The following is a 55,679-nucleotide window of genomic DNA, read 5'->3' on the forward strand; positions in this document are numbered from 1 at the left end:
ATATATTTGTGGAGCTAAATTCAGACCTATTACAGTTGTGTCAGTTGTCAAGCAGTCCTTCTCCACACCTGGCCTGGACTGGATTGATGGCACAAGAGAGCGACAGTGAAGATTTACGATTTGATATCTTAGGGCTTTCGATTGCAAACTATTCACCGTTCAATTTAAATAATCTAAGATAAAATAATTACAACAATATTGTTAATATTAGGCTTGCATTCAAACTGACGAAGAAAGCCCATGAATACTAACAATGTGACAGTCAGCCAGCCTGTGGAGTAGTCCCTGTGTCAATCAAATTGCATCTTATTCTGGATTAATTCTGGAGATTGATTTTATACATACAATTCATCCATCACAGTACACTTTACAGAGAAATTGCTCTTACTGTGAGTTATTGCAGTTTCCGCTTTAGTCTGGTTACTGAGTAAATTTATTTTATTTGCTGTAAATAATATGCATTGTTCATCATACAGGCAAGTCATGTTTTAAGCCTCAGCAACTTCTAACTCCTTGACTGCCACAATGTTGTTAAGAGTTTTCTTTTTTCCCTAGCATTCTTAACAGCTGTAAATGTTATTGAACATAACTGGGATCTCAAGCAGCAGTATTAGTTACAAAATATTTTTGACAGCCAGTTAGTTTAAAACTGATACCATCACATATCCATCTTCAGATGACTAAGTGAAGACATTGACATCATTAGGATAAGGCAAAATAACATTGCAGTAAAAGTGCTTCCTAATCATTTTGACAGAAGGCATCCAAACACACCAGTTTGTTTTTTGATAGATGGAGAGAGAAAAGTAAAAATCCTTACTGTAAAAGTGACTTTTATTTGTTTATATTACTTATGTTCCAGATTATGTTTCTGGGTACCCACAAGCCTAATTGTTAGAAATCATAAAACATGCAATTTATGAAAAAGCAATAAATAAATAGACAATATTTTCAAAAGAGCTAGGAAAAGGTGTTAACACAGAAACAAGTTATAATTTACTTTCGCCCTACACGTTAAAATAAATTTAATACTTATCCTTAATGCTTCATAAAATTAAAAAAATGAACAAAACATTGCTACCATGCATTGACTCCCATAAACCAAAGTCAACTGCGATAAATATTGTATTTGTCAGTCACACAAATTTGGTTTCTTTTCCAAGTACCAAAAAATGTAAAAGTCACGAGATGCACAGTACCAGCAAGAGCATGAATAAAATTAGTTGTCACTGCCAAACAAGCTAGCAGACAAGCAAGGATTCATCATCACTGGCTTCATTCTTCTGTGTTGCTTCCAGACACGCATCAGGTATTTGGGCTGTATGTACAATTCCACAGTGGTCACAAGGCCCATCTCTACTACTACACTGTTCCCTTGGAGGCCTGATTCTCGGCCCACTTCTGGGACTTGGCTCACCAACTGGTCGGCAACAGCCCCTAATATCAATGTCTGATGCTGCATCAGAAATGGGAATTAGTAATTCCACATCATCGTCATCATCATTTCCTCTTCCATTCACTCTTGCATCAAGCTGCCGCAAGGGACTCTGGTTGTGATTTGATATATTCGATCTCCCGATCGAAAATCGCATCCATCGCAAACTCTGAGTCACTCTGCTCAATGCACTGGTCAACTGCAGCCTTGCTGGACTAACGCTAGACTGCTCGGGGGTTTCCAACTGTGAGGTAGCTACTTCGGTAGCATTATTTGTCTGGGAACCAGATGTAGTTCCACTAGCTCCTATAACAACTTCTATGGCTGACATAGGAGCAACCTTTTGAGGTAGAGGGGCCGCTACACCACCAACAGCGCCTGGTACATCTCTCCGCTCACTGTCTCTGTCTGAATCGTCAGACTCAAATGTCAGAAGTCTTCGGGACAGACTTCTCCTTTCTGATTCCCTTGTAACATTCTGCTCACCTGGAGGGTCATCTCTATCAGTTGACACAAGAGCTAGAGATCCCGAGTTCCTGGACCTTGTGAAGCTGAAGATTCGGCTCCACAGGTTTGAACGACCACCAGATGAACTTGGTCGAATGGAAGCTAGTCCAAGTTGTGATCTCACTGCGATGCGGAGATTTTCCAAAATGGATGCCTAAAAGTTAAACAAAAGCAAAAGTTCAGCAACCTTCCTTTTTTTCCCCCAAATTTTTATTTATTTCATTTACCAAATGTTACATAGGAAAATAAACATGAATAGAACAATAATCTAATTTATATGATACTAAGAACAGTAATGACAAATCCTACATTACATTTAAAAAAAAGATGCAAAAAGATAGAAACTGGCTAATCTACAAATTCAATCCCCTATCCAGAGAGGTTGTTGGAAAAATACGTGATCCACTATCTGATAATGAAACAATTAGTTCAGTTTACAAATTTGGTAAACAATTAAGGAAAGAACTCCATAAAGAAATAAAGTTTACATTCATTACAGTCGTGGAACATTCAATTTTTTCTAAACAAACCATCGTATCCGACAGCCATTGAGAGTGAGGAGGGATCTTGCTCCCTTCTGGCAATCAGGGCGGCAAAAGCTACTACATGGGATTGTGAAGAATTCAATATTGGATCATTGGGCCCACATATTCCAAACACGGTAATAAAAGGAGCTGAGGCCAAATTAATATAAAGAACTAAAGATAAGAGTACAAAATACACCTTCCTAATAATGGAGAAGGACATGACCAGAACATAGGATACCATGAACCATCTTCAGTTTTACATTTATTACATTTAGAAGATAAATTAGGATGAAATTTTGCCTAGTGGGTTTTGGAATAGTGGGCACGATGGACTACTTTAAATTGCAATAGTAAGTGTCTAACGCAGAGAAGATGAATGAACACATTTCAAAACAGAATCCCATATAGTCTCAGAAAATATTTGTTGGAAATCTTGTTCCTACAGTTTTTTAATTCCATCCAGGGAATTATCCAGAGATAGCAAAAGTAGTTCATACAGGTGTTATAAGTTATATTATATTTTATACTATATATAAATATGTCTTTAAAAGAGATAGATTGTGGGGGTTCAGTGTAGGTCACTTCACAAACAGCAACACTTCACATCTCATTTAAAATGCAAGACCTTTGCTGGCAATGAGACAGTGAGGCACTGAGAGAGCCTTTGCAAAGATAATAAAAACTATTTTGGAAATGCTTTGCGAAGGAACTTCAAAAGCAAGTGCAAATGAAACAGAATGTTGACATGTAGCAGGCAGAGGCTAATAAGATTTTTCAGACATTGGATCTGGAGCCCTGCAGGGAGATCATGTGGTTTTGCAAGCAGAGAGAGAGAGAGAGAGAGAGAGAGAGAGAGAGAGAGAGAGAGAGAGAGAGAGAGAGAGAGAGAGAGAGAGAGAGAGAGAGAGAAAGAAAACCGGCGTCTGCACTGGTTTTTGGAAACTTGTTGAAAACCCCATTTTGAAGACGGATTGTGAGTTCTGAGTTCAGCCTCATGAAAACCCTTTTTGCCCTTACAATAGGAACTGGCTGGCTTGAGTGTTTCTCCTGAAATAAGGGAAACAAGAGGAACTCTGTGGTGACCTGGAAGAAGAGGTTATCGCATGGAAAATCCTGATGGGGCAAATTTCTTCGGCAAGACACTGATGTAATTGGTGGAAGTAAATCAGTTTGTGTGTCCAACGAGCAACAAATCTCTCTGAAACCAACAAGAACCTTCTTGAGTGGTAACCATTTTACCTTTTCACCAGAGCCTGGTGAAGATTCATAAATGATAAATTCTGTGCACAGTATAAGAATTGCCTAGTACTGGTGAACTTGGAGAAGTGAGATTGGACCGTGAATCAAAGAACTTTCCTGAACATATACACATTACTTACATATGCGCTTAGAATTAGAAGGGGGTTCAGTTAGGTTAAGTTAATAAGTTAAAGTTTGATCCTGGTTTATATGTTTAATCAAAATTAAAAGCAGCTTTTGTTTAAGGATCCATTTGTCTTGGTGAATTTCTATTGCTGATGGGTTTGGGGTCCTCTGGGCCATAACACAGGGCAGACAACATCTGTTTATGGTCTAGTTGAAAATTACATATTTTCCCTATAATATTAAACTCCAAGTCTTGTGAAAGTGTCAAAGATAACGAGTTCAAAAAATTCCTAACCTGTAAATAACAAAAAAAAAGTGTCTGGGTATATTAAATTTAACAGGTAGTTATTTGAAAGAGGCAAGATTATGTTGATAAAAAAGTTCAAGAAAGATCGGATAAAGTTAGTTCAGCAACATTCCTAATCTTTGATGGTATAGTTGACCACATAGAATCTTCCAGGATCTTTTAAATCACAATAATGAGTGGCAATTAGGTTAGCCAAAGCAAACAATTGATATTGTAAATATCCAAATCAGTAATTTATTTTGGTGGTATTGGATGAAGAACATTATGGTACTTCAAACAAATTTTTATTGATTACAGCACAGAAACAGGCCCCTTCTAGTCTGTACCAAACTATTATTTTTGCCTAGTCCCACTGACCTGCACCCAGTCCATAGCTTGCATACCTCTCCCATCCATGTACCTGTCCAAATTATTCTTAAATGTTAAAATTGAGCCTGATTCCAGCCGATGCCATTGAATTACACCCAAATTAACCTAGAGCCTCAGACGCTTTGAAGGGTTGAAGGAACCGAAGCACACAGGGAAAAGCCATGAAGACGTGGGGAGAATGTACTGTTTTGAGCCCAGAGGACCCCAAAACCCAGCAACAATAGATATTCACCAAGACGAATGGTTACATAAACAAAATCCACTCCTCTTGCATGAACCACAAGGGCTTTGACCAGGCTGTCTTCCAAATGGAGCTTTTCACAAGCTTGCCAGCTTGCCCTATTCCAGTCCCAGTTGTCTCTGCTGGTTGTAACACTGTAGAATGATCTCTCTCTCTCTCTTTGACACAGATAGAAAAGCCTTGCAAAACCACATGGCTCTCTTAGAACAACAAGTTCTCTTCCAGACAATCTGCGATTCCAACAAGATCTTTCATCTGTTGCCTTTTGCAATCTTCAAAGCTTTTTCAAAAGCTGTGGAGCTGATATGTCTAGCATGGGGCAGAGCTCCAGTATTTCAAATAAGATCTATTTTAAAGTGTTTGTATATAACCTACTCTAACAAGCCTTTCCCAATTTATCTCCCAAAAACATTTTTATATACTCTGTCACAGTACAAACTCCTTTCAGACAATGCTGCTCAATGCTGTGTTAATGGGAACCATGAGGGAAGAGATGAAGGACAAATGGAACCAAGTGGACAAGAGGATGCAGAGGGTCAAATCCATGGGTAGCAAGTAGATGAAGCTAAGAACAAAACTAGTTGATGGGAGGCAGGGAGAGGTAAATAGGAAAGGGAACAAAAATGGGAGGAACAGAGGTGGACTGCAAGGAGAGAGTGGGGATCTTGGAAACCAAGGTTAGCTGGAATGCAAATTGTCATATGATTAAGTGGTAGACAACCCACAGAGCTACCCACGTGGGCTTCGAGTTTGTACAGCCTTTGTCCAGTGAATCAGCAGAACAGGACTAAATTGAACCATGTCAACAATTCTCCCAGCCCACACACATCGTGCCACTCAAAAAATGCTCAATCTCAAACCTATACCACTTCAATTCATGATGTGGTAATTCCTAATAGGACTGCGCGGCTGGCATAGGCTAGCTCAATGCCTTTACAGTGCCAGCGATCGGGACATTCTCCGTGTATCTGCGTGGGTTTTCCCTGGAGGGGGTCTGCTTTTCTCCCACCATTCAAAATGTACTGGTGGTTGTAGGTGAATTGAGCAGCACCGGCTTGTGGGCCGAATGGGTAATTTACTATGCTGCATGTCTAAATTTAAATTTAAAAACATTTTAAATTAGAAAAACTTAAAGCAGCTTTAAAAAATGCATTTTAATACAAAAAAAGTGCTGGAGAAACTGAGCAGGTCCCGCAGTGTCCATAGGAAGCAAAGGTAATATAAATCAATGTTTTGGACCCGAGCCTTTCGCCAAGGTGTAAAAAGTAGGCAGGTGTCTGAATGAAAAGGTGAGAGGTGTGGGGGTGAAACAAGGGGCAGGGAGAAGAGCACAGGCCAACAGGCAAGAGAGTACATGGGTGAGAGAAAAAGTCATTGAATGGAAAGAGATGGGGAGCTCCAAAAAGGAGAGACACGTGCTGTTTCTCAATTTGTGGATGGCCTCTGTTTTACAGAGCACGAGGCCATGGCCAGCGATGTTACTGAGGGAATGGGGTCCAGAATAGTAATATTCAATAAATGCAAAATGGCTTCCTCACCGACAATGATTGGAAGGAGCAGGTAACAACACAAGGTTGGAGAAACGCAGCAGGTCAAATGGTGCACTTTATGAAGATAAAGGTATAGAAAAATGTCAGCAGTTGTCCAAACAAACTTTTTATTCAGACGCCTGCCAACATTTTTCATTCTTTGATGAAGCATAAAGTACATTGTTTCTCCAGCAGACCTTTAATTTACTTCTGTTGTGAATTGGTATCCAACACCCATCACTAATGTGCTTCATGGCCAACCTGCACTCCATAGCTTCCCTCCATTATGCAATATATCAGGTAATGCCCATTTCAGTTGAAAAGCATTTAACAGACATAGTATTCCCTATTCAAGGAACCTTACAATATCCCTCATCAGGGTTGAACACATTCACTTCCCTGCAATGTTTAGGTTCTAAAATGACTTGGTGTTTGGCCCTTGCCCACTCTTTTCTAAACACGCCCCCATCACCAACCTGATTGGGCTTCGACTGCCACTTTAATCCTAGTTGACTTGTTCAACATGCTTGGTCTCAATGTTTTGTTCAAAGGGCCAGAAAAATGACAAGGTTTTTTTTAAGAAAACAATACTAATAAATTTTAATTTTTAAAAAGGAATTTGCCACCTCCTCATCTTCAATGATAAGTGGGTCCTACCCTAAACCACGATCTGCAGTGATCATATTCAGCACAGTGACAATTTTACAGGCTAGATAATTAAACACTGCAAACAAAATACATACTAATGTGTCTTGCTATTCACGTACCATTCAAGTCAGCACAAATTAGTTTACAGCTAATTGAGTAACTCCAACAGTTGGTCATTGTTATGATGTAGAGGGCACAGAAGTCAATTTGCGTAAAGCAAGATTCCACATAGAATCATAGAATATTACAGCACAGAAGCAAGCCCCTTCAGCCCTTCTAGTCTGTGCCAAATCATTTTTTTCCTAGTCCCACTGACCTACATCCAGTCCATAGCGATCCATCCATGTACCTATCAAAATTCTTCTTAAATGTTAAAATTGAGCCACATTCACCACTACAGCTGGCAGCTCGTTCCACACGCCCACCACTCTGTGAGAAGCCTCATGTTCCCCCTAAACCTTTTCCCTTTCACCCTTAACCCATGTCCTCTGTCGATTCCCATAGAACACAGAAAACAGGCTATTTGGCCCTTCTAGTCTGTGCTGACGATTACTCCACTAGTCCCAGTATCCTGCTCCCATTCCATAACCCTCCAGACTGCTCTCATCCATGTATCTATTGAAGTCAGATGGTAGCTCATTCCATTCTCCCACTAATCTGAGTCAAGAAGTTACCCCTAATGTTGCCCCTAAATCTTTCCCCTTTCACCCTAAAGCCATGTCTTTTAATACTTATCTCCCCAATCTAGGTGGAAATAGCCTACTCGCATCCACACTGTATACCTCTCATAATTTTGTAAGGCTATATCAAATCTCCTCTCATTCTTCTTCATTCCAAGGAATAATGTCCTAACCTGTTTAATTTTTCCCTGTAACTCAACTCCTGAAAACCTGGAAACATCCTAGTAAATCTTCTCTGCACTCTTTCAATCTTATTAATATCCTTCCTGTTAGGCAGCCAGAACCACATACAATATTCCAAATTTTACCTCACCAATGTCTTAAACAACTTCAAAGTAACATTCCAACTCCTATACTCAACACTTTCATTTACAAAGGCTAAGATACCAAAAGCTTTCTTTACAACCCTGTCCACCTGTGACACCACCTTCAGGGAACAATGTATCTTTATTCCTGGATGTCTCTGCTCCTCCGCATCCCTTAGTACCCTACCATTTACTATGTATATCCTACCTTGGTTTGCCCTTCCAAAATGCAACATCTCACATGTCTGCATTAAACTCCAGTTGCCATTACTGGCCCATTCTCCCAGTTGGGTCCAGATCCCTCTGTAAGCTTTGAAAATCTTCCTCATTGACCACTACACCTCCTATCTTTTGTGTCACCACCAAACTTGCTAATCCAATTTACCACATTATCATCCAGATCATTGATATGACGACAAACACCAATGGTCCCAACACAGATCCCTGAAGTACACAACTAGCCACAGGCCTCCAGTCTGAGAAGCAACTATCCACTACCATTTTGTTTTCTCCCACACAGCCAATTTCAAATCCAGTTTACAACCTCTCAATGGTTATCTAGTGTCATAACCTTATGAACCAACCTTCCATGTAGAACCTTGTCAAAGGCCTTACTAAGGTTCATGTAGACAACATTCACAGCCTTTCCTTCATCTACCTTCTTGGTAACTTTCTCAAAATACTCTACAAGATTCGTGAAACACAGCCTACAACGCACAAAACCATCCTGACTGTCCTTAATCAGCCCATGGTTGTCCAAATACCTATATATCCTGTCTCTCAGAATTCCTCCAATAATTGACTTACTATTGACATCATTACCTGGTTTACTTTTGGAGCCTTTTTTTAAACAACAGGACAACACAATCTACCCTCCAATCCTCTGGCACCTCACCCTTGGCTCAGGACATTTTGAACATATCTGCCAGGGTCCTCCAATTTCTACCCTAGTCTCCCTCAAGGTCAGAAGGAATATCATATCTGCCCCGGGGATTTGTCTACTTTATTTGCTGTAAGGCAGCAAGTACCTCCTCCTTAATCTCCATCTGTTCCATGACTCTTCTGTTTGTTCCCCTTTGTTCCTTATACACTATGCCAGTTTCCTGAGTAAATATTGATGCTAAAAACCTGTTTTAGAGCTCCCCCATTTTGTGAGGCTCCACACATCGATGACCACTCTGATCCTCTCAGGGAACAATTTTCTCTCTTACTATCCTTTTACTTTTAATATACTTGTAGAAACCCTATGGATTTTCTATCACATTATCTGCCAAAGTAAACTCGTGACTTCTTTTTGCATTCCCGATTTCCCTCTAGTATTTTCTTACATTTTCTATGTTCTTCTAGCACCTCATTTGCTCTGATGCCTCTACCTGTTATACACCTCTCTCTTCTTCTTAACCAGACTGCCAATATCCCCTGAAAACCAAGGTTCCCAGTGTCTATTATCTTTGCCTTTAATCCTGGCAGGAACATACAGACTCTGTACTCTCAACATTTTATCTTTGAAGGTTCACCACTTTCCTCACAAATCCTTGCCTGAAAACAACTTATCCCAATCCACGCATTTCAGATCCTTTTTCATTTCCTAAAAATCGGCCTTTGTCCAATTTAGAATCTCAACCCAAGGCCCAGACCTTCTCCATAATTAACAGCATTACGATCACTGGACCCAAAATGTTCCGCAGCACATATTTCTGTCACCTGACCAGTCTCATTCCATAATAGGAGATCCAGTACTGCACTCTCTCTAGTTGGTACCTCTATATATTGATGTAGAAAACTTTCCTGAACACATTTGACAAACTTCAAGCCAACCAGCCTTTTTACAGTATGCGAGTCCCAGCCAAAATGCGGAAAATTAAAATCCCCTGCTTTCACATCCTTCTCTTTCCTCCAATCTCTCTACAGATTTACTCTTCCAATTCTTGTTGGCTATTGGGCAGTCTATAATACAACCCCATGAGTGTGGTCATACCTTTCCCGTTCCTCATCGCCACCCATATAGCATCAGCAGACTAGCCCTCTGTCTGTCCATCCTGAAGAGGACAGCAATAACACATTGACTGGATAATATTTGAATAATGCTGAATTACTGGATTACTTACTTTTTTTCCCCCACTCGACCACAAGGCCAAATTGTTTTTCACTTAAGACTTTGAGATGATTTAAACCTGCAAAGCTGATTTGACAGCAAGTTGCAGAGATGCGCACAAGCACTTAAGGTGCATGGATTTCTCCACAAAAGCTAGCATAGGCCTGATGCACAAAATGGCTTCCTTCTGCAATAAAATTCTGAATCAAAGCTACATTATTATTGACATTATTCAAAACATCCTTAATTAACCCTGATATCATGTAGTAGGAACGAAACAAATGACCAAAGCCAATACCAAGGAGATTTCAATTATTTTTTGTTTCTGGAGACAAATCTTCCTTTGTTGCTAGGGTTTAGCTGAATCAGAGTGATCTTGAAACAATTTTCTTCCTCTCAGTTCAATGAACAATTTTACCACTTGGTTGGCATCCTCGCTCTCCCAGGTAGGAAACCAAGCAGGCAGGTAGAATCATTGGGTTGTAGTGAGGTGGCTATGGCTACAGCTAGTTTATAGCTCCAAGGCTGTAACTCGAATCTGCAGGAGGAGAAAGACACACACACACACCAGTAGAGTGTATTCTTCACTGAGTTTATTCAGTGGCAGCTCTGCCTTTTATAGTCAGCTCAGCCGTGTCACCACTGGGGCATGACTTGAGCTGGTAAGCTGCTGATTGGTTACCTCAGATGGACGGGCCCCAATTGGGCCCAATGCAATCCACCAGCAGCGATTGGCCAGTTTCACCACTCTGTTGGTGGCATGGGGAAATGGGAGTTTCAGCCTGCACGATGCTTTCCTGTGTCGGCCCAAATTACTAGCATGATCAACTCATAGCCCTTAAGGATCGTCTTGAAAGAGACATCCTCCTCTATCCACAGTCCCTTTCCCTTTTGTATTCCAGGACCTATAATTAGGATGGACTCAGTTCCAAGATGTGATTGTGACAACGAGTGAAAAAACACTGCAGCATTATTCTGTAGCGGCGGCTACACTGCTAACTGAAGGATCACACAACCAGACGGGTTGAGTTCAGTGAGCAAAACTGACTTATTGTAGGGCGCCTGGCTGGTTTTATACTCCCAGCCCAGACCTGGCTGAGAACCACGCTGGGGAGGACTCGACGTCACTGGGGCATCATGTTGGTCGCCAAGCACGGGCCTCTGTGCCCGATGCCGAGGTCGGAAGGAAACCCCCAACAGCGCCATTTTGGCTGGTTGCCCTGCCGCGTGTGTGACAAGCAGGGCCGGTTTGCCTGCCTAATGGCCACACAGCCTCCCTCCCCCCATATCCGGCGCCAATGTCCTTTTTTGCCGGGTGGCCTCGGGTTGGGCCACAATTACTGCCTCGGTGGGGTTGAGGTGGGCTGGCTTTAACCTGTCCACCATAAACAGTTCCCTCTTACCACCGAAGTCCAGTGTGAAAGTGGATCCTGAACGCTGGATGACTTTGCACGGGCGTACTCTGCAGAATACAACTTGCTGGGGATGTAAGAGGCCCTTGTGCCATGTCTGGGTGGTGATGGGGGTGTGAAGGAGTTCAACTGGGCCCGGAGGCAGGGAAGTAGACTGTGACTGCTGGGGGGAGTTGTGAGGTGTGTTGACAAACTCACTAGGTTGGGGTAGCGGTGCACCGTAGACCAGCTTGGCTGATGACATATGCAGGTCTTCTTTGGGTGTCGAGCGGATGCCCAGGAGCACCCAAGGCAGCTCGTCCACCCAGTTGGGGCCGGTGAGGCAGGCCATCAGTGCCAACTTAAGGTGGCGGTGCAATCTCTCGACTAGCCCATTGGCCTGTGGGTGATAGGCTGTGGTGTGATGTAGCTCGATCCCCAGCCCGTTGGCAAGCTGTGCCCAGAGCGCAGAGGTGAACTGAGCACCCAAATCACTGGTGAGGTGGTTTGTGACACTGAAATGGGCAACCCAACCATTCAGAAGCGCTCGGGAGCAGGAGTCCGTGGAGGCATCTGGCATCGGGATCGCCTCGGGCCAACGAGTGGTGCGGTCTACTACTGTGAAAAGGTAATGGTTACCTTGGGAAATGGGTAAGGGTCCGACGATGTCCACATGTGGCTGAACCGTACCCGGACATTTTCGAAATCTTGTATGAGCGCTCTGGTGTGCCTGTGTACCTTGGAAAGCTGACAATGGGTGCAGGTTCTGGCCCAGTCCTCAATCTGCTTCCGAAGTCCATGCCAGATGAAACATTCTTCCACCATACGGACAGTGAACCTGATGGAAGGGTGGGAAAGTCATGGATATGGTGGAAGACTTCCCTGCGCCACTGCTGGGGAACCACTGGACGCAGGGTGCCCATGGAGACATCGCACAGGATGGTGCCCTTAGCATGAGGAGTCAGAAGGTCCTGGAACCACAAGCCCATGATGGCAGTCCTGAAGGCCCGTGTCTCCCCGTCGGACTTCTGGTCCCGGTCCAACTGGTCGAAGTCGAGGCCGGGTGTCAGAGCGCAAATGGCTGGTCATGAGAGTGCGTCAGTGACCACATTGACTTTCACCACCTTGTGCCGAATGTCAGTTGTGAACTCTGACACGAAAGAGAGGTGACACTGTTGGTGGGCTGACCAGGGATCTCAAGACCCTGAGTGAGGGGTTTGTGGTCGGTAAAAATGGTGAAAAGCCTCCCCTCAAGAAATAGCGGAAATGATGCACTGCCAGGTACATACCCAGCAACTCACGATCGAAAGCGCTATACTTGCGCTCTGGCGGGCGAAGGAGTGGGCAGTTTCCACTGTCCGTTCACCTGCTACTCCAGGATGGCGCCAACGGCTGTGGCAGAGGCATCGACGGAGAGCGCCATATGCAGGTCAGTGCGTGGGTGGACGAGCATGGTAGCCTTCGTGAGGGCATCTTTCATGGCTTCGAATGGTCTGCTGGCCTCTGGAGTCCAGGCCAGTGTCTGGTCTTTGGCCACGATGAGGGCGAAGAGCAGCTGCATGATGTGCGCAGTGCCTGGAATGAAGCGGTTATAGAAATTGACCATACCCACGAACTCCTGTAGCCCCTTGAGGTTGTCCAGGCGTGGAAAATCCCTGACTGCAGCAAACTTCGTAGCGGCAGGTATAGCTCCTTCGGCCGTGATGTATGGCCCAGGAACTGCATGGACCCTTTCCCAAACTGGCATTTGGCCGGATTGATCGTTAGGCCAAAGTCGACTAGTCGGGAGAAGACTTGTGTTGTGCCCAGTCTCTGCTGGCGACAAGGATGTTGTCCAGGTAAGTGAATACGAAATTCAAATCCCTGCCCCCTGTGTCCATGAGGATCTGGAAGGTCTGGGAGGCGTTCTTGAGCCTGAACAGCATGCGTAGGAACTCAAACAAGTCGAAGGGTGTGATGATGGCCGTTTTGGGTACGTCCTCGGGGTGCACCGGGATTTGGTGATACCCGCGCACCAGGTCGTCCTTGGAGAATACCCTCGCACCATGCAGGTTGGCCTTAAAGTCCTGGATGTGAGGGATCGGTTAACGGTCAGGTACTGTCACATCGTTAAGCCATCGATAATCTCCGCAGGGGTGCCAGCCACTGGAGGCTTTTGGGACCAGGTGGAGAGGTGAGGCCCAAGGACTGTCGGAGTGTCGAATGATCCCCAGCTCCTGCTGATGTGAAAACTCTTCCTTCGCTATCTAGAGCTTATCCGGCGGGAGCCGGCGTGCCTTGGGTGGGGATACAATCAAACACTCCATGGCATGGTGAGGCGGCGGAGAACTGCGGCTTGAGGAGGGACAGGAACTTGTCCAGGATATGATGAAACTCGTCCTTGGGCATGCTGACCGTGGCCATCTGTGGCTGCTCCGTGCGGGAGGCGTTGAGGTAAACGGATTGGAAGGTACGGGCATCTACCAGTCGCCTACCTCGAATGTCGATCAGGAGTCCACGGGCGAGGAGGAAGTCGACACCCATGATGGCGGTTGGGAGGGACGAAATGGTGAAGCTCGACGAGAACTTCCACTGGCCGATCTGGAAGTGGACGGTCTTGTCTCCATACGTTCTGATCTCCGTTGAATTGGCTGTATGGATGGGAGATCCTCGAGGCCAGTTCCAGGAATCAATGGCTGTGGCCAGTTTGATGCTGATCTGGGCCCCGGTGTGAACGAGGAAGCGTCGGGCTCTGACTGAATCCTGCAGGTAGAGAAGGCTGTGTTCATGGCCAGCTGCCCCAGCCAATAACAGCAGCCGGCCTGCTCGTTTCCTTGGACATTTCTGAGCCTTGGCTCCCCAGCGCTGGTGGAAGAAGCAGAGTCCTGAAATGGATGGCTTGCTTCTGGCTATGCTCTTTGAACTCCCTGCGCTAGAGGAAGGATTGGCGTGGTCATGCCCGTGACTTGTGACCTACTGGACTGCTGAGCCCTCTGGGAATCGTTCGAACCATAGCTCCTGAGCCTTTTGAGCGACCTTCCTAAGGTCGAAGAAGCTCTCCTGGGACAGTAACGGTCAGATGTCTTCAGGCAGATGGTCGAGGAAGATGCGCTCGAAGAGTGGGCAGTTGGTGTGATTGGTTAATCAAGTTTTACCATGTACTGAAGGCGTCGAGGCGCAGCATCCGGGTGGCACGCTGGCGCCTGGAGAGGCCGAGGGAGCCGGTGAGCATCCGCTTGATGGACCTGTACTTATCTTCCACAGGTGGTTGCTGAACGAGGTGCAGCACTCATTTGGCGGTGGCCTGGTCCAGGGTGGCGACCACATGGTAAAACTTGTTCGAATCCGATGAAATCTGGCGGAGGTGGAACTGAGCCTCTGCATGGCTGAACCAGGTCTCCGGCTCCTGAACCCAGAAGTCAGGAAGCTTGATGGCTATAGTGTTGATTGAAGGGTCGTTCATGTCGGGTTCAAAGACGTTTGAACATGTTGGGGTCACCGATTGTAGCGGCGGCTACACTGCTAACTGAAGAATCGCACAACCAGACGGGTTGAGTTCAGTGAGCAAAATTGATTTATTGTAGGCTGCCTGGCTGGTCTTATACTCCCAGCCCAGACCTGACTGAGAACCGCGCTGGGGGCCCCCCGACGTCACCGGGTCGTCACGTGGGTCGCCAAACACGGGCTTCTGAGCCAGGTGCCGAGGTCGGGAGGAAATCCCCAACAGTGCCATTTTGGCCAGCAGATAAATACAGATAGTGCCACTTAACATAATACGTTCTGTAAAATTGTAACTGATAATGGGGCTGTGGGGAGAGAGCAGGGCAATGGGATCTGTTTGGGTTTACAATTTCCTATAATTAGCAATAGCATTTTCTAAATTGCTGTGGTCTTGCACGCGGTAACGGAATAATTATGGGACCACGGACATGCAGGTATATGCAGTCGGATGTTAAGCAGCACATACCTGTATAGTAAAATCATGCCATCTGGAATTCAAGCAACCGGCAAAAATACCTCCAAAATAAATAGGAAAAAATTACTTGTTTAAAATTGCCCCCCCCCCCCCCCCCCCGCCTCCCAGCAGCTGGTTCACCAATCATGCAGGACGCAATCTCGAGCAACCAGAAAATTCACTTATCCAACATCTGCCAATCCCCATAGATGCTGGATACTGGAGTTTTTGTTATAAAAGAATTAAAATGTTACCTGACTTGATGAACATACAGGGAAGTCTTCCACTGGGGGAATCAAACCTTGTGCAATCAACTGACCATAGGATGGTGGAGCTTCCCTTCGTAACAGTTCTGCTTCAACTCTTGACAAATGAGTTTCAAAAGACCTGGTGATCAAAACAGAAAACAACTGAGTTCTACAAATGAGTGGTACAAAAACAGTTATGATTTAATCACTTTTCAAACAGATCAAATGAGATAGTCACAGTGTAGTTTTAATTTAAATGCATCAAGTTAGCAGTACAACTTGTTAAAGTAATCAACTTAATACCACAGGCTCCTTGTGCGAGTATATTGCTGCTTTAGAAACTTAAATTTTCTCCAAATAATTCCCATTCGGAATTACTCTAAAAACTCTACATCACTAGCAGTTTTTATCCAACATTATCATGCTCTTGAATCTTCCTGTACTAGTCCTCCCCTTCTCCCTTTCTTTCAAAAATATACAAAAATGTTAAATTATTCTTTAGATGCCTTAATTCCATTCGCGAGATGGGCTTAAGTTCCCTAAATGTGAATGGATCTTCATGACGTGGGAATCTTCTCCCAAATTCCAATGCACGATTCATGTTTGACACTCTTCGTGGACAATCCTTGAGAGCAGAAAAGAAATACAGGTAGACCCTGACTTCTAAAATATATAAAATTTACATAGTTTATGTTGTATTTTACCAACTATAACAGGGATACAGGGAATGTAAGAGCCAGAATGTGCATACTTACCTTGTTAGACAGCGTTCTGGGATCCCGGAACTGAGCACAGCCATCTTGATTCCTGTACAAATCTTCAGTAGGCACGAGGTGGGTTCAAGTATTAGCGTTCGGTTGGAGCGTGTGCGAGAGTTAAGGTCGTGAATTCAATATCATCAATGCGCTTAACTCTTGTGCATGTGCCAGTTGAACTCCAATATGTGAACCCACTGACAACTCACACATGAGCTCAGGAATCAAAATGGCTTCGTCCAGCCCCAGAACCCCGGGGCACCGACTAACAGAAGGTAGAAAGATTCACCAAGGTCGATTGACAAATTCAGGAAGCTTTAAGTTATTAAATGTACAATGAAAAAAAAATTTAAAGAAAAAATTTGATTTAAGACTTCAGTACTCCACACACGTGGACACAATTCCAATGTAAATCCATTCCAAGATATAACTGACTCTTCAGTCCCCATTATGGTCGGGGATTATCTGTTGTTCAATGTGGTCTGGATGAAAGTAATGATTCTGGCTGTCCTGGACATCTCTGAGGGACCATCACCTCCTTGTGGACCATTTTTGATGGCTTTGAGGACCATCATCAAACATTCCACAACCACTCTCTCCTTTCCCCCCCCCACTTTCCCCCGCTCATCCAAAAACAGCCAAGAGCTATGCTGGTACACAAAAAAGGATGAGGAATTTCATCATCAATGCCCATCTTTACTGAGGGTTATGCGAATTATCCAAGGTCTGAAGGGTAGTGCTGTTCAACTGAAGTGGTTGGTAGATGACTTGTTACTTTTTAATTCTTGCACACCACCTGTCCACACTGCCTGTAACAATGCCCCATTGTTCAAGTTCTTCCAATGACAGAAACATTTTATGTCTATCTTTGTTACACTCCCTTAGGATCTGTGTTTCAATAAGATGAGCCCATTTCTCAAAATCCAGAGAATATGTCTTATTTTTTTTTAAGCTGTTCTTGATAGGTCAACCACTTCATCCCAAGAAAAAGAATACCAAATCTATTCCATACTGTCTCTAATGGTAGTACAGTAGCATTTTGATAATTCAGTATTCAATTATCTGGAAATCTAATTACTTGGGATCTGGATTATTAACAGCAGTAGCCCTTGTCAACCACAGATCCGACTGATTGCAAGGTTAGTCTTGTATTGCTGAAAGTGTGGGTCAGAGCCAGAGATGAAAACACTATCCAAGCTGAAACTCACTGAATTTTGTTCCCAGCTCTCCTTACACTTTTATGTTTTAAAATAGTAATGAACAAATCTAATAAATATGGAAACTCAGCCAGTCTGACATGACCAAAGTCTTGGGATGTCACTTTACTGTACAATTATTCCCCAGATTATATTAGGGTTCTGTACACAAGAATCATTTGTAACCTGAACAGCAAATCGGAAATAAAAACTGGGGGGGGGGGGGGGGGGGGGAAATCACAGAACTAGGTGTGGGAGAGCAAGCCAACAGGAAAAACAGCCACTAGTAAGCATCACTGACCACCCCAGATCTGTTCAGCTTGACCCAGCCCCCCATTCTTGTGATTCAAGGGGAGAATGCACGCGAAATGCCCTGTTCTCACCCAGAAGAAGATGCCTGCATCCCCACAGCCAATAGAAAATCCAGTTCATCCACTCTGCTGGTCTCCCAATCCGATGCATCAGGATGTTCACACATCACTAGGGAAGGATCTTTATACCTTTACTTTAGTAGACTAGAGTACTCCGGTAGACCATGGTATTCCAGGTGTGGACTCTACAACAATGTGTGATTGCACCAACTCACTATCATTAAACTTCATGCACCTGCCATGTCAATTATTTGAATATGTTGCACCTGCACACCAACTTGTTTTTCCAGGCACAAGAACACCTGGATTCCCCTGTACTTCATAGCAAGTCCTCTCACCTACTTTCACATCATTTCATACTTGGATGCCTTACACTCTGGACCTTCTTCGATAGCACAAATTATTGCTAAATAACAGAGGGGCAATGACAATTCGTGGATCATTTCAATGGTTCAATTGTTCCCAGTATGAAAAAGACCCATGTATTCTGACTGTCATCTACACGATAACCAATCTTCAATCCATGTTAATACACTTTCTCCAATGTCTTGAACTCTCATCTTGTGCATCAGCCTTTTATATGGTACCCTGAGGAAATCTCTCTGAAAATCCAAATGCACTACATCTCCACATTACCCTCTATTGACTCAGCTTGTTATATCTTCAATGAACCATAACACATGGAAACTGTGTTCTGCACAGGGCCACGCTTGAGAAGGATGCTTCATAGTTCTTTTAATCAACAAAGTCAATGGCATTTGTAGGGTTAAGAAACGCCACTTGAAATGGTTGAAGATCACTTCCATGTGCCTCTCAAAGGAAAGAATTGGCAAATCAATTAAAAAAGCAACTCTGGCCATCAAGACGAAGCAGTTTAGGATACCGAGATGGTAGACAGCTTTCCCTGTCGCAGACAGCAGGGAGATCCCTCTACAGAGGAAACTTCTTTATCAGAATCGGAATCAAAATTTACTGACATGAACAAGTCACGAAATTTGATGTTTTGTGACAGCATCATAGTGCAAACATTCATATTATAACCATCTTATAACACTAATATAAAAATAAGGCAGTGTCTTTGGTTCATTGATCATTCAGGAACGTGATGGCAGCAGGGAAGAAGCTGTCCCTGTACCGCTGAGTGCTTGTCTTTAGGCTTCTGTTCCTCCTTTCCATTGTTAGCAAAGTGAAGAGGGCATTACCTGGGTAGTGAGGATAGAGAATGCTTTTTTAAGACACTGCCTCATTTAGATGTCTTCGATGGAGTGAAGTCTGGTACCTGTGATGTAGCAGGCCAAGTTAACAACCCTCTAGAGCTTTTTCTTGTCCTGAGAGTTGTCACCTCCATGCCAGGCAGTAGTGCAACCAGCCAGAATGCTCTCCACAGTACACCTGTAGAAGTTCGAGTCTTTGTTGACATACTGAATCTTCAAGCATCTCACAAAGTATAACCGCTGACTGGCCTTCTTCATGATTGCATCAACATGGAGACTCCTTATCTCCTTTACTGAAGGAGGTCATGATAACTGTATCTCCAAAGCCACTTTGCATGCCTCAAATTCAAGAGAAAGGAGTGGTTCTATTGAAAAACGGCAGCACTGCTGGAGTTGCTGTAATGGCAGCACTGCAGCTAGTGCGGACCCACGGAGAACGAAGTCACAGCGTTTCTCTGTTGGGTCCAATTACCGTCGGCTCCATGCAGGTTTTAACAGTCTGTAAAAGGAGTCGACAGTGGTTTATTTCAAAATCCCGCAACCACAGGGTCTGGGTTCAAAATGGCAGCACCGATGATTGTCAGCAGCCACAAGGGATTGCAGATTCTGAAGAAATGGAGAATGGGGAAACCACTCACCAACCCCCCTCCAACACCTGTTTGAGAAGAAGCAGAGGAGACAATCCATGGGACGTCGACTACAGTGGTGGACCAGTAAGTGATTCTGCGGCTGAAGAACATACAAACGTCGGGCAGTTAGTGAATCAAGGTGAGGAACCCATGCAGGCTACGGATGTCTACGTTCAAAGGACTCACACCAAGCTGTGGACTGACTGAAGGTGTACCAGGTATCGGAACGGGGATGCAAGAAGGTGCCAATGGCACTGGAAGCTTCCTGATCGTGTCGGTGTTGTGGATCTGGAACTCGGGTTGCCGATGGTTTGGACTGAAGGCTGTGTGACTGTGGAAGCTGCAGAAGCACTGGAGGTGAATCCACAGACATTCAGTAGCTCTGGGGGAACTCTCTTTTGCTTCTCTTTCTCTGTCTACAAGGGGTACAGGGCAATTTCTGCTGACAGCAAATCTTTGTCTACCTTACAATAAAGGAAATTTTATTACACGACAATAAAATAATCTTGAATTTGTCAATGAATTGCCTCACTAGACTTTAAAGCTTCATATGCTCCTGAATCCTCAAAATGTTTCTGCCATCAAATGGCCTTTGCTGTCTTTCTAGTTAGAACTGGCAGCAACACAGAATCAGATGGTTTGTTGGAAACAGGAGCCAACGTTGCTCACAGTTATAGTTCATAAGTTCTTTAATATGTTCATTCCAGTGGGCATTGACTGTATACAATACATTCACTTCCATTTTTGACTCTCATTTGGGTAGGTACTGAGATGTTAGGACCATAGATGGCTTGACTGTGCTGAAGAAGATTCAAAAGTATTTACACTGTAGTTCTGCATGTAATATCTGTGTCTGCAGGGATCTAAACAGAATGGCATGGCATGTCCTCTTCAAATTCTTTGACAGGTATACAATAAAACCCATGATCCAGAATTCAAGCAATCAGCAGCCTTAAACAACCAGCAAAAAACTTGTGGAAAAAATGCAAAAGTTTAAAATTGGCATACATCACTGTTAGTTCGCCAATCCTGCAACACACAGTCTCTAACAACCGGAGAGGTGCCAGATACCACGGGTTTTACTGTATAATACCACAATACTTAGATCAGATAGGAAAATACTTTAGTCATTACTCGAATGCTGACAACAAATCATCTAAAAAGGAACCTCATTACTTTTCAATTAAAAAAAAAAGTAATCTTGCAAGGATTTGGATTTAATTCATTCAAGTAATACTGGATTATACTTGAGAACTTACCTGCGTTCAAACATTCGGAGGGAGTACAGTTTGCAGGTACACCCCAGAGCAATCACAAGGAGCAGCCCACAGATTAGGCTTCCAATGACTGCTGCAGTTATAACCCTGGTGGGTACAATCACAGGACAATTTTCTTCATCAGTGCCATCACCACAGTCATCTTGCGCATCACACACCCAACTCTCAAACACACAACGGTTATTCTTGCAGTGAAAGTTACCAGGTTGGCAAAAGAAGCAGTTCTTCTCATCTGAGCCATTGGGACAATGATTCTGGTAATTGCAACGGTCAGCTAGGGGGTAGCACACACCACTTCGAGAGCAGGGGAACTCATCCTTTTGGCACGTGCTACAGTTGCGCTCGTCTCGTCCATTGGGACAGTGCCAATAACCATCGCAGCGCTGTTGCTCAAAGTAGCAGCCCCAATTTCCTCCACAAGGAATCTCCCATGGAAGACAAAATCCCTCCACCTGGTAGGTAGCATTAAAACCCCGAGCTGCATTCACTTTGTCAGCGTGGAAATGTACCCGCACTTGGCCAGAAGAGGAGATGATCGTGATGGGTGTCCGGGAATCAAAAGGCGTCAAGACACGAAGCAATTTGTGTGAATTTTCCTCCAGTCCATCATACACTTTGATGTAATCCCCATAGCCTATACCATCCAGCTTGAAGTCAGTGATGCGCAGAATGACTTTGCGTTGGTCTCCAGTATCTATTAGCCATGTGCAGTTGCTTCCAGGCGGATAAAATGCAGGATAATTTGGAGAATTAAATGTGCCATAAAAGTTTTTCAACCATTCCCCACAAATAGGGGCACTGCAATCTATTTCATCTTCCAAATCCAGGCAGTCAATATTTCCATCACATCGCAAGGACTCAGGTAAACATGTATATGCTGCTGTATATCGGGAAAGGCACTGGAATTGGTCATAAGTGCACGGCTGAAATGGAAAATCAGTTGGCGGCATTGACCTTTCACAAAATTCTTCATCAGAATTGTCTCCACATTCATCCATGGTATTGCACTTCCAGATATCAAGTATACATTTTCCATTGTTGCAATGGAACTGATCCCAATCACACCTTGCTTCCACAGACCTTCCTGAAAATATAATTAAAAAATAAAAATTTAAAAAAGTAAAAATCAAAGATCCAGAGAAGCAGAACCTCAACAAATCCTTACGAATATTTCATTAGAATTTCGTCAGAAGTTAGAGAAATGAGAAGGACCAACAATTTTGAGTCACCCCCAAAGCATCTTGTAGCTAATGAAACACTTTTAATAGGTATACCCCTAGTTACCTTGTAGGATATACAGCAAAAACAAGGGTTAAGCCTAACACGTTAAAAGCACCATCAGCTTTTTTATTACAAATCTCATTATAAAAATAGCTGGGACTTCAACTACTCAAAAGACAACTGTTTTTGGTTCAGTACAATTGCTGATTACAATGCACTGCAGAGGATAGTGAAGTCAGTGGAAAAGACCATTGGGGAACCTCTTCCTAGCTTGAAGGACACCAACTACACTTGATGCAGGCAGAAACAATAAACATTGTAAAGAATTCCCCACATCCCGCATGTAAACTGTTCTCCCTTCTGACATCTGGCAGGAGGTACCTGAAGCACTCGGGCCCTTACGTCCAGAGTGGAGAAACAGCTTTTCCAACCGCCCCTCCCCCCACCCCAAACCATCAGGCTCCTGAACTCCCAGTACAGATGTGGATAGTGGGCTGTGGACTTACAATGCATACATCTTAATACCATAATATTTAAATGTGTTAACTGCTTTCTTAACTTTTATCTATGTAAATATGCTCCGTGGTCCTGGAGAAACACTCTCTCGTCCTACTGTGTGAGGATGGTGTGAACGATAAATAAAGTTGATGACGACGGATATGAGACTTAAGGTGGTGCACAAGATATCAAGAAATGGGTCATATAAAAAAAATACTTTATTCCAATTCCTTTACCAGCAATAAAACAAGAAATAGCAATCGCAGGTTAAAAATACCACAAGGTATTCCTTCATTTCATTATTTATTGGCAGGGACCTTCACTTTTCTACAAGAGCTTCCGCCTCTTATGCCTGGATTAAGGCATATAAATGTAACCAATTACAGGAAGTTAAGAGTGCTTAAGAATGGAGCACGAGATTTCCTCACACAAGCCAAGGCAGGATGTTTATGGCAGTAAACTACGTCACGTCTACCTCTCTACCTAGCTCTGTTACTGAACTAAAACACAAAAATGTGTAGACACTGTGGTTAAAGTAAAAACCCAAAGCTGGAGAAACTCAGCAAGTCAAACAGTGTCATTTATCTTTCTTTCTTTGGCTTGGCTTCGCGGACGAAGATTTATGGAGGGGGTAAAATGTCAGTACAAAACCAATGTTGATGAGGGGCTCAAGCCTGAAATGTTGGTTCTGCATTCTTTACTTTTGTTATACAAAGGACATGGTTTGGCCGGCTGAGTTTCCCCAGAATTGTGTTTTTACTCTGTTACTGAACTTCCTCCCTGTTGGATGCCTCCTAAATTTGACTGCAAAAATACTGCTGTTCCTTACTGCAAGTACCTTTTAAGTTTCACTGACAGTTAAGGCTGCAAAACAATGGAAATAGAGCATTGGAGGAGGACATGCATTTCCACAGGCCATTATGGGATTCGTTAATAGATGCACTCGGAAAATCTTTAGTCTCAAAGACTTTTGGCAAAAAAAATCCAAGAAAATCAATCTGTTAATTAATCCGAAATGGTTCACAGTGTTGCCAGTTAATGCAGTGAACAATCATTGACATGCAGCTGCCATATTGGAGATACAAATAACAGATTAATGAAACATTTCCTTAGATATACATGGCCTTACAGGCAAATGTATACTCTGATAATGATCTGAGGGGATGTAAAATTTTATTATTTTCAAAACAAATTTTGGTGCAAATCCACAAAAAAAATAAAAGGGCAAACAAAAATGTACACGTAGGTTTAGGGAGGAAAATTCATGCATTTTGGGATCTTAGCATGTAAAGTTATAACATGGTTTTGAGCAAAATAAGAATGCTCAAGCAATCAAAACTGGAGGAGCAGAGATACTGAAGAGTTGTTGGACTGTAGGAAGAGATTCAGAAATAAGAGTTAGAAATTTTTAAATCAAATCTAATTCAACTCAGTGCAATTATGGATTTTTGGACAGTTAGGACATAAGCAACAGTTTTGAAGGGTTTCTGGTTTATAGAAGATAGAAGGCAAGGAGTTTCCTAAATACGTAAACCCAAAAAGCAGGATAGACGAGGTTGCAGAGTCAGGGTCAGGCAACACTCCCAAAAAGTGGAAAGATATTAAAGTTACGGCTGCCTAAGTCATGCTTGAGACAATTATAATAGGTTCATGCAATAGGCCAAATCTGAAGCTCTGCTCAGATCTTAGTAAGTTGTATGGCTGGAAGTAGTTAGATAGAAAAACATTCTACATTTACTTCCATACATACCTATAACATAAGATAGCCTGAAGCCTTTTCCAGTATACCGGTCATCTGAATGAAACTCAATCCAGACGTGGCCTTTTGAAGAAATAAATGGTGCTGGAACAGAAGAACCACATACTCGAGTTCCTTCAATGCTTTTATGGGTTCCTATAGTTAGCCAGTCTGAACTACACCAAGCTGAGGTCTGCACATCAAAATCCCGAAAACTAATGAAAGAACACAATACAGTAATTATTTTTATGAGCCACACAACAATGTGATCGAAGATCAAATCAAGTATCACATGATCAGAATTACTGCTGCCAGATATACTGTTAAAAAGTTTAAATGATTCCATGAGAAGAATCTGGTTAATTTACCTCCCTCAACAAATGTACACTGCCCCTCAGGACATCATTTATTTTGCTTTTTTATAACTTCATTATAACAACTTGATTTATATTTACTTACAGAGCAAGTGATTTTACTTGAAAAGCATCAAGTTTACTTGACCATTGCTTGCAACACAAAATGGCTTGTAAATGCAAGGAGCAATCGGGGTGACAAAGATCAGGGTGTGCTACTTGCATATTTTCATCGGTTTATCATCCAGCCAAACCTAAGCGTTGCTGATTAATTGGATGCATAACTAACATTGCAAGTCCCACCGTAATATTTTAATTTAATAATCTTATGTGATACTGAAAGGCCTTCTGAAAGGCCCATAAAGCACAACAACTGGGGCCACTTTAATCAAATTTCTGTTATTTTGTTCTCAACCCCCTCACCACAGTGCAGTTCACAAGTTGACTGATGGTTTGACAAGAAAGAAAACTTTCATTAAATGAAAATATTATTTGAAGCTCAAATGCAACTTTTATTCTTAAAGCAAAGAAAGCAGCCAACATTTCTACACTATCCAAGATTACAATCACATACACTGCAACAAATTAACTTCATTTTTAAATGACTGTTTCCACTTGCCGAATTCTCCTACCTTCAAAGCTTCACTTCACTTAAGCCAAATTGGATTACTAGCTTGATGTGCACATTGATATGGTACAAATGAAAGGTGCAGACAGATACAATTTATCAATCCTGATGTTCACTGCATCCAATTCTTTCATTCGTCCAATTATTTATTTTTGTTGGTTTGATTCTACTCTGATATTTAGAACTTGAATCAAGAGAAATTATCATCCCACCCCACCCAACCTATGAAGTTGGAAAAAAGTGAATGAAAGCAGAAGAAAAAAAATTACCCGGGAGGTAAACAAGAAATCTGCAATACACAAATGTGATGGAGAAACTCAGCAGATCAGGCAGGATCCAAGGAAAGAAATGGGCAGTTGGCACATCAAGCCTGAGACTTCCTTCAGGTATGCTGAAAAATCAGGTAGATGCCCATAACAAACGTGGAGAGGGAAAGGGGAACAGTACAGGCAAGAAGGCAGATGGATGCAGGTGGGAAGGAGTGAGGGAGGGGAGACAGGAGAAAAGTGGGCAGAAAGATGCTCTCAGGTAAGAGAAAGAATGTGAAGGGGCTGGAGAGTTGGAGGGTTAGGAGAATGGGTGGGGAATAGAGTTTCCAGAACTTGGAACTTGCCATCTGGTTAGACTGCCAAGACAGAATAGGTATTGTTCCTCCAATTTACTTGTCGCCTCAACCTAGCAGTACACAATTCCATGTACAGACATGTCAGTGTGAAAATGGGGTGTGGAAATGAAGTTGCTGATAGCAGACAGAGTCAAGGTACTCAGCAAAACAATTCTCCGATCTGTGTCCAGTCTCCCTGATGTAGAGGAGGCTGCATCGAGAGCACTGGACGCAGTTGAGAATCCCTGCTGATTGACAAGTGTTGCTCGACTTGGAACAACTGTTTTGGGTCTCGAGTAGTGGTGTGGGCATGTGCAGCACTTTTTGTAGTCGCAGGGGTAGGTAGCAAGGGGGTGACTGATGGGAAGGCATGAGGGTGTCATGGTTGGAGCTGTTCCTGTGGAAAGAGGAGATGGGAAGATATGTCACGTGGTGGGATCACATTATATGTGGTGGAAATTAACGTTGAATACGAAAACTAGTGGGGTAGTAGGCGAGGACAAGGGAAGATGTGCAGGAGATAGAGGAAATACAGAGGTTGAATTAATGGTAGTAGAGAGGAAGCCATGTTTTCTAAAGGACATCTCAGATGTCCTAGAATGGAAGGCCTCATCCTCAGACAGATGCAGCGGAGACAGGGGAATTCAGAGAAGGGAATGAAATTCCTACAAGGAATAGGTGGGAAGGGGTATACTCAAGGTACCTTTGAGAGTTTGTGGGTATATAAAAGGTGTTTGTAGATAGTAGTCCAAAATGTTCCCAGTCTGATTAATCGTTCAGCATACTGAGCGTTCATATCAATGATATCCATCAGTATCTTTACAAGCTAAATTAAAACTGCTATTATCCAGAATTCAAGCAACCGGCAGACTTAAGCAAACAGCAAAAAATCATGGAAAATAAATAGGTGAGAAATATGCAAGATTAAAATTGGTGCACTTCACTGTTGGCACAATCTCAAGCAAACTGGAAAGTTTGCTTAACTGGCATCAACCAATCCCCATAGGTGCCAGATACCAGGGGTTTTACTGAATTACTACAAAATACTAGGTCCTAATTTGTGCTGACTATTGAACACTAAGCAGTCCCATATTAATCTCAGATTGATTAGGCTTACCTGATGGTGACAATTTCCTCTCGATTGCCTTGGATGTACCAACTGCAGTTGATTTTTGTTGGATAATTAAAAGGCCAACCTGGACTCGTAATTATTCCACTTGGTGCCCTGAGCTGCTCTGGTGTATCTCGGCAAGCTAATAAAAAAGACGCTAGATCATTAATGAGGCTAACACATATGCTAACAAAATTAAAAAATGCAAATTAATGTTGAGAGAGAGACAGACATGCTGGAACCTGAAGAAAAATTACAAACTTCTGGAAGAACTCAGCAGATAAAGCAACATCCACAAAGGTTTTGGTCAAGACCCTGTATCAGTATGGAGGAAAGAACTTAGTAGATAGAAGGAAAAGGGAAGGGTGGAGAGAGAGAGAGAGAGAGATGTGTGGAATGTTGGGTAGATGGAACCTGATGGGGTAAGGAAAGGTTGAAATAAAGGCTGCTAAATAATGTCGAAAAGATTTTAAAAAGAGAAAATACTTCTTCACCTGGGTTTCTTGTTGCTTTATTCACATTTCCTATCCCTTCCCTTACCTGGAAATAGGTGTTGTTCCAAATGTCCTTCCCCATATCCCTGCCTAATTTCTTTTAAAAATCTATATACTACCTATCTTACTGGCACACACTTGCTCCTGATGCAGGCTCTCAACCCAAAACATCAACTATCCCTTGCCTCCACAAATGCTGCTTGACTTCGTTCCATTACAATATTAAGATAACCATAAGGAAATCAATTTTTAATATATTTTAAAATTTCTAAAGGCATTCAAAAGCTGAGGAAATTAAAATATGATAGATTGAACAACTTAAACATGGGACTTTTTTTTTAATTGAGAGTTGCATAGAAAGGGAGACATGAAGAGGTGAAAAGACCAGGAAAAAGGCAGATAACTAGCAGAGGGCATTGTGATAAAATGTGACTGCATCTGAGAGAAAACACACGTTCTAGTCCCCTTTAGATGGCTAAATACTCCACAGAAGAGGAAATAGCAAAGACCTGTAGTGTAAAAACAACAGGATGGCGATTGCTGATCGGAGACTGCACCAATACAAAGGGTGTCAACACAGATTTTCATTTGCTCAGTACAGAGGGGTCAAGAGAGGAGGCATACTAGGCTCTCTTTGTTAATGGGTATTTACCAGATCAATTGGGAAAAGGTGGCGTACAGAGAGGGAGTACTGATGGCAGTAGTTACTCATTCTGTAATGTATTTCGCCACATTAATACACATACTTAAATAAGGATTAGAGGGATATGGGCTTAAAGCAGGAAAATAGGATAAACATTGGCAAGTTGGGCTGAAGGGCCTACTTCTGTGCTGTACAACATGATGAGTTTTTTTTTAAAGTGGCTGGTAAGAAGGTTGATGCATTAGTTTTAATTCTGTAAAATTTTCACATTAGGGAAATAATTCAATTATTGCATCAGATGAAAAACAGCAAGTCTAACGCTTTTAATCAAAAAAAAGCAGGAAACTACCAACCAGTTAGCTGTCACAGGGAAAATTCAAGAAACTATTAGTAAAAATGTAAAGCACAACAAAAAAAGTCATAACCCAAAGTCAACATGGTTTTGTTATTCGACCCATTTAGTGGAGTTCTTTGAACCATCATTAAGGAGGATAAAAGGGAACTGACAGATGTACTATACTTCGATCTCCAGAAGCTATTTAATAAGATACCACATCAAAAATTATTGCAAAAAAATAAAATCTCATGGTTGAGGAGGTATTTACACTGGTAGAAAATTAGTTAATGTGAAGAGGTGGTCACTGGGACCTCAACATTTTATAATGTATGCTAATAACTTGAATGGAGGCACTAAAGGTATGTCAATCCAATGAGGTAGGAAAGGAGTGAAACACAGAATTCTGCAGACACTATAATATCGGGCCCAAAACATCAGTTACACATTTTTATCTCATATGCTGAGTTCCTCCAGCATTCTGTGTTGTTACAAGGTAGGAAGGGAAATGTGGTTCTGCAGAATGAGCTCAGGGAACACGAAGCAAACAGAAAGATTGTCGGGACTTGACAAAGATATTTTCATCCTCACTAGCAACAGGAGAGACCCCAAAGGACCGGAGGGGTTCATTGTTCCAGTAAATTATAGGGCCTTAAGCTTGGTCAGTGGAAAGGACTCTTAGGGAGAGGATTTGTGTGCATTTGGAGAGATCAGCAACAGTCACACACCAACACAGCTTTCTGAGGAGCAGGTCATGTCTTACAAAATTGATTTGAGTTTTTTGAGGAGATGACAAAGATGGATAAGCGTCAGGCATTGGATGTGGTGTACATGATCTTTAGTAAGGTGTGTGGCTAGATATGAAATTGAAGACTCATAGAAGAGAGAGGGTAGTGGCTGAAGGATGTTATTAAGGTGGGAGGTCTGTGACCAGTCATGTTTCACAGGGATAATGTTGGGACCCCTGTTGTTTGCGATCCTCAAAGGTGACATGGATGAAAAGTAGATGGATGGCATGGCATGTTTACAGATGATACAAAGATTGTGGATAGTGTAGAGAGTTATCAAACAATACAGCAAGATAGAGATCAGTTCGAGAAATCGGCAATGAAACTTAATCCAGACAAGTGTGTACTGCTGCACTTTGGCAGGTCAAATACAAGGGGAGGATATAGTTAATGAAAAGGCTCTTAAAAGTACTGATGGGCAAAGGGATCTTGGGTGAACGTTGCCACTAAGTAAACAGAGAGGTAAAGACAACATATCCTACGCTGGCTTCATTGAGCGGGTCATTAAATATAAAACTAAGGAGGTCACATTGCAGCAATACAAAATTATGGTCAGGCTGCACTTGAAATACTGTGTGCAATTCTGGTGACCCCATGACAGGAAGGATATGGAAACTTTGGATATGGCTAGAAAAGGGCTTACCAGGATGCTGCCTCGTTTCAAGGGCATGAGATAATAGGCAGAGATTGACAAATTAGGGTTGCTTTTGCTGGAGCATAGGAGGCTGAAGGATGACCTAATAGAATTTATAAAATCACAAAAGGCATCGATAGGGTGGGCATTCAGAATCTTTTCCTCAGAGTAAAAGCATCAAACAATGGCGCATATACTTCTACGGTGAGAAGGTTTTAGTGATGGGAATAAAATCTATATAGCAATTAGTAATGCCTGCTGAGATTACCTGCTCACTCTCATTTTGGAGATGGCTATCACTTAGCACACGCAGCATAATCATTGCATGCCAAAATGCTATCCAAGTCTTGCTTTTTGTGACAGAGGAGTTGCAAATGGAATTGAACTTTTGTGAAAACCTAGTGAACATCCAAATATCATAGCTTGTAATAGAAGCGAGGACAGTAATTAATCTGCACAGTGCTAGGAGCCAGCACTAAACAAGTCTTGGAAATCCACTTTGGGCTAGTGATTTGTCCCCAATAACCTCCTTGCTCAGGACCACTCCAGCCAGTGGAGATTTACTTCAATGAGCTGCTAAGTGTAGATGTGGGGTTCGAGCACATTATTCTACAGATTCTAGAACAATTCCCATCAACTTGAAACTGCAAATGTACACCACCATTTAAGAGAGAGAGAGAGAAAAAAAAATCTGGAATTTGCCAACCTAAAGTTGGTAAAAGATAAAATGTTTGAAAGTACTCATTAAGTAGTAACTGAACACTCATAAAATATGAATAGGATGAGGCAGTTTTCCATTAATGATTGAAGGGAATGTCAATGAACAAAACTGGCAGACGGTTTACTGTTGAAGAAAGGGGTGAACCTTGCTATCATGTTTGGACTTTCAGGAGGTCTTCCAATAAGGATTATTAAACAAAATTAGAGTGCATGTGTTGGGGGTATTGAAATGGGATGGCTCAAGGATTGATTAACATATAACAATTTACAGCATGGAAACAGGCCATTAGGCCCTTCTAGTCCGCACCGAACCAAACACCCCTCTCTAGTCCCACCTCCCTGCACAATGCCCATAACCCTCCATCTTCTTCTCATCCATAGACCTGTCCAACCTTTTCTTAAATAATACAATTGACTCCGCCGCCACTATTTCTCCCGGAAGCTCATTCCACACGGCTACCACTCTCTGAGTAAAGAAGTTCCCCCTCATGTTACCTCTAAACCTCTGCCCCTTAATTCTTAACTCATGTCCTCTTGTTTTAATCTTTCCTCTTCTTAACAGAAATAGTCTATCCACATCCACTCTGTCTATCCCTTTCATAATCTTAAATACTTCTATCAAATCCCCTCTCAACCTTCTACGCTCCAAAGAATAAAGACCTAATCTGTCCAATCTCTCCCTATACTCTAAATGCTTAAACCCAGGTAACATTCTGGTAAACCTTCTCTGCACTCTCTCCACTCTGTTTATAGCGGACAGAAAACAACAACAATAGGATAAATAGTATTGAGAAGGCAGGAGTGCTGTTGTTGAAAGTATCAAACTATACCAGTGATTTTAATGAGTGGATCAAGGTTTGCTGATTATGTAAAGTGAGGTAGCATTACGTTGTGAACAGGATATAGAGAGGCTTGAGAAGGATTAAAACTGGGTCAAATGAATGGCAGTGGAAAAAATAAACTATTTTTTTTTAAAGTGGCAAGAGTGATAATATCCAGATATCCTCATACAGGATTACTAGAAGTTAATATGTAGGTGCAGCAAATAGGAAACATAATGGTCTGTGTATGAGTACAAATCGTTCGCTCCAATCATATGGGCCCTTGGTAAGACCACATCTGGAACATTGTGTCCAGGTCTCACCATGGTTGGATCTAGATCTGCAGGAGAGCAAATCCTGAGAGAGCTGATAAGCATCAGAGACATGTCCTTTCCCTTTGCCCACCACATCCATTCCACCCTTTTTTGCTTGAAAAGAATTAAACAGGCAAGGGCTGTAATCATTGAAATGGAAAACAATGAGAAGTGGCCACAAAACATCACAAATTCTGATGGTACTTGAGAAGGCAGTTGGGGACTAATGCTTCTTCTGGTAAATGGATTAGATTTTGGGAACACAATTTCAAATTAAGTCGTTCATTATTTATGACAGAGAGGAGTGGAAATGTATTCATCCTGAGGATAGTAAATTTTTGGAATTATCTATCCAATTGAGCACCCAGGCTCAGTTGCCATGTGTAATTAAGTCGGATTGGTAGATTCATAGACATGAATAGAATCAGATATCACAGTCAACACATGAAAGCGAAGCAGAGGTAAAATATCAGCCATGGTCATATTAATGTCTTTGTAGCGGCTCACCACAGGCAGCCAAACCGGCTCCACTTGAAAGCCACACGACGGGGCAGCCGGCCAAAATGGCACCGTCGGGGGTTTCCATTCCTTCCAGCACGGGGCTCAGAAACCCACGCGGTTCTCAGCCAGGTCCAGGCTGGGAGTATAAGTGCAGCATAGCAGCCTGCAATAAACTAGTCTGCTCACTGAGCTCAACCCTTGCGTGTGTTATTGCAGGAGCAGTGTAGCCACCGCTGCAACAATTGGTGACCCCAACTGGTTCAAACGTCTTTGAACCCATCATGAGTGAGCCTGGGATCAGCGTTATAACCGTGAAACTGCCTGAATTCTGGGTTCAGGAGCCGGAGACCTGGTTCGGCCATGCGGAGGCCCAGTTTCACCTCCACCAGATTTAATCGGATACGACCAAATTCTACCATGTGGTCGCTTGCCCTGGACCAGGCCACCGCCAGATGCGTGCGGCACCTTATTCAGCACCCACACGCCAAGGACATGTAAGAAACCATCAAGCGAGAGCTTACCGGTTCCTCGGACTATCCAGACACCAGCATGCTGCTCGGGTGCTGCACCTCGACGCCCTGGGGGGGAACAGGTCCCCGATGGAACTGATGGACGAGATGCTCGCACTCAAGGGTGAGCACACCAACTGCCCACTTTTCGAGCACATCTTCCTCGAATATATGCCCGGGGACATACGCCTGCTATTGGTTCAGGAGAGCTTCACTGACCTGAGGAAGGTTGCCCAGAAGGCCCAAGGGCTATGGCTCACATGATTCTCGGAAGGCTCAGTGGTCCAGCAGGTAACGAGGAATTGTCATGACCACGCCAAGTCTGCCCCTTGCGCTGCGGTAGAGCACCCGGCCCCTGCAGGGGCCCCCAAGAGCATAACCAAGGCCACAGCATCCGCTTCAGGCCTCTGCTTCTACAACCAGCGCTGGGGCGCCAAGGCTCGAAAGTGTCGTCAGCCCTGCTCGTTCAAGGGAAATGACCAATCTGGCCGCTGTTAATGATGGCGGCGGCTGGCCAAGGACACAGCCTTCTCTACCTGCGAGACTCAGTCAGCAGCCGGTGGTTCCTTGTTGAGACTGGAGCCCAGATTAGCGTCATACCGGCCACCAAATCCAGGAACCAACTTCCCCTCCGAGCGGCCAATGCAACAACAATCCGGATGTATGGAGACAAGACAGTCCACTTCCAGATCAGCCAACAGAATTGTGTGGTGGTTCACAGTCTCGTCCCTCCAGACTGCCATCCTGGGTGCAGACTTCCTCCTCGTCCATGGGCTTCTGGTAGACATTTGAGGTAGGCGCCCAGCCCGTTCACCTCGACGCCTCCCGCTCGGAGCAACCGCAGATGGCCACGATCAGCACACTCAGAGACGAGTTCCAGCAGATCCAGGACAAGTTTCCGACACTCCTCAAGCCACAGTTCTCCCCTGCCTCGCCGCACCACAGGGTGTTCCACCACATCCCCACCCAGGGCCCGCCGGTTTACGCCAAGGCATGCCAGCTCCTGCCTGACAAGTTCCAGGTAGCGAAGGAGGAGTTTTCGCACCTGTTGGAGCTGGGGATCATTTGGCAGTACGATAGCATGTGGGCTTCGCCGCTCCACCTGGTCCCGAAAGCCTCCGGCGGCTGGTGTCCCTACGGAGACTATCGACAGCTCAACAAGGTAACCGTTCCTGACCGTTACCCAATCCCTCACATCCAGGTCTTTACGACCAACCTGCACGGTGTGAGGGTCTTCTCCAAGGTTGATCTGGTGTGTGGATATCACCAGATGCAGGTACACCCTGAGGACATACCCAAAATGGCCATCATCTCCCCTTTTGGCCTGTTCGAATTCCTGCACATGCCATTTGGGCTCAAGAACGCCGCTCAGACCTTCGAGAGCCTCATGGACTCTGTAGGCAGGGACTTGGATTTTGTCTTTATTTATTTGGAAGACATCCTTGTCGCCAGCAAGGATCGGGCGCAACACAAGGCCCAACTACGTGCCCTTTTCTCCCGGCTGGTCGAATTCGGCCTTACCATCAACCCGGCCAAGTGCCAGTTCAGGAAAGAGTCCATGTAGTTCCTGGGCCATAACATCATGGCCGAAGGAGCCACGCCCGCCGCTGCTAAGGTTGCCGCCATCAGCGAATTCCCACACCTGAACAGCCTCAAGGGGCTGCAGGAATTCGCGGGTATGGTCCACTTTTCCAACCGCTTCATACTGGGAGCTGCGTGTATCATGTAGCCACTGTTTGCCCTCATCGCAGCCAAGCACAAAACGCTTGCTTGGAACCCAGAAGCCTGCACCGCATTTGAGGCCACCGAGGAAGCCCTTGCGAAGGCCGCCATGCTCGCCCACCCGCACACCGACCTGCATATTGCACTCTCTGTCGATGACTCTGCCACAGCCATCAGTGCCGTCCTGGAGCAGCAGGTGAATGGGCATTGGAAGCCACTGGCATTCTTCAGCCGCCTGCTCCACCCACTGAAATGCAAGTATAGTGCCTCCGACTGCGAGTTACTGGGCATGTACCTGGCGATGTGGCATTTCCGCTTTTCTTTGGAGGGGAGAACTTTTACCATCTTCACCGACCACAAACACCTCACTCAGATGCTCGCGATGGCAAAGGATCCCAGGTCGGCCTGCCAGCAGCATCACCTCTCCTTCGTGTCGGAGTTTACCACCGACATTCGGCACAAGGTGGGGAAGGACAATGTGGTTGCCGATGCACTCTCGCGACACCCAGCCATCTGCGCGCTGACGCCAGGCCTAGACTTTGATCAGCTCGCCCGAGACCAGGAAGCTGATGAGATGAAGGCCTTCAAGACTGCAGTTCCAAGACCTCCCAACTCCGAGCGGCGAAGGCACCATCCTGTGCGATATCTCCTTGGGCACCCTCCAGCCGGTGGCTCCGCAGCAGTGGCGCAGGCAGGTCTTCTGTCACATCCATGACCTTTCACATCCATCCATCAGGTCCACGGTCCGGATAATGTCAAAATAGTTCGTCGGGCCCTTACCCGTTTCCCGGAGCAACCATTACCTGTTTACAGTGGTGGACCGCACCACTCGCTGGCCCGAGGCAATCCCGATGGCAGACACCACCACCAACTCCTGCATGGTTGGGTCATCCGGTTTGGCGTCCCGGCTCACCTGAGCAGTGATTGGGGCGCCCAGTTCACATCTGCGTTCTGGGCACAGCTCGCCAACAGGTTGGGGATACAGCTACACCGCACCACGGCCTACCACCCGCAGGCCAATGGACTGGTCGAACATCTGCACCGCCACCTTAAGTCGGCGCTTATGGCCCGTCTTACCGGTCCCGACTGGACGGACGAACTGCCTTGGGTGCTCCTGGGCATCCGCTCCACTCCCAAGGAAGATCTGCAGGCGTCATCAGCTGAGCTGGTCTACGGTGTGCCGCTGGCACTACTTGGCGAGTTCGTCAACGCACCTGACAATCCTCAGCGGTTGCCACATAAACTACTTCCTCACCTCAGGGCACGCTTGGACTCCTTCGAACCCCCACCACCAACGAGGCATGGCACCCACCCAACTCACGTTCCTGGCGAGCTGGTTTCCACGGTGTTTGTTTTCGTTCAACGGGGACCAACCATGGCACCTCTGCAGGAACCATACGAGGGGCCGTACAGGGTTATACAGTGTTCCGGCTCGACGTTCACGTTGGACTTGGGCGGCAGGCATGAGCTGTTTACCATGGACAGGCTGAAACCAGCGCACCTCGATCCCACCGAGCCCGTGGTCGTTGCCCAGCCCAAGAACCGAGGCTGCTAGGCAAAAAAGGACATTGGCGTCGGTTCTGGGGGGTGGGGCGCTATGTGGCAGTTCACCACAAGGCAGGCAAACCGGCCCCGCTTGTAAGCCATGCAGCGGGGCAGCCAGCCAAAATGGCGCCATCGTGGGTTTCCCTTCCTTCCAGCTTGGGGCGCAGAAACCCACATTTGGGGACCACGTGATACCCGGATGATGTTAGCACCCTCCAGCGCGGTTCTCAGCCAGGCCCGGGCTGGGTGTATAAGTACAGCCCAACAGCCTGAAATAAACTACTCTGCTCACTGAGCTCAACCTGTCTAGTTGTGTGTGTTATTGCAGGCACCTGCAAGCTCACACCAAGACACAAGAGAAACTTGTCCGTGAACTACTCTTTGGAGACGATGCCGCTTTAGTTGCCCATTCAGAGACAGGTCTTCAGTGCTTGACGTCCTGTTTTGCGGAAACTGCCAAAATGTTTGGCCTGGAAGTCAGCCTGAAGAAAACTGAGGTCCTCCATCAGCCAGCTCCCCACCATGACTACCAGCTCCCCCACATCTCCATCGGGCACACAAAACAAAACGGTCAACCAGTTTACCTATCTCGGCTGCACCATTTCATCAGATGCAAGGATCGACAATGAGATAGACAACAGACTTGCCAAGGCAAATAGCGCCTTTGGAAGACTACACAAAAGAGTCTGGAAAAACAGCCAACTGAAAAACCTCACAAAGATAAGCGTATACAGAGCCGTTGTCATACCCACACTCCTGTTCGGCTCCGAATCATGGGTCCTCTACCGGCATCACCTACGGCTCCTAGAACGCTTCCACCAGCGTTGTCTCCGCTCCATCCTCAACATTCATTGGAGCGCTTTCATCCCTAACGTCGAAGTACTCGAGATGGCAGAGGTTGACAGCATCGAGTCCACGCTGCTGAAGATCCAGCTGCGCTGGGTGGGTCACGTCTCCAGAATGGAGGACCATCGCCTTCCCAAGATCGTGTTATATGGCGAGCTCTCCACTGGCCACCGTGACAGAGATGCACCAAAGAAAAGGTACAAGGACTGCCTAAAGAAATCTCTTGGTGCCTGCCACATTGACCACCGCCAGTGGGCTGATATCGCCTCAAACCGTGCAACTTGGCGCCTCTCAGTTTGGCGGGCAGCAACCTCCTTTGAAGAAGACCGCAGAGCCCACCTCACTGACAAAAGGCAAAGGAGGAAAAACCCAACACCCAACCCCAACCAACCAATTTTCCCCTGCAACCGCTGCAACCGTGTCTGCCTGTCCCGCATCGGACTTGTCAGTCACAAACGAACCTGCAGCTGACATGGACATTTACCCCTCCATAAATCTTCGTCCGCGAAGCCAAGCCAAAGACAAAGAAGAGTGTAGCCGCCGCTTTTTTCTTCTTCTTTGGCTTGGCTTCGCGGACGAAGATTTATGGAGGGGGTAAAAAGTCCACGTCAGCTGCAGGCTCGTTTGTGGCTGACAAGTCCGATGCGGGACAGGCAGATACGATTGCAGCGGTTGCAGGGGAAAATTGGTGGGTTGGGGTTGGGTGTTGGGTTTTTCCTCCTTTGCCTTTTGTCAGTGAGGTAGGCTCTGCGGTCTTCTTCAAAGGAGGTTGCTGCCCGCCAACTGTGAAGCGCCAAGATGCACGGTTTGAGGCGATATCAGCCCACTGGCGGTGGTCAATGTGGCAGGCACCAAGAGATTTCTTTAGGCAGTCCTTGTACCTTTTCTTTGGTGCACCTCTGTCACGGTGGCCAGTGGAGAGCTCGCCATATAACACGATCTTGGGAAGGCGATGGTCCTCCATTCTGGAGACGTGACCCATCCAGCGCAGCTGGATCTTCAGCAGCGTGGACTCGATGCTGTCGACCTCTGCCATCTCGAGTACTTCGACGTTAGGGATGTAAGCGCTCCAATGGATGTTGAGGATGGAGCGGAGACAACGCTGGTGGAAGCGTTCTAGGAGCCGTAGGTGGTGCCGGTAGAGGACCCATGATTCGGAGCCGAACAGGAGTGTGGGTATGACAACGGCTCTGTATACGCTTATCTTTGTGAGGTTTTTCAGTTGGTTGTTTTTCCAGACTCTTTTGTGTAGTCTTCCAAAGGCGCTATTTGCCTTGGCGAGTCTGTTGTCTATCTCATTGTCGATCCTTGCATCTGTTGAAATGGTGCAGCCGAGATAGGTAAACTGGTTGACCGTTTTGAGTTTTGTGTGCCCGATGGAGATGTGGGGGGGCTGGTAATCATGGTGGGGAGCTGGCTGATGGAGGACCTCAGTTTTCTTCAGGCTGACTTCCAGGCCAAACATTTTGGCAGTTTCCGCAAAGCAGGACGTCAAGCGCTGAAGAGCTGGCTCTGAATGGGCAACTAAAGCGGCATCGTCTGCAAAGAGTAGTTCACGGACAAGTTTCTCTTGTGTCTTGGTGTGAGCTTGCAGGCGCCTCAGATTGAAGAGACTGCCATCCGTGCGGTACCGGATGTAAACAGCGTCTTCATTGTTGGGGTCTTTCATGGCTTGGTTCAGCATCATGCTGAAGAAGATTGAAAAGAGGGTTGGTGCGAGAACACAGCCTTGCTTCACGCCATTGTTAATGGAGAAGGGTTCAGAGAGCTCATTCCTGTATCTGACCCGACCTTGTTGGTTTTCGTGCAGTTGGATAATCATGTTGAGGAACTTTGGGGGACATCCGATGCGCTCTAGTATTTGCCAAAGCCCTTTCCTGCTCACGGTGTCGAAGGCTTTGGTGAGGTCAACAAAGGTGATGTAGAGTCCTTTGTTTTGTTCTCTGCATTTTCCTTGGAGCTGTCTGAGGGCAAAGACCATGTCAGTAGTTCCTCTGTTTGCGCGAAAACCGCACTGTGATTCTGGGAGAATATTCTCGGCGACACTAAATAGTAGCCGCCGCTACACCCTATTAATTTCACAAGGAGCTGAATGGTCCTATATCTCATGCTCAAGCAGAAAACAGAATTGGGAAAAATATCATCAATGACCTTTCAAGCTGGACAATGGAAATGAAGTTGGAAAATGATGAGTGTAACCTCACAAAGATGGTTTCATGAAATCCAAAAGCAGTGTTCAATAATTGGCTTGACATTTTGGATGATCAAGGTTCTCATAGGTTAAGGGAATGGGGGAAAATAATTGTAGGTTTTAGTTTGGAAGGTACAGCATGGATAAAAGAATGGCATATATATGGACAGGATTAAACTTTTAATAGGGGAAGACTGGAAAAAAATGCAACAAATGATTCATGCAAACTTATTTCTCGACATATTCATCTCTTTCCCCCAAACTTGGTCAAGTCTTCGGCCGTAAGGCTGTGAAATGAACTTGAAACCCAGCCACACACAAAGCAGGGCTGCAATATTTCCTGCAAGCAGTTCCCGTTCAAATTATGTATGGAGGGGTACTAGTGTAAAACATTATGGTTTATTTGTTCCTGTTGCTAATGAGAGCCAGATTCTCAAATTACATCTTGTGCATTTGTTTTTTTTAAAAATTCAATTATATAATTTTTTTCCTCAAAACTTTGCTCTCAATTCAGTTCCATGCTGAACAGGGTTTGATGGTTTCAACACATTGGCAACAAGAAACTTCAAAGTAATACGCATTTTATTGTTGCCGCAGCAAAAAAAAAAGCTGGTATTCAGCTTTAAAATATTGCATTAATAACCATATACATTGAATGACTGATACATGAGCATTAAAAAGTTACTAAATTATACTTGTGCATTAAAACACATGATACTGCACTCTTGGGACTTTGTTACAACAGGACCAAAAGAATTTCCAGATAATTGGATATTATTCCTATTATCAGCTAAATGTACTTCACTTAAAAAGCCGATGTTTTGGGCTGAGCCCTTCATCAAGATATAGTCACTATCTCCCTTCTTTCTACGTCCCCTTCCTCCACCCACACTTTGGATCTCCGACTCTATCGTGAACCAGATTCCAAAGCATCAGGGTTTGAGAACAATCTAGTGCTGGATTATCAAAATTTTATTATACCGTAGATTATTAATCACTGTAATACTGAAAATAACACAGAATTAAGATTCTATGACAGTGTAAACCCGAGTTAACCCTCTGAAAATTTGGAAAAATAACATTTAGAAATTAATACAAATCAAATCAAGTCGTAATCATTATTTGACTGCTCCTCATATGCATAAATTACAACAATGCAGGAAGAGTATTTTAACAAAGAAACTTTAAATCTAAAGCATTTATCAATCAATAGAACCAAGGATTTATTGTGATCAATCTAACACTTATCTAATAAATTGAAACCAGTAAAAAGTACATTACATTTATACTTAATTTACTCCAGTATCAAACATTGGATTACCACATTTTACACAGCTTATATAATTTTTGACTCTGGCATGTCGCATTTATTGTAATTAACAAAGAACTCAAGTGAAAAAAGTCTGATAAACTGGCACATGACATTCTGCAGTCATTAAAATTAAGATAGAAAAATCACCCTGCCAAATTACAGCTTTCAACCCAACCTCACCTTCCAAGGAATATTAGAAAGAATGAAAACATACCAGATGAGATATCCTCAGCTTGTGCATTTGCCAAACCCAGAAAAGTATTTCCTGAAATTAAACAAAAATAAATTCAGACTCACAAATAACTGTAGTTGATTGGTTTTTTTTTGCTTATCATTGAGGAAAAATTTTGCATAGTTCCAAAGGAAATGTCTATATTTAATCTGCTCATGGATCATAATCTAAGCCATATAACCACTTACAGCACAGAACAGGCCAGTTCGGCCCTACTAGTCCATGCCGTAACAAATCCCCACCCTCCTAGTCCCACTGATCAGCACCCGGTCCATACCCCTCCAGTCCTCTCCTCTCCGTGTAACTATCCAGTCTATCCCTAAATGTAACCAATGATCCCGCCTCAACTACGTCTGCCGGAGGCTCATTCCACATCCCCACCACCCTTTGGGTAAAGAAATTTCCTCTCATGTTCCCTTTATAATTGTCCCCCTTCAATCTTAAACCATGCCCTCTAATTTGAATCTCCCCCACTCTTAATTGAAAAAGCCTATCCACATTTACTCTGTCTGTCCCTTTTAAAATCTTAAACACCTCTATCAAGTCCCCCCTCAATCTTCTACGCTCCAGAGAAAAAAGCCCCAGTCTGCACAACCTTTCCCTGTAACTCAAACCTTGAAATCCTGTCAACATTCTTGTGAACCTTCTCTGTACTCTCTCTATTTTGTTTATATCTTTCCTATAATTTGGTGACCAAAACGGTACACAGTACTCCAAATTTGGGCCTCACCAATGCCTTGTACAATTTCATCATAACCTCCCTACTCTTGAATTCAATACTCCGATTTATGAAGGCCAACATTCCAAATGCCTTCTTCACCACACCATCTACCTGAGTATCAGCCTTGAGGGTACTATTTACCATCACTCCTAAATCCCTTTGTTGCTCTGCACATCTCAATAACCTACCATTTAATGCATATGACCTATTTAGATTTGCCTTTCCAAAATGTAACACCTCACACTTATCTGGATTAAATTCCATCAGCCATTTCTCAGCCCACACCTCCAGCCTTCCTAAATCACCTTTTAATCTACGGTAATCTTCCTCACTGTCCACAACACCACCAATCTTTGTATTATCCGCAAAATTGCTTATCCAATTCTCCACCCCTACTTCCAGATCGTTAATATATATAAAACAAACAATAGTGGACCCAGGACCGAACCCTGAGGAACTCCACTAGTCACCAGCCTCCAATTGGACAAACAATTTTCTACCACTACTCTCTGACACCTCCCATCCAACTATTGCTGAATCCATTGCACTACCTCCTTATTTATACCTAATGCCTTCACCTTTTTTCCTAACCTCCTGTGGGGAACTTTGTCAAAAGCTTTACTAAAGTCTAAATAGACAACATCCACAGCTTTCCCTTCATCAACCTTTTTTGTATCCCCCTCAAAAAACTGAATCAGATTTGTCAAGCATGATCTACCCCTGACAAAACCATGCTGATTACTCCCTATCAATCCTTGTACCTCCAAATATTTGTAAATACCATCCCTCAGAACACTTTCCATCAACTTACCCACCACAGACGTCAGACACATGGGCCTATAATTCCCAGGTTTACATTTGGACCCTTTCTTAAACAGCGGAACCACATGCGCCACCCTCCAATCCTTTGGTACCACCCCCGTGGCCAGTGACATCCTAAGTATCTCTGTTAATGGCCCCACTATCTGTCCACAAGCCTCCCTGATTGTCCTAGGGAATATTTTGTCCGGTCCCAGAGATTTATCCACCTTTATCTTTTTCAACACAGCCATCACTACCTCTTCGGTTATCCTTATATGCTTCATGACCTCCCCACTATTTTTCTTTACTTCAACTGATTCAATATTTTTTTCCCTAGTGAATACCGAGGCAAAGAAATCATTCAAAATTTCCTCCATTTCCTCTGACTTCTCACTCAGCCTACCCTCGCTATCTACAAGGGGTCCAATTTTATCCCTCACTAATCTTTTACTTTTAATATACCTATAGAAACCCTTTGGATTTATTTTTACTCTGTCTGCCAAAGCCTCTTCGTGCCTTTTTTTTTGGCCTTTCTAATTTCTTTCTTAAGGTTCCTTCTACACTCCTTGTAGTCCTCCTTCAAACTCTCAACTCCCTGCTCTTTATACCTCTTGTATACCTCCCTTTTTTTCCTGACCAAATTTCCAATATTCCTCAAAAACCAAGCCTCCCTATGACTTCCAGCCTTTCCTTTGATCCTCACTGGGTACTCTGTACCCGCAAAATTTCTTTTTTGAATATCCTCCATTTTTCATTTACATCCTTACCTGAAAATATCCTGTCCCACTCAATACTCCCCAAATCCCTACTTATTCCTTCGAAATTTGCTCTTCTCCAATCCAGAACCTCAACTTTAGGCCCCTCCTTGCTCTTCCCTAAAACTACCCGAAAACTAACAGAGTTATGATCACTAGACCCAATTTGTTCTCCAACATTAATCTCCGATACCTGACCTTGCTCATTCCCTAACAGGAGATCTAGTATTACACCGTCCCGAGTCGGTTCTTCTACTAATTGATTTAGAAAATAATCTTGAACACATTTAACGAACTCTAGCCCATCCAGCCCTCTAACTGTATGGGTATCCCAATCAATGTGAGGGAAGTTAAAATCTCCCATGATCACTACCTTATGATTCTCACACATATCCGTTATCTCTCTACAAATTTGTTCCTCTAATTTTCTTGGCCCATTTGGTGGTCTGTAATACACCCCTATTAGCACCCTCATGTCTCCTTCACCCCTCAATTCCACCCAAACAGCCTCACTGGACGATCCCTCCAGACCATCCTGCCACCTCACGGCAGTAATGACCTCCTTAACAAGCAGAGCAACTCCTCCCCCTTTTTTACCCCCTGCTCTATCACATCTAAAACAAATATATCCTGGAATATTAAGTTGCCAGTCCTGCCCCTCCTGTAGCCAAGTCTCATTAATTGCCACAATATCATGACCCCAAGTATCTGTCCATGCTCTAAGATAGAATAGTATTTTCTAGAAAGTCTAATTGAAATTTTTTAACATGATGCAAGGTATTTCCTTAATACCTTTAGACCAGGGGAAAAAAATAAGTGATCCTTGCTAATTGAACTACCAGTCACATTTACTTTCATTGAATTAACAAGCTGGGCAAAATACACCAGACATTTTCTGAAATACAAGAAACATCAACGATCTCATGTTTTGACAGAAATGATGGAGTTCTTAAGTCCAAATACAAAAAAAATCTAACACAAGAGTTGTAAACTTGAAAAAAAGAGTTGAAAGAAATGTTAAAACATCCATTCACTCAAAAACAAAAAGAAAAATCAAAATCTCATATGAGGAACACAAAATATTTAATGGCTCTAGAAAGATGGTTGAAAAAGAATTAAATAGAATTAGAGTTGGACTGTAATTGCTTATTACAACAAAGAGAAATCTAATATTTGGAAAAACTTTAACAACTGGAATGAGTATTTTGGATGAACACACTAAACTTCTTTGTTGTAATATATGGGTGGCATGTATACATGAATGGAAATTTAAGACTAATAGAGGAAAGCTAGAAACGGAGACACTACGTGCTGGATTACAGGAATTGCGAGCAATTTCCTCTGGAAAGAGCACCTTGAAAATCCTGAAACAATATTCAAGACAGCAATGAGTGACACATGCATCACTAAGCACACTTTAAAAAGTGATCATTCATTCTTTGTTCAAAGGCAGAAACTGGATTAATCACCTCCCTCCCAAACACAATTGTGAATGGTTTTTCAGCTGAAATAGTAGATGAACTGCTATAAGTAAAACATGAAAGTCTTCAGACTCCATGGTTAAAGAAAAAACACAATGCTGGAGAAACTCAGCAGGTCAAACAGTGCACTTTATACAGCAATGGTAAAATACAGAACTAACGTTTCAGGCTTAAGCCCTTCAGCAAGATAAGGAAAAATATCAGCAGGCATCTGAACAATAAGGAAAAAGTGGGATGGAGGGGGGGGTAGGTGGCACATGGTCCCAAAGACAGAAGGTAATAGGTAACAGCAGCAAGGAGGAGGCCTTCTCCACATCGGGCAGACTGGGAGATTGTTTGCTGAGCACCCTAACTCCGTGCGCACCAGTGAAAGGGATCTGCCAGTGGTCAAACAATTCAATTCTGCATCCCACTCACATGTCTGTCCATAGCCTCGTACTATCCCACCAAGACCACTCACCCTCTGCGCCCTCTCCAGCCGGATGGCATCAACATCAAATTCTCCGGTTTCTGATAACCTACTCTCCATTCCCCTGGCCTTTCTTACCCAGTCTCCTTTCCCTCAGCTCTCCACTCCCTTCTCTCTCTATTCATCTAGCCATATCTCCTCCCCCTGCTTGCTGCCATGCCCTCCCTCCCTTCTCCACCTATTATTTCTGCCTTGGAACCATGCTCCTCACCCCACACCTCTCCCCCCAACTTACATTTTTGTCCAGGCACCTGACCTTTTTCCATACCTTGAACCCTTCAAGCCCAAAATATCAGTTATCTTTATTTTTGCTATGTTGAGTTTATCCAGCATTGTTTTGACAAATTGCTATGATTTATAATGCCCAAGACATCAATTTAAAAACATAAATTTGATGCACTCATCATCAACTGCTTTTAGTAACATCATATAACCATATAACCACTTACAGCACAGAACAGGCCAGTTCGGCCCTACTAGTCCATGCCGTAGCAAATCCCCACCCTCCTAGTCCCACTGACCAGCACCCGGTCCATACCCCTCTAGCCCCCTCCTATCCATGTAACGATCCAGTCTTTCCTTAAATATAACCAATGATCCTGCCTCAACCACGTCTGCCGGAAGCTCATACCACATCCCCACCACCCTCTGCGTAAAGAAATTTCCCCTCATGTTCCCCTTATAATTTTCCCCCTTCAATCTTAAACCATGTCCTCTAGTTTGAATCTCCCCCTTTCTTAATTGAAAAAGCCTATCCACATTTACTCTGTCTGTCCCTTTTAAAATCTTAAACACCTCTATCAAGTCCCCTCTCAATCTTCTACACTCCAGAGAAAAAAGCCCCAGTCTGCACAACCTTTCCCTGTAACTCAGACCCTGAAATCCTGTCAACATTCTCGTGAACCTTCTCTGCACTCTCTCTATTTTGTTTATCTTTCCTATAATTTGGTGACCAAAACTGTACACAGTACTCCAAATTTGGCCTCACCAATGCCTTGTACAATTTAATCATAACCTCCCTACTCTTGAATTCAATACTCCGATTTATGAAGGCCAACATTCCAAATGCCTTCTTCACCACATCATCTACCTGAGTATCAGCCTTGAGGGTACTATTTACCATAACTCCTAAATCCCTTTGTTGCTCTGCACTCCTCAATTGTCTACCATTCAAAGTATATGACCTATTTAAATTTGCCTTTCCAAAATGTAGCACCTCACATTTATCTGTATTAAATTCCATCAGTCATTTCTCAGCCCACACCTCCAGCCTTCCTAAATCACCTTTTAATCTACGGTAATCTACCTCACTGTCCACAACACCACCAATCTTTGTGTCATCCGCAAACTTGCTTATCCAATTCTCCACCCCTACATCCAGATCGTTAATAGATATAACAAATAACAGTGGACCCAGGACCGAACCCTGAGGAACTCCACTAGTCACCGGCCTCCAATTGGACAAACAATTTTCTACCACTACTCTCTGACACCTTCCATCCAACCACTGCTGAATCCATTTCACTACCTCCTTATTTATACCTAATGCCTCCACCTTTTTTCCTAACCTCCTGTGGGGAACTTTGTCAAAAGCTTTACTAAAGTCCAAATAGACAACATTCACAGCTTTCCCTTCATCAACCTTTTTTGTAACCCCCTCGAAGAACTCAATCAGGTTTGTCAAGCATGATCTACCTCTGACAAAACCATGCTGATTACTCTCTATCAATCCCTGTACCTCCAAAAATTTGTAAATAGCATCCCTCAGAACACTTTCCATCAACTTGCCCACCACAGACGTCAGACTTACAGGCCTATAATTCCCAGGTTTGCATTTGGACCCTTTCTTAAACAGAGGAACCACATGCGCCACCTCCAATCCTTTGGTACCACCCCCGTGGCCAGTGACATCCTAAATATCTCTGTTAATGGCCCCATTAACTGTCCACTAGCCTCCCTGAGTGTCCTAGGGAATATTTTGTCCGGTCCGGGAGATTTATCCACCTTTATCTTTTTTAACACAGCCATCACTACCTCCTTGGTTATCCTTGTATGCTTCATGACCTCCCCACTATTTTTATTTACTTCAACTGGTTCAACATTTTTTTCCCTAGTGAATACTGAGGCAAAGAAATCATTCAAAATTTCCCCCATTTCCTCAGACTTCTCACTCAGCCTACAATCTCGTGCAATCTCTACAATCTCTACAAGGGGTCCAATTTTACCTCTCACTAATCTGTTACTTTTAATGTACTTATAGAAACCCTTTGGATTATTTTTACTCTGTCAGCCAAAGCCTCTTCATGCCTTTTTTTGGCCTTTCTAATTTCTTTCTTAAGATTCCTTCTACACTCCTTGTAGTCTTCCTTCAACTTCCCAGCTCCCTGCTCTTTATACCTCTTGTACACCTCCCTTTTTCTCCTAACCAAATTTCCATTATTACTCGAAAACATTCACCTTCAAGGTGGTTGTATAAATCCACAATTTCCTTCTCTTACAGGATAGGAAACAATTCCATCCATCCCATTTCTAGTTGTACATTACCTGGTGCCACTCCATCAAGGTCAGTGCTCCCTCAGAAAAATTAAACTAAGTTTAGAACAGTCATAAAGTAGGATTTAGATTAATGTTGAAAAATGTGAAAATACTCATTACAACTAATAGTTGTTCCCACTGTTTAAGAACTTTAGATACAAATTCACATTGCCTGAATTTTCAAAGGCTAGAATTCAATAACGGGGTGAATCAAGTAAGCAGTGGCAGGCAGTTCTGAAAGAAATCACAAATACACATACAATATGTACTGAACTTACAGGGCCCACCACATGGTTGGGGTGACAGTGCAGCAGTAGATAGTACAGCCACCTCCAGTGCCTTGGGTCTGAGCCCAACCTCCACTATTGTCAATGTGGAGTCTTGCACCTTCTCCCTGTCACCTCACAGGTTTCCTATGGGTGCTCTGGTTTGCTCCCACATTTCAAGGATGTGCAGGTAGGTTAACGGACTACTGTCAACAACCTACCTTGTAGGTGGAAAGGTGGAAAATGCAGAGGAGGAAAGGAAGGGACTGAGGAGGACAACATATGCCCTCCTCAGGATACTAAGTAACAAGAATATGTTGAACAGAAATAAGTGAGAGAATGGGACTAATTGGCGAGCAGGTTTGTACTCAAATAGGCCGAAGGATCTCTTCATACATCATTTTTAATATATTTTTTTAATTTAGACACACAGCACACGAACAGGCCCTTTCGACCCAAGAGCCCATGCCACCCAATTAACCTACAACTCCTAGTATGTTTCAAACAGCCAGAAAAAAAACATACTGCCCCACCGGGGGAAACCACTGCAGACACAGGGAGAAAAAAACATACTGCCCCACCGGGGGAAACCACTGCAGACACAGGGAGAAGGTACAAACTCCTAACAGACGGCACGAGATTCGAGCCCCAGTCTCGATCACTGGCAGAGTCAAAGTTCCATTAAAAAAACATAAATACATGTATAGTGTGATTAGTAGCAGATGAGCTGGCAATGCTGAAAAATTCATTTCTGCAATGCCATACATATCCAAACTAGTTGAGCAATGGGCAGGACTGGCAGATCAATGTTCTATTACTCATGCTTCCAGCACAACAAAGAGGTGAAGGCAAGTGGGTGGGGGAGGGAGAAATGGGTGTTTATGAAATTGATTCTGGTGAACATCATGGCAGTACTTAGAAAGGATATTCCAGAGGGAAACATCTGGTTAGAACTTAGAAATAAGGATGGGATAACCACTTTGATAGGATTATACAAGCCATTCTCGACCTTTTTTGGGTACGACTTCCCTAGAACTCTGCTCAAAGTTTATGGGCCACCTTCCTTGCGAAGCAGTGAAGTTTTGGTTTCTTCTGTACTTCTCTCAAACCGACTAAAAAAAAAAATTTAATGTTACAGGAGGTTTAAAAAAATGATTTTACTTCAATGTGGTATGGCCCCGGGCAGGGGCATAGGGCCCATTGAGAATGGCTGGATTATACTATCAGATCCCCAGAAGTTCGGAGGAATTAGATGAGGAAATTTGTAGGGATTTCGTGGATAGGCAGAATAAGCGTTTGCAATAATTGTGGATTTTAACTTTCTTAATGTTGACTGGGGCTGCCATAGTGCTCAGGGGTTACAGGAGTAATTTTTTTTTTATGAAGCAACATGTAGTTTTCCACCAGAGAAGATGCAACACACATCCCCTTCAGAAATGAAGCCATATACAGATAGTCCCCGACTTAAGATGGTCCAATGTACGATTTGATGGTACAATCCGTACTGCATTTCGAATTTTGGCAAGGTTATGTTTCCCCACAGCCTTGTATCAGTCCCCACACTGATCCCATTGCCCCACTCTCTCCCGACTGCTGTGTTGGTCCCCACTCCTAACAGTCCCGTCTCGGTCCCCACAACGCTGGCCTTTTTTGACTTACAATTTGTTTGACTTCTGAAGGGAGTGTCGGAATGCAACCCCATTGTAAGTTATGGACTACCTGCATCTGGGAGGCTTTTATAATTGAGAGGAGAGCTCAGTGTCAGCATGTTGCAGTTACCATGAAATGTAAGACTATCAAGATTAGGGAACCCTGATTGACCAGAGATTGAGGTTCTGGTCAGGAAAAAAGGAGGTAAGTGACAGGTGTAGGTCAATCGAGTTCCTCGAGTGTTTTGGAAGGGCTACCTAAAGCGGGAAGGGCAGTCAACATGGTCAATATACAATTTAGCAAGGCTTTTGATGGGTCCCAAATATGATAGACAAGAACATATGGGATTCAGGGAGAGTTTGCTAACTGGATACAAAATTTGCTTGCTGGTAAGAATTTGCCAGAAGAAATTTAACTCAGACAAGTGTGAAGTGATGCACTTTTGTATGTTAATCCAGGCCAGGATATACACTGGAGAACAGATAGACCTAGGGTTACAAGTATGTACTTCCCTGAAAAGAGGCAACTCAGTTATACATGGTAGGGAGAAGGTATTTGGCATGCCTGACCTCACCAGCTCTGACACTGAATACAAAAGTTGGGACACTGCATTGCAGTCTGCAAGATTATGAGAGGCAAAGATAGGGTGGACAACCAGTATCCATTTCCCAGGGCAGGAATAGCAAACACCAGAGGACATGTGTACAAAGTGAAGGGAGGGAAGTTTAGGGGAGAGATCAGGGGTAAGTTTGTTGGTTTTTTTTCCACAAAGATTGAGCAAATTAGGTCTTTATTCTTTGGAGCATAGGAAGTTGAGAGGGGATTTGATAGAGGTATTTAAGATTATGAGAGGGAAAAATAGAGTTGATGTGGATAGGTTTTTTTCCATTGAGAGTAGGAGAGATTGAAACAAGTGGTCATGAATTAAGGGGCAAAAGTTTAGAAGTAACATGAGGGGGAACTTCTTTACTCAGAGTTGTGGCTGTGTGGAATGAGCATCCGGGAGTAGTGGCAGCAGGGTCAATTTTTGAGAGGGGAATGTAGTGTTATGGGCAGGGTGCAGGTAGGTGGGACTAGAGGAGAGTATTTAGTTTGGTGGGGACTAGGAGGGCCAAAATGGCCTGTTTCCTTGCTGTAATTGTTATATGGTTATATGATTACACAGAGAGTTGTGAGTGCCTGGAATGCCTTGCCAGGGATGGTGGTGGAGGCTGAAACATTTGGGCATTTAGGAGACTCATAGACAGGCACATGAATGGAACAAAAATAGAGGGTTATGGGGTTTAGTACCTTTTTTAAAGAATATATGGGTCAGCACAACATCACGGGCCGAAAAACCTGTACTGCACTGTTCTATATTCTATAAACAAAATATTGGTGAGAGGGCGCAGAAAAAATTCACAAGCATGTCAAATGTTCTAAAGAGGGATTGGATAGCTGGAACAAAGGAGACTGAGAGATGGTCTCAAAAGGTTTATGAAATCCTGAATAGCACAGATAGAGTAGATTGTCAGTCTTTATCTCAAGGTAGGGGATTCTAAAACTGGAAGGCAGAGAGACAGGGTAAGATTAAAAGGGTACCTGAAATGAAAGTTTTTCCACATAGGCAGAGATGGATATTTGGAACGAGCTCCCAGGACCAGGTACAATTGCAAGATTTACAAAAAAAAGTTGGACAGGTACATGGATAGGAAATTTTTGGAATGACACGGGAAGAAAAACAGGAAAGTCTGCAGATGTTGGGGTAGAGTTCATTACACAAACATGCAAGAGAAACTCAGCAGGTTTCTATAGGAAAAGTGTAACCAGTGTTTCAGACATGAACCCCATGTCAAGGTAGGAACAAAAAGCAGGCAGGCACCTGAATAAAAATGTGGGCAGGGTGGGGGGGAGGAAGAAGCGGGTGAAGGAGTACAGGCTAACAGGTGGATGAAGTTGACAAGTATGGAAAAGAAAAAAAGAGGTGTGATAGGGGAGAGAGGGAAGCACTCTAAGAGGAAAGGAAGGAGGTGGCAAGCTGGAGAAAAGGAGACAGAGCATCATGCACTGCCAACTGAAGCTACCTGCAAATTGGAGGAACTGCACCTTCTATTCCATCTGTGCACCCTCCAAATTAACAGTGACATCTCCAATTTCTCTTAAACACCTCCCCTTAAACTTTCTCCCCATCTCCTGACCACTTTTCAAGCCTCAGGAGTGTTTCAATTGAGGCCCAGTTAAAGCACAAACCCAAAATCAGGGGTCCAGGACAAATGGATCCACACAGGTTTCATACAAGAACTGGGACATCTTTGTGCCAATCCAGATCAAGCACAATTTCAAAATCAGAATTTATCGTCATGAACAATTCATGAAACCCGGTGTTTTTAGCAGCGTCATAGAGCAAACATTCATATTATAACCATCTTATATCATGATTATAAATTTAAAAAGTGCATGAAAAGTGAGGCAGTGTCTTTGGTTCATTGATTATTGAGGAATCTGATGGCAGCGGGGAAGAAGCCGTCCTTGTGCCGCTGAGTGCTTGTCTTTAGGCTCCTGTACCTTTTTCCCAAAGGTAGCAAAGAGGGCATGGGGTGATGGGGGTCTTTGAGGATAGATGCTGCTTTTTTAAGACACCACCTCATGCAGATGTCCTTGATGGAGTGAAGTCTTAACTGTGATGTCACAGGCCGAAATAACAACCCTCTGGAGTTTATTCTTGTCTTGAGAGTTGGCCCCTCCATACCAGGCAGTGATGCAACCAGCCAGCATGCTCTCCACAATACATCTGTAGAAGTTTTCGGTGACATACCAAATCTCCTCAGACGCATCACAAAGTATAGCCACTGGTGAGCCTTTTTTGTGGCTGGGAGGCTCCAGGATAGATCCTCGGAGATGTTGTCACCCAAAAATTTGAAGTTCTTGACTCTCTCCACTACTGAGCCCTCTATGAGGACTGGATTGTGTTCCCCTTTCTCCTGAAGTCCACAATCATCTCCTTGCTTTTGTGGACGTTGAGCACAAGGTTGTTGTCTTTACACCAATCAACGAGTTGATCTATCTCCCTCTTGTCCGCTTCCTTATTGCCATTTTTAATTTTGCCGACAACTGTGAGGTCATCGACAAACTTGTAGGTGGCATTGGAATTGTGCCTGGCCACACAGTCATGGGTGTATAATGAGTAGAACAGTGGGCTGACCAGACACCCTTGGGCACTCGTGTTGATGATCGGTGAGGAGACATTGTTTCCAATTCGTACTGACTGGTCTTCCGATGAGAAAGTCAAGGATCCAGTTACAGAGGGGACCTAGAGTTTTAACTTCTTGACCAGCACTGAGGGAATTATGGTACTGAAGGCTGAGCTGGAGTTGATGAAGAGCAGCCATATGTATTAATTGCTGTTTTTGAGGTAATCTAGAGCTGAGTGCATCTATGAAGCAATTGTGACGATAGTTGAATTGCGTCCAGGTCATTGCTTAGGTACGTGTTAATTCTGGCCATGACCAGCCTCTCAAAGCATTTCATCACATTACCGGAATGATTGATGCCCTTTTGAAACAGGTGGGAACCTCTGACTGCAGCAGTGGGAGATTGAAATTTTAAGTACAACACAAGCATTTCCTGCTATAAAATGTAGATTAGAGAAATGTAAAGTTATTTTTGGATTTGTGTCCAGTGCATGCTTTGAAGGTGAAAATAGAGCAGAAGAGTGAAAGTGTAGACACCGAATTAGACTGACAATAAGCAAAAGATCAGTCCTGAAGCTGTCACCAGACAGAAATAGTTGAATACTGGCAACCATTCACAATAAACAAAGAAGTTCAGGATCAAAATCTTTTTACTGTTAATTGTAAAGTAGATTTGCTTCAGTTCATGTGCACGAATGATGGAATCTACCAGCTTCTTAAAGAAGAAGGCGGCGAACCTTTACCGAGGGTTAGTGTTTGCAGGCAAACATCTTAATTAAAGACTAGGGATTACAGGGATCAAGTTGTGGTGAATCTATGTCGTGCTGTCAGTCTCTCGCTGTGCTTAGTCTGCTTTACTGACATTGGACGTGTATTATCTCTACCGTTAAAGACACTCCCCTTGGATATAACTGTGTATGCACCCATTATCATTCATATTGTACCACCAGTTTCTGCTAATAAAAGCCACGATTCTTGGTTAACTACACAGCCTTCGTCTTCTTCATTAACTGGCACTTCACAAGTGTTGTCAAATCATGCATTACCTTCACTGTGGAACTAACCAAATCTCTGCACCTACATCAGCCCAGATCTTTGTTGTCATTTTCATTTCGTATTTCATATTTGAGGGAGCACCTTATAAGAACACAAGATCTGGAAGCAGAAGTAGGCCATATGGCTCTTGGATCCAGCTCCGACATTCAATAATATCATGACTTACCTGGCCCATAGATTCAGCTGCATGTCCCCTCTGTTCACATCATACCGAATTCCCTTATTCAAAATCAATCGGATACATTAAATGACTGCTTCCTTGGGCAAAGAATTCCACAGACTCACTATTCCCTAGAAGTCAGTTCCTCCTCACTCTGTCTTAAATCTCCTCCTTCAAACTTTGTGTCTATATTCCCAGGGTCGAGTCTTACCTGCAAGTGGAAACAACTTCCCTGCCTCTATGCTAACTATTCCTTTTGTAATTTTATAGATTTCTGTAAGATCACCCTGTCATATTTCTAAACACCTTGCTACCAGGTTACTGAAACTCTCCTCAAAGTAACCTCCTCATCTACAAAATCAACCCAGAGTAATGAACCTCCTCTGTACCACTTCCATCTTTTCTCATGTAAGACCAGAAATGCATGCATTACTCCAGATGCTGCCTCACTGATGCAGCAGAACCCCCCCCCCCCCCATGAAGAACATCCAATTTCCCTTTTTGATGACCTATTGCACCTTTAAACTAACTTTTTGTGCTTCATGTTCAAGCACTGCCTGCAGATCAATCAACACAGTAACTTGCCACAATACTGTAATAGTCCCATTTTCTATGGTGGACACCATCTCACTGGTTCTGCACAAAGTCCTAGAACACCTGGACAGCAAAAATGCATCAAGATGCTCTTTAACTACTACAGTTCAGCATTTAACACCATCATCCCTTCAAAACTAATCGGCAACTCCAATACCTGGGACTCAAAACCGCACTGTGTAATTGGATCCTGGATTTGCTCAACTCCAGACTACAATCAGTGAGGATTGGCAAGAACATCTCCTCCACAATCTTCATCAACTTCGGAGCACTACAGGGCTGCATTCTTAGTCCCCTACATGTGGCCCGGCATGACAACAACACCATCTGCAAACTCGCTGACAATACCATGGTTGTGGGTTGTATAAAAAGGGGCAATGAGTCAGCATACAGAAGAAAGATAGGAAACTTTGGCTGAATGGTGCAACAATAACCTTGCACTGTCACCAAAACCAAGGAGCTGATTGTTGACTTCAGGAAGGGACAATCAGAGGTGTTCGATCCTGTAATCACTGGGGGGGGGAAATCGGAGGTGGAGAGAGTGAGCAAACTTAAGTTCTTGGGAGTCACTATCTCAGAGGAACTTTCCTGGACTCAACACACCAATGGCATCATGAAGGAAGTATGTCAGTGCCTCAGGAGTTTGCGGAGATTTGGTATGGCATCGGAAACTTTAGAAAATTTCTACAGAGGTGTGGTGGAAAGTGTACTGACTGGCTGCATCATGGTCTGGTAATGGGGACATCAATACCCCCGAAAGTAAAGCCCTGCCAAAGGTAGTGGACACAGGCCAGGACATCACAGGCAAACCAACCCCCCCTACCCCCCCCCCACCCCAATATCAAGAACATCTATGGAGAACGCTGCTGTCAGAGAGCAGCAGAAATCATTAAGGATCCACACTGCCCAACACATACTATGTTCTCCATCAGGAAAGAGGTATAGGTACCACAAGACTCATAGCACCAGGTTCAGGAACAACTGCTACCCCTCCACCATCAGACTCAACAACAAACTCAATCAGGGACTCATTTAGGGATTCTTACTTGTGTACTTCATTGGTGTTTTTTTCTTTCTGTATTGCAGTTTATTTACATTTGTTTTTGTGTACATTTATTTGCATTATCAATAAGTGGTAATTCTGCCACGCCCACAGGAAAAAGAATCTCAGGGTGGTATGTGATGTTATGTATGTACTCTGACAATAAATCTGATATGAATCTCTTCCTTCTAAAGTGA

General features: G+C 43.8%; 1 protein-coding gene across 1 annotated transcript; it reads right to left on the minus strand.

The window, feature by feature from the left end:
• Positions 1-420: 420 nt before the first annotated feature.
• Positions 421-45,069, minus strand: lrp12 (low density lipoprotein receptor-related protein 12). Its single transcript, XM_069915676.1, has 8 exons — positions 44,888-45,069; positions 44,368-44,423; positions 40,765-40,815; positions 27,183-27,318; positions 24,493-24,695; positions 21,006-22,107; positions 15,588-15,720; positions 421-2,096 (listed from the first exon to the last, which is right to left on the minus strand). Exons 1-8 carry the CDS (start codon positions 45,067-45,069, stop codon positions 1,242-1,244), a joined length of 2,718 nt encoding a protein of 905 aa, XP_069771777.1. The 3' UTR covers positions 421-1,241.
• Positions 45,070-55,679: the final 10,610 nt, after the last annotated feature.

Source organism: Narcine bancroftii, chromosome 2 (assembly GCF_036971445.1).
Source record: "Narcine bancroftii isolate sNarBan1 chromosome 2, sNarBan1.hap1, whole genome shotgun sequence".
NCBI lineage: Eukaryota > Metazoa > Chordata > Chondrichthyes > Torpediniformes > Narcinidae > Narcine > Narcine bancroftii.

What these genes read in the sequence shown, in the direction of transcription:
- lrp12 (XM_069915676.1), bottom strand. Translation starts at nt 45,069, where the DNA reads ATGGAGAGTAGGTTATCAGAAACCGGAGAATTTGATGTTGATGCCATC. An exon ending in AGCTGAGGATATCTCATCTG is followed by an intron (nt 27,319 to 40,764) that starts GTATGTTTTCAT and finishes CTTTTTTATTAG; the next exon opens with CTTGCCGAGATACACCAGAG. An exon ending in CAGGCTATCTTATGTTATAG is followed by an intron (nt 22,108 to 24,492) that starts GTATGTATGGAA and finishes TTATATTTTCAG; the next exon opens with GAAGGTCTGTGGAAGCAAGG.